Here is a 70,502-nt window from a genome sequence, read left to right as displayed (position 1 = left end):
CTCTGGAAGAGCAGTCAGTGCTCTTAACCACTGAACCATCCCTCCAGCCCTCTGATATTTAGTAGGCATATGGGCATGTTTGCTCTCAAGCTATTTCTTAGCCTGGTCACTTGGGGAGCTGTAAGTACATGTAATTTCCAACCAGGTCACATGGGGGTATGTCTACCCACATGTCATTTCTTACCCTGGTCACATTGTGGCTATGTAGGCATGCCGTCCAATGTACCTATTTTGAGCTGGTCACCTGGGCATCTGTATGGACACGATGCAGCATGTACCATGTCTGATCCTGCTCACATGACAGGAACATGGACGTGTAGGCTCACAGATGCAAGGCATACACAGTTATATGGCTATGAAGGTGATGTGCCATTTTGAGAGCCAATCATCTTGGGGGTGTACCTGCATGTTTGCCTATACATCACTCATGAGGCCAGTAATAAAGGTTGAGTGTGACCATTGTGACGGTTTGTACATGCTTGGCCCAAGGAGTGGCAGGATCAGGAGTGGTACTATTGGCTTTGTTGGAAGAAGTATGTCACTGTGGGGGTGGGCTGAGACCCTTCTCCTACCCACATAGGAGCCAGTCTTCTGGCTTCCTTCAGATGAAGATGTAGAACTCTCAGCTCCTCCTGCACCAGGCCTGCCTGGATGCTGCCATGCTCCCGTCTTGATCATAAAGGACTGAACCTCTGAAACTGTGAGCCAGCCTCAGTTAAATGTTGTCCTTTTTTAAAAAGTTGCCTTGGGGGGTTGCGGATTTAGCTCAGTGGTAGAGCGCTTGCCTAGCAAGCTCAAGGCCCTGGGTTCGGTCCCCAGCTCCGAAAAAAAGAAAAGGAAAAAAAAAAGTTGCCTTGGTCATGGTGTCTGTTCACAGCAATGCAAAGCCTAAGACACAAGTTGGTACCAGGACTGGGGTTTTGCTGTGGATAGGCCTAACCATGCTTTTGTTTGGAGGAATGTGGATTTGGGGACTTTGGATTTGGAAGGCACTGGGATGCTTTAAATGGGGCTTAATGGGCCATCCTAAAAGGAATATGGAAGACTTTGTTGCTTGTTGAGTGATTTGAATTGTGCTGACCTAGCCCAAGAGGATTCAGTGGAGAAGAATTTCAGTATGTGGCCTAGAGTCTGTCTTTGTGGTATTTTGGTGGAGAATGTGGCAGCTCTTCCTCTGAAGAATCTGCTTGAGGCTAAAGTGAAGAGATTTATATTAATGGCATTGACAAAGAAGTCTCAAACAAAACAAAACAAAACAAAACAACCCCCAGCAGAGACTTTGTTCTCTGGTCAAGTCTCATGAAGAGCATTTTGAACCAGAGTAACAAGCCTAGAAAGGAAAAATGTAAAATGTATAAAATGTATGGGTCAAATAATACTAAAGGGCACCAAGAAACGAAATGGGGCTGAATCTGGAGTTCAAGGATATTAAATTGAATTAAGGGAGTGGTGACCTTAATCTAGTACAAACTCTCTTTTTTCCAACTCCCTCTTGCCTAAACTTGCCTGCCCTGGAACTTGCCCCGTAGATTAATCTTGAACTCAGAGATCATCTTGGCTCTGTCTCCTGAGGGCTGAGATTAAAGGCGTGTAATAGCATGCCTGGATTTAAGCATTTCTTTCTTTTTTTTTTTTTTTTTTTTTTTTTTTTTTTCGGAGCTGGAGACCGAACCCAGGGCCTTGCACTTGCTAGGCAAGCGCTCTACCAGATTTAAGCATTTCGTCACCAAGGACTTGCTCTGTCCCAGGCTGGCCTAGAACTCAGAGATCTGTTTGCCTTTGCCTCCTGGGATTAAAGGCTTGAACTAACATGCCTTGGATCTTAACAGGGTGAGAGGCCAGGAAAGACCACTGGTGAAGGTGCAGCCTCAGTCGCAGTTGATGGCCCAGGACTGAAGGGGTCATGCAAAGATGTTGAGGCTTGGCACCATAAAGAGAAGCAATGAGAGGCTATTGGTGAAGCCCAGTTGCAGTAGAAGACCCCAGGGTATTGGAGATGCCAGTAACATGGGATAACCACCAAGAACAGCAGCAGTAGTAGAATAGTGTCATCTAGAGCCTAGAATACTACAGAGGGCAGATCTGGAGAAGTGCCCCAAGCCCTCTGGAGGAGCCCAGAAGATCACGTGTGGATCCCAGACATTGGAATAAGAAGCTGTAAAGTTGCAGTTGCCTTGGAGACCTCAAGATGTTCCAGATGCAAGAACTATGAGATACCTGCTGAGGAAAGCTGCTCACAGGGAGTTGAACCAGCCCAGGAGAAGGAAGTTTGTTGCAGTCAACAAAGATGAAAAAGGAGTTAGAGACCTGAAGACCATTTTGACATCAGATATGGAGATTCAGAGTCTGGAGTTTAACCAGCTGGTCTTGCTATGGGGGTTACAGTTAAATGATTGGATAAATCTCAGAAAAGACTTTGAACTTTGGACTTTTAACATTGACGAGACTGGTATAGACTACAGGGACTTTGGAAGTTGGACTAAATGTATTTCTTCTTATGCTATAGCTAGATGTAGCCCCCATAGACTCATGTATTTGAACAAGTCTATGGGGAACAGAGAGTGGAATGTTCTCTCAGCTTGTCCAAACAGTTTGTGATAGGAAACTCTTAACAGGTTCTGTAGGAACAGGTCATTATGCAATAAAACAGAAGCATATTCTTTCCTCTGAAAGTGTACACAGGACGTATCTCTAAGAGTGAATGTGTTGTAGGTAGTGACTCCTACCCCATGGGCATGTACTGTTCACTACAGAAGAAGAGATCAATTAACCAATGTAAGTTACATTGATTCTTACAAGTTATACTATATTAAGTTACATTAGGTTACATTGCTACTAAAAAAGAAATTAGGAGAGTGGCAAATCCCCTAACACTTGGATTCTGAGAAATTTAACTTTTTAAAAAAGATTTACTTGTTTTATGTGCACTCACCTTTTATCTGCCTGTATGCCTGTGTAAGGGCACCAGTCCTTTAAAATCAGAGTTATAGACAGTTGTGAGCTGCCATGTGGGTGCTGGGAATTGAACTCAGGTCCTCTGAAAGAGCAGACAGTGCTCTTTTTTTTTTTTTAATATCTATTTATTATGTATACATCATGCACCTTTCTGCCTGCATGTGCACCTACAGGCCAGAAGAGGGCATCGGACCTCATTACAGATGGTTGTGAGCCACCATGTGGTTGCTGGGAATTGAACTCAGGACCTCTGGAAGAGCAGTCAGTCAGTGCTCTTAACCGCTGAGCCATCTCTCCAGCCCCCACCCCAGTCAGTGCTCTTAACTGGCCATCTCTCCAACCTGTTTTTTTTCTTTTTCTTTTCTTCCTTTTTTTTTCTTTTTTTTCTTTTTTTTTTTTTTTTTTTTTTTTTTTTTTTTGGTGACAGGGTTCTGTGTAGTCCAGGCTATCCTGAAACTCACTCAGTAGACCAGGCTGGCCTTGAACTTGGAGAACTCTGCCTGCCTCTGCCACCAAAGTGCTGGGATTAAAGGTATGCACCACTGTGCTTGGAGAGAAATTGGAGTTGGCTTATTAGCAACTGTCTTAGAAACAGATTACTGGGAAAGCAAAGGAAAGACTATTCTTTCCTTAAAAAAAGAAAAACTTAGAAAGCAAATGATTGTCTTTACTTATGTGATTTCTTTCTTCTTCTTTTTTTTTTAAAGATCTATTTATTTATTATATACACAGTGTTCTACATATATAGCTGCCTGACAGAAGAGGGCACCAGATCTTACTATAGTGAGCCACCATGTGGTTGCTAGGAATTGAACTCAGGACCTCTGAAAGAACAGTCATTGCTCTCAACCTCTGAGCCATCTCTCCAGCCCACTTATGTGATTTCTTAAAAGTATTACGTCTTGGAGGTTTCTCTCACAAGCGATTTTGTCATAAGCAGTGACACACCACCACACAATTGTGAAAGTAAAGACTTATTTGACCAGTTTATTAACACCTCAAGAACCCAGAAAGTGACTGAATTATTGGCAGTCTTGAAGACAAATTAAGTCATGGAAACTCTTAACAACTTGCAGAAATAGTGTCTGGGAAATTACAATTCTTAACCTGTGCTGTGGGAACAGATTTCTGTGAAGAGAAAAGGAAGCATCTTTATTATTTTGACAACGTAGGGGGTCAGGATGCAAGAGATCACAACTCCTTACTTGTCTTCTTCAGCAAAGACCATCTCTTTGATGAAAGAGCTTTGTGCTCTACGGTGGACTGTTTTGTAATCAGTCAGACCTACTCTGTCAGGTTGAATTGTTCAATACAGATAAAGAGTCCTCTGTAGCCAACTGATTAAGGATACTCCAAGAAGACTGAGAGCAACTGTGTTCCTGTAACCATGAGAAGCAAAGTGAAGAAGACTGTAACCGCTAGCACAAATAGACATTATGCACAAACACACACACATGCATATGCACACATACACACATATGCACAAATGCACACATCTCTCACTGAGACAGGGTTTCTCTATGTTGCTTTGGCTATCCTAGAACATGCTCTGTAGACCAGGCTGACTTTGAACTCAGAGAGATCTGCTCTCCTCTGTCTCCTGAGTGGAGATTAAAGGCATGTGCTACCACCACTTTAAACAGGCCTTGTAGGGACTTGCAGAAGTCTTTTGAACATTAAAGAGATAAGAAGCTGGAGATCCCATTTCCTAGTAAGGCTTTTTGAGGGAGAGGACGTCAAATTTCTCATTTTGTGAATTTGTTTCTTTGAGGTTTTTCAGTAGGTCGGCTGTGCTCCCAGAATCCTGTAGGATAATAAGGTGGCTGCTGGGATTGGTGCATCAGCTCCACTCAAAAGTCCTTAGGGGCTGGAGAGATGGCTCAGCTGTTAAGAGCATTCTCTGCTCTTCCAGAGGTCCTGAGTTCAATTCCTAACAACCACATGGTGGCTCACAACCATCTGTAATGGCATCTGATGCCCTTTTCTGGTGTGTCTGAGGACAGCTACAGTATATTCACATACATAAATAAATCTTAAAAAAAAAAAGTCCTTAGGTCATTGTTGCCCCACCCAGGGCTGGACACTCCTAGATAGGAGTTCTGGTCTGACTGGAACTGTTCTTGATTGATGTAGTTCCCCAACTTAGGTTTTATGTTTTATTGACACGGAGTCTCATGTAGCCCAAATTGGCCTAGAACCCACTATGCAGCCATGAATGGTCTTGAACTTCTGATCCTCCTGCCTCCACATCCTAGGTGCTAGGTTTATGTGTGCCTCATCATGCCTGGTTTTCCAGTCTAGAAGATTCAACTTCTCATATGGTAGTTACCATGTCTAAGTCCTTATGAACATGCCAAACCATCTTTGCTATTCTGTGAGAACCTGAGTTTCTTGACTCCAGGGCGGAGCCAACATAAAGTTCTCTCTTACTTCTTTGTTTCAGAAAGTGATCTTGCACCGTAAGAAACCTTCCTGTTTCCATTGGGAGAGGTATGATTGTGCATCATGCCTGCTTCTGCTGCACAGAAATGGGTGACAACAACTGTCTTCCTCACTTTGAGACATGGTCTCCCACTGGACTTGGAACTTCCTGACCAGCAAGGTGTAGGGACAACTGGTCTACCTCCCCAGCTCTGAAATGTCTTTTTAAAAAAAAACAAAAAAACTGAGTTTTGAGTGTTGAACTGATATCTTTGTGCTTCTGTGGTCCTTGCTAGCCTAATTACTAACCTGAAACAGCCCCGGAGTCAATAAAGGGAAACCTCACTGAGAAATTTGCCTAAATCAGGGTGGAAAATAAAGTTATCTAGGCAAGTCTGAACAGCTGCCTTGTTCATGAATAAGGTAGGAAGGCACCACCACTATTCCATTGGAAGGTAATCCTGAGCTATATAAGAAAGCTAGCTAGTTGTGGTTGGAGAGATGGGTCAGTGGTTGAGAGCACTGGGTGCTCTTCCAGGGGTCCTGAGTTTGTTTCCCAGCATCTGTGTATTCTCACAACCACCTGTAACCACCAGTTCTAGGGGATTCAACATCCACTTTTGGCCTCAAAGGGCACACATAAGGCACCCTAACCCCAGCCCCATAAATGAAAAATGACGTTACCTAGGCATGAGACTGTGATGGAGCAAAAGATTGAAGGATCACAAGAGAAGCTGGCACTATGAGTCAGGGTCAGAGTCCCCAAGGGGAGCCCAGGTGATATCACTGAAGGTGTATCCCATTTGCAGTAGCGATCCCAGGATTTTGGAGATCTTAGAACCAAGTGATGGCCGCTGCCGCCGCCGCCACCACCACCGCCGCCGCCATCATCGTCGTCATCATCATCATCATCATCACCACCACCACCATCACCACCGTCACCACCACCATCACCATCGGTGGCTGCAGCAGCAGCAGCAGCAGCAGCAGCAGCAGCAGCAGCAGCAGCCGCTGTGGAATGCCACCAGCCTGAGTCTTAGGAAGGTTAGATCAATAGAGACAGGGAAGGTAAAGGGAGCTGCCTGAGAACTGCAGCTTCTTGTTCTTGGAAGGCATTGTGAGGGGTAACAGCTGGGAGCCATGGAGGAAGGAGGTGGGTCTCTAAACAGGATCAATAGGAGAAAGGGGAGGACCCAGAGACCCTGTCTGTGGAGCAGACCTCCAGCCTTGGAGGTCTTTCTCATCATGAAGGAGTAAAGCGGTAACTTTTACTTTTCTTGTTGCTTGGTCTTCCATTTTCCAGGACGTTCGATTATTTGTTCACACAGGGAACAAACCGGAAATCCCCTGGACAGCAGGTGTGCTGTGTGCTTTGGGCGGGAGAGACAGCAGCAGAGCTGCCTGTGCCCTTTCAGCACAGCGGATCTCAGACCCTGAACTAACAGGATTTGACTTACACTGTTAGATGTTGGGTTTGTTTTGCTTTGATTGCTATGCCTTGGCTTTACCTTTTAGAATAAAAAGTTATGTAACGTGTGATTTTACAGGAGTCCACGGTTGACTTAGGACTTTTAGAAATACAAACGTGACAAAAAGATTTTGAATATGTATCTACCTATCTACCTACCTACCTGCTTATCTATCTATCTATCTATCTATCTATCTATCTATCTATCTATCTATCTATCTATCTAATCTATCTTTCTTTTTGAGACAGAGTTACCTTGTGTAGCCTTGATTGTCTTGGAATTCACTATGTAGAACAGACAGGCTTCCAACTAACAGAGAATTGCCTGCTTCTGCCTCTGGCATGCCGGGATTAAAAGTGTGCACCACCATGCATGATGACTCTGGGACTTTTAAAGTTATACTATATTTTATATTGTGGTTTTAACATGAGTTCTTGGGGGTTCAATAGTGATCTGTCTGTGTGTCATGATGACAGGGGGTCAACTGTGTCGGTCAGTTTTTCTGTCAACAACACAAACTTGAAGGGGGAATTTCATTCGAGAAATTGCTTCTATTAGATTGGTCAGCAGACAGAGCTGTGTCTGTAGGGACATTCTCTTTATGAATGATTGGGAAAGCCTAACCCACTGTGGACAGTGACACCCATAGGCAGGTGGGTCTGGGTTGTGTAAGAAAGCAGGCTAAGAGAGCCATGAAAATGAAACCAGTAGTCAATTGCTCACCACGCCCTTCAGCTCATGTCAGGGTTCCTGCTCTGACTTTCCTCAGTGACAGTGCCATGTGGAAGGGTAAGCTGAAACGAACCCTTTCATTCACAAATTGCTTTTTTTGTTATGGTGTCCATCATGGCGATAGAAAGCAAACTAGAACACTCCTTGATCTCAGAAGCTACGTCTCAGAAACAATATCTTTTTAATTTGTGCCCCAAACAGGGAATGAGCAAGCAGTCTCTCCAGCTAACGGAGCAGGTAAAGCAAGGATTCCTTTCATGCCCCTCCAGAGTTGTCAGTGTCTATCTGATCTCTTTTTGTGGTTAGACCGGTTTGGTGCTGATCATTGTTCCAAAGAAGGAACGCAAATTGTCTTCCCGAGCATTTTAAACCCCTTTCATCTCTGTGGCTGCAGGAGCACTCCACATAATCAGCACATTTGTGTGCATTGTAATTATTTGCTCAAAGGGCTCCTGGTGTGTTCAGACAAGTGCTGATTCTTTATTGTAAACTGTAGGGCAGGTAGAGACAGTACCGATACGCCCAGATATCTTCAGGCCAAGCAGCTTGCTGTGACAATCAATAATTCCTGTTAACTGAGTAAACCCACATCCAGGACCTCAAAAATCCACATTTCTAGACAGGGTCAAGCTGTTGCATTTGAGTTGGTTTGATTTGGGAGAATTGGTTCAAGCATGATTCATGTGTGTCTGTTCATGTGTATATGTGTGTGTGGCCCAGTTGTAAATATACTACTGTATGACTGACTGTACATACACACGTGGAGACCAGAGTGATATCATGTGTAGCCTTCTAGAGTTTCCCACCTTATTGCCTTGGAACACAAAGGCCCTGTTGTGAGTGATCTTGCAAGCCAAGCAACCACTATCTTGGGGCACTAAACTATGACCCCCCTTACAAATGATCATGCTACATGGGCTGACTGATCTCTCTCTCTCTCTCTCTCTCTCTCTCTCTCTCTCTCTCTCTCTCTCTCACACACACACACACACACACACACTCACACACACACACACACTAAGCATATGCACACCCTAACAATGCTCAGGTAGCCTGGGAAGGGGCTGGAGTGTATGTATGTATGTATGTATTGTATGTATATATGTATTGTATATGTATGTATTGTATATGTATGCATGTATATGTATGTATATATGTATTGTATATATGTATGTATTGTGTATGTATGCATGTATTGTATATGTATGTATTGTATATGTATGTATGTATTGTATATGTATGTATGTATTGTGTATGTATGCATGTATTGTATATGTATGTATTGTATATATGTATGTATGTATGTGTGTATTGTATATGTATGTATGTATGTATTGTGTGTGTATATATGTATGTATATATTGTATATGTATGTATGTATGTATGTAGTTTATATCCATGACAGGGAAGACCAGAACAGAGCTCCATCTATGCAGCTGCAGGCAGATGTCTTCATCCCTTGTTTGGTATAGGTGTGAGTGCCCACAACCCACAAGAACCCCAACAAAGGGCTAGGTTCCCAGAGTGAACTTGGGCAGAATCAATACCATTTTTTGTTGAGGCCGAGGTGGACATTGCTTTACATCTTTTCTTGGGAAGAAATTCTAGCAACACTTGGCTCAGTCAGCAGGATACAACAAAACAGAAGATGAGTTTGGGAAGAGCAGTGGTGGTGTCCCTGACATGAGGAATGAGACAAACAGCACAAGGTTCAGCAGTTACATGAAGGCCAAGGACTGAGATCATAATAGGGTGAGGCCTCCTGGGTGGAGGATGTATGCGGGGCAATTCCCAGGATAGCAGTCTTCTACCAGGCAGTACGGAATGACAGGCCTGCTTGATGGGTAGGATCTACCCTAGGAAGCAGAGATGCTGTGCGAACTGTTACAGGTCTGGAACAGACATTACAGGCCCTCGAGAGTAGCATGTGAGGGGACGGAGGTGTCAGCGAGCTCCAGTCCTAGCATGTCCTTCCCCAGGAGAGAAAGGTAGCCTGCTTAGTCTGAAAAGATAGCTGTCCATCCCTGGGGCAGGCTTGCTCTTCTGCACATGTATTGCTTTATCGAGGATACCGTCTGTGAACTGATCCTCAGGCTTAATCTTCCAGAGCTCATTAGCACAGAATTTAGCTCTTGGTCATTTTTTTATTAATATTTATTTTATGTATGTGAGTACACTGTCGCTGTCTTCAGACACACCAGAAGAGGGCATCGGATCCCATTACAGATTGGATTACAAGGCATCGGATCCCATTACAGATGGTTGTGAGCCACTGTGTGGTTGCTGGGATTTGAACTCAGGACCTCTGGAAGAGTGGTCAGTGCTCTTAACCACTGAGCCATCTCTCCAGTCCCTTGATCATGTTTTTTCCTTCAGAAATTCAGGCTGGATATGAATCTTGTCACATTTGCCTTCAAGTAACGCACACGGACCTCTTCTGTTTTGCCTTTCCCCTATCTCTTGGCCACTCTCTCACTTTACAGACACTCCATGCTGTCCTAATTCACTCAGATCCTCCAAAGTCCTTCCTACTTCATACTGAGTCCCACCAAAGGGCTCAGTACAGCTGCTAAAACTCCATGCCAGTCTTGAGGTTTCTATGGGCCTGGTTGTTCCTGGTGTCTGGTAAACACCGACCTATCAGGCGCTGTGAATGGAGTATCGGACACTGTTTTCCTCAGACCTCGTTCTCTCAGTGTGCCTGTCCCTCTTCTCTTGTCCTCCAACCCAACATCCATGAGACCTCCGTTGGTGATGACCCAGTGTGTCTAATGGGTCATAAGAGCCTGATTCTCCATGCACTGCCTCAGGCTATGCAGCCTGAGTCTCAGATATATGGTGGTACGGCTTAGATTTTTCTCTGCTTCTTTAACACTCAGACCTGCTTTTACCACCTGCCCCAGTTTCCCACAGCCTCCCAAGCTAGGATGCTTAGTTAAAGCCTTCCCTAATTCCAGAAACTGCAGTGTTGGACATTCTCTAGTTACCTCGGTCTCTCAAACCAGACCAGTGCTAAGGCTGCCACCTAACCAGGTGCGGTGGTGCAGGTCCTTAACCCCAGAACTGAGGAGGCTCACGAAGGCCAATCACTGAGTTAGAGGTCACACTGGTCTACATAGAGAGTTCAAGGTCAGCCAGGGCTATAGAGAGAGACCCTGTCCCAAAACAAAAACAAAATAAAAACAAAATAAATCCTGTGTCCATGCAGGCTTGGGGATTTTGGATCCCCTCCCCCCTCTTTTTTTTTTCTGTCTTTTGTTATTTCCAGGTCACTCTTCCTCGCTGTTAACCCAACTTTCTTTTCTGAATTTAATAAAAACTGTGAGGCTTCTTAAATGTTTATTGAAGGCCTGGGGAAGAGGGGAGGGGACATAACAACTCAGAAGTTCCTGGAATCAGGCACGGGAGGACTTAGGAAAAGAATTCCTTAAGACGGTGTTCTATTGCATTCCTTATTGCCCTGGGGCCTGGACCGGACCTTTAAAATTAAGAAGCGATTCTCCGCGTAAAAGTTCTGACGCTACTTCTTGAAATTGTCTAATTAGAATGTCCTGTTTGGAGTTGTAGTTTTTCCTGCACCAGAGACAGAAAACCCACCCTCTTCCCCTCCATGCCTGGAAGTGAATCAAGGCCTTAAACTAAGTTCCCAAAGATCCAGGAAGTGTCGGAGGCTGCTCTGAGCATGGAGACTGGTGTGAACGTAAATTGCAAGTTCCCAGCAAGAAGCTAACAAGACTTCCTCAAGGAGTTAACTGGTTAGAACGTCCATGGTTTTGGAAGGTTCCATGTCCAGAACCTGGGCTTTCTTTAGTTCCCTGACAGTCATTCCTCGCCCACCAGTGTGAGACTTACTGTTCTGTGACTAGCACAGAAAAACCTTTTGGAATGTATTAACAAAACTGTAGTTTCAACCAACCAAAGGACTAAGAGGGCTATCAGACGGCACCTGAGGCCTTTCTCTGCTGCAACGCCTTATTAATGTTTCTGAGACCAATGTGGAAAGAGCTTTGATTTATGACTTTGTTCCTTTTCTATAAAAACTTCATGAAGCCGCTACCGCATTGGAACATGGAATCTGGGGTAATTTGGATCTGTGTTCCTAGGCCGTGCTCATTCATATTTGAATAAACTCTAACCCACTTTGATGTGAGTTATGCTTCTGAGGTAAGGACTAGGCAGCATAAAACACGGCTGCTGTTACAAGATTCATTCTTGTTTGTCTTTTGCTTTTTTATATCCCTGACCTTTTTTTAAATTTGAGATGGGGATAACATTATCTGGAAGGAGAATCCTAGGTGGCCTGGCTTGTTCCCAAACAGAATTCCCAAGGTTGCAGAATGAAGTAGGTTATACATCTTCCTGAAGGCCAGGCCACCAGAAAGTGGCTGTGGTTGTTGGGTAGAGGGAAACTCACTGCTCGCCCTGCCCTGTTGTCTGTTTCATACTCTCCTCTCGGGCCACCCGCCTGTGCTACGATGGAAGAGTTCTGCAGTTACGCTAGAGCTCCTGTACCCAAACCAAAGTTCGTCCGAGGGAACCATGCAGATCACGGGTGACCCTAAAACAGTTAGTTCATAGGAAAGTCAGCACCCAGCACGGACAATGACACCCTCAGGGCTGTTATAAACATTACTTTCGGGGGTTTTACCCTATTTAGACCATACAGTTCCCAAATAAAAGAAACACATCTTTGAAAGCATTAGAGCTGGACAGATACCAAGTCTCTGTGTTTGTCTATTCCCGATATCATTTGCCGTGCTACACCTGGAGGGTTCTCACGGCCATGTTCTCACAATCCACCCACCCCATGGCAACTTCTTTCCCCTCCTCTTCCCCCTTGTGGTCCATGCCCCAGACCCCAAGCCTTGGACCTGAGGCCCCAGCTAAATCCCTTCTGCCTAGCTACAGGCTGTCGGCATCTTCATTAACCAATTTTGGATAACCTGGAGGGGGGCAAGGTTTACACAACAAAAGCTGGTATACATGAGGATCTGCTCATCTTTGATCCACCAGATCTTGGGGTACAGAATTGAGCATCTGAATACAGGCAGTGCCAGACTCCTGCTGCTGTGTAGATGGACTCTTCTTCCTTTCCCTCAGCTCTCCCCACCTCTACACTCTTAGGCCCTCGAGAGCCTGAAAGTCACATGCAGTTGGGGCAGAATTGCATGCCACTGGCTGGGGCGGGGGGACAGCTGGATACTACGGAATGTCAACAGTTAATAAGCTGAGCTATGGTGACCTTCTGCAAGCAGGCACAGCTGAACTCATGAAGATGGTGTCTATTAGGCTCAGAGGACAGAGGTACAGCAGATCAGGTGGGCCTCCACTCCACCCTCCCATCCCCTAGCCTAGGCTAGGTGCCTGCTATATCACTTATCCGATAAATAACTGAGCACGCAGGTTCTGACAGGCGCCACACACTTTGCCAGCCCTTAGTATCTGAGCCATCAACTGAAGAGAAATCACATAAATGGTCAAAGTCTGTGTATTCTCTTTGCCTCTTTCTCTGTGCTTTCTGTGGGAAAGGGGTTCGAAGCCACGGGCTTCCATATGCGAGGCAGCTGCTGTGTCTCTGAGCTATGCTGCAGTCCCCAACATCGATTTCCAATTAGAAGGAGCCGGAAAAGAAATACAAAGTTTATTTTTAAAACTTTAAGATAGCAACTAGAGAGGGGTCTTGCTTAACTTGATCTTTTCTTCTATGTTTGAAAAGTATCTCATCTTTGTAAGAAGTTCCTTGGCTTTTTCAAAATCACCTGAAATACACAAGAGATAATGAGATCAGGAAATAATAGAACCCAACTCTGGCTTCCGAGGCAGCCGGATCAAAGGGCCCGGAGGCTGGTGGCTTCACTTGAAGGTGAGTGTGCCCTACAGCAACATTTGCCAAAGTCTAGGTATATTTTTGGCTGCCGTAACCGGGGAAGTAGAAGTGAGACCTACTGGGTGAAAGCCAGGGACGCTGGGAAAGATCTTAGCCTCCCCCAGAAAGAACATTATTTCACGACTGTCAGTCAGGTTGAGGAACTCCAACCTAGGCAAACATAATGCAGCCTTAAAGCTAAAGTCAAGGTCATTTGTAGCCAACCCCGAGAGTATTAAATATTAAAAATGATCAATAAATGTAATGCGTTCACCACTCCAGCAGGAGGGTGCGTATGGCACACTAAAGCACCGTTGGGAAGCAGAGGCAGGCGGAGCTCTGAGATCAAGGCCCGTCCTCCGGTCTACAGAGTGAGTTCCAGGACAGCCAGAGCTACACAGTACAACCCTGTCTTTTAAAAACCAACCAAGCGAAAAAGATAATCTAGTGTATAGGAGATTTAGAGAACCTACCAATAAGTTTGCTTAGAGGATATCAGTTATACAGAAGCAAACTCTAGCTGGTCTCCCATACCAGACCACTGTTCAGGACCCATCTAGGCAAGTGTGGCAGCTCACGTTTTCAAGCCTAGCCCTTAGGAGACCTTAGGAGACAGAGGCAGGCAGATCTCTGTGAGTTGAGACCAGCCTAGTATACATACAAACTTAGCCAGGGCTATAGACAGAAAGCCTGTCTCAAAAACAAAAAACAAAAAAACCCCAAAAAAACCAAAAACCAAACAAAAAACCCCAAAGAAACGAACAATAACTATCACTACCACCACCACCACCACCAAAAACAACCCCCAAACCCAAGCCAAGGCCCCATGTGCCCTGGGTTTCTCCCTTTTCTGTGTGCTTTGTTGCGTCCTGCTCACTATTCCCCAGTGCTGTCTGCATTTTCTTTTTGTAAAAGACACTTTATTAGACATGTGAAGTTACTTAACATTTACTGAGCGGAAGGCATTTCTGTGAACTCTCTAACCCCAAGAGAAAGCCTCGGTGATGGTTGAAAACTTGTAACTTCAGGTCCAGGCGGTCCAGGGCACCAGGCACACATGCGGTACACATACACACATGCAGGCAAAACACTAATATAAATTAATAAAAATAATTAAACGAAGAAAAAAATAAAATAAGGCTAAAAGGCCCAGTGGGTAAGGCGCGTACTTGCTCTGAGTCTGACAACCCGGGGGACTTCATTGTGGAAGAAGAGAGCTGACTGTTGAAAACTGTCCTCTGACCTCCTCATGATGCCCACACATACACACTAAATAAATGTAATTATGGGCTGGAGAGGTGGCTCAGTGGTTAAGAGCACTGACTGCTCTTCCAGAGGTCCTGAGTTCAATTCCCAGCACCCACATGGTGGCTCACAAGCATCTGTAATGGGATCAGGTGCCCTCTTCTGGTGTCTGAAGACAGCGACAGGGTACTCATATATAAATAAATCTAAATAAATGTAATTTCAAAAAGAGATGGAATACCTTGTTCAAAAGCTCTGTTTATATTGTCCGTAAATTCTTTCTGTTTAGCTAGAAGAGAAAATAATTATTTTAATTTTTCTATCTGAATAAACCTACAATCAAAGTAAATAAATAAAAGTATGAAGATAGCATTTTGTGACTGTGCTACTGTATACAGAAGGACTTGGGTTTAAGGTTTTACAACCATTGCCCTTTTGTGGTGCTGAGGGCTGTACCAAGGCCCTAGGCATCCCATGTGGTCTCTACAATGTAGTCACACTCTCAGCCTTTGCTTCCTTTTGACACAGGGCTTCACTGTGTTGGCCAGACTGGTCTTGAACTCACTATTCTCCATCATGCCTGTCTAACAGCTATTGTTAAATGCAGCACCGACAGGCCCTGTGCACATTTTCACCTGTGGAAGGTCTGCGGGGAGGGGGATGAGGGGGATAGACATAGTAGTTTGGATAAATCTCCTTTAAATATCCTGATGTTGAAAGCTTGACTGGTGACCTGTGTTGCCAAAAGGTGAGGCGGAGCCTAGTGGGAGGAGCTTGGGACATTAGAGGCAGGTCCTGGAGAGGAATCCTGGGACCTAGGCTCTGTTGTTTCTCTCTTGCCACATCCCCAGGAGCAACTGGGACAACCATGGACTGAACCCCTAAAACTGTGAGTCAAGAGAAAGCTTTTCTCTTCATTTCCAGTACTTTCTTACCTTGAGGGAAAGAATCAACAGGCTTGGTCAAGGGTGAGCTTTGCCTCTCTCTGCAGAGCAGTCTTCATATGCTAACACTCTACCACCATCATGGCGGTTTTTTTTTTTTTTTTACCATCCATTACCAAGTAGCGACTTGCATAGGCAACCAGGAAAATGAGAACATTTCCATTCTATCATATCGTAGAAGAGGAAGTGCCAAGGGCAACACAGGTGCTGCGACCTCACTCCCCCATGGTTGCTCATTACAAAGTGAGGGTTTTACAAATACGCAAAAATGATAGTTACAGAGACGTAACTATCACTGCTCGTTTTCTCTCTTCTGATATTTATAGTCAGGGTAAAGATCACCCTTGGGCTGGTTAGTTTTATGTCAACTTGACGCAAGTTAAGAGTCATCTGAGAGGAGGAAATCTCCATTGGGCTATAGGTAAGCCTGTAGGGCATTTTCTTTTTAAGAATGATTTATTTTGGGGCTGGTGAGATGGCTCAGTGGTTAAGAGCACTGACTGCTCTTCCAGAGGTCCTGAGTTCAAATCCCAGCAACCACATGGTGGCTCACAACCATTTGGAATGAGGTCTAATGCCCTCTTCTGGTGTCTGAAGACAGTTACAATGTACTGGAGCTAGAGTTACAGACAGTTGTGAGCTGCCATGTGGGTGTTGGGAATTGAACCCAAGTGTCCAGGAAGAGCAGCCAGTGCTCTTAAGTGTTGGCCATATCTCCAGCCCCAGAATAGTTTCTTAGTGTTTGATGGGGGAGGGCATAGCCCATTGTGGGTAGTATCCCTAGGCGGGTGGGTCTAGGGAGAGATCTCCAAGCTCAGCAAGCCAGTGAGCAGCATTCCCACATGGCTCCTGCCCCGGCATCCCTCTGTGATGGACTGTTACTGGGAAATGTTAGTGTAAATATTTATTTCAATAAACCATTTCCTCTCCAAGTTGCTTTTGATCATGGTGTTTTACCACTGCAATAGAAACCATAACTATGCTAATCCTCAACACTGTGAGAGGGTCTCATTCAATTAAGTAAGGGTATCGTGTGTGTGTGTGTGTGTGTGTATCTAAGGAGAGGACCCCTGCTTGAAGACAATACAACAGATGGCACCCCTGTAACTGCAGCACCGAGGGAGGCAGGCAAATCAGTTTAAAGTTGCCCTTAGTTCCAACAGTGAGCTTAAGGCCAATCTAGCATACACAGGACTATCCAAGACATACACAAAAAGACAACAAACCCAGTGAAATAGAGGGTGGGTAAGCTCAGTGGTTGAGCACCTACCCAACCAAGTCCTTGGTTTACATCCCTAACACAAGAAAAATATTTAGGACTGTGACATAAAAATCCAACCTGGCTGGGCGGTGATGCCTTTAATCCCAACACCCGGGAGGCAGAGGTAGGTCTCTGAGTTTGAAGCCAGCCAAGGCTACAGAGTAAGTTCTAGGACAGGTAGGGCTACATGGAGAAACCTTAACTCAGAAAAAACAAAACAAAACAATCCAACCTTAGTTTTTGGCCTGCTGTTCTGTTCTATTAGAGTGTGTGTGTGTGTGTGTGTGTGTGTGTGTGTGTGTGTGTGTGTGTGTGTGTGTGTGCGCTGTCCATGTCACAGCCCCTATGTGGAAGTCAGAGACGATGTGTGGGAATTGTGGGGTCTGAACTCGAGTCCTCATGGTTGTGCACCAACCACATATGTACATAAGCAGCTTATGACCCCAGGTCTTGCTCTGTAGCTTCTCTGTGTGTCAGCCTCCACACACGTTTGGGCCAGTTCTGTGCAGTAACTAGACCCATCCCCTGTGGATTTTCTAGAGACCCGACTGATGACTGTGGAATGAAACAGAAATGTCGAGGTTAGGTCAGAAGGTCAGGGTTTCAGTGCTTGCTCTGCTGCAAATCTGGGGGCATTGCATTTCTACCAACTTCTACCAACTAGCCAGCTCGTTTTCCTCCTTAGAGATAATGACAGCCTCTACATAATACCCCGAATAGAAGCAATTGTTGCAATACTTGGAGAATGATTATACTCTTGGTTAAGTCTATCTTCCAAAGTCAGTTCTCACATGACAATGAGGGCCAACAAGTGTTTGTCTGTCTATCTGATTTTCTTTCTTATTTCTCTTTTTCTTTCCAAGATTTATTTATTTTATTTATGTGAGTACACTGTCACTGTCTTCAGACACACCAGAAGACACTGGATCCCATTATAGAGTCACCATGTGGTTGCTGGGATTTGAACTCTGGACCTCTGGAAGAGTAGCCAGTGCTCTTAACCCCTCAGCCATCTTTCCAGCTCCCCAACAAGTATTTTTCTTCTTATTTCCCCTCTACTGTGGTCATGTCTCCTTGGGGGAAATAAAACATATCTGTTAGCATTTTATCCTTTACCTCTGACAGTGGCTTCTACCTCTTCCATGGCCGCCTCACTTTGGGCGTCTGCGAGTTTTTCATTGATTTCCATGATTTCCACAAGGAACTGACTGTCTGTTCTATAATCTGTCCCTTCAGGAATTTCTATTCCTTGGAGCTTTAGCTATTGGGGAGGGGAACAAGGAAAAGGAGTTTGGTTAGGAAACACCCAGGGTTATATAAATCCCGTTTACTCCTTCAGAGTACATTGGTACTCATGGTGGGGGGCAGGGCTTGAGTATCAGGTGAGATGGAGCCCAGAGCCTAGTACATGCTAAATATGCACTGTATCACAGAGTCGCAGGTCCAGCCTGGGAAACTTGAGCTGTCCTAGTAATAGTGAGCGCTGGTACAGGACCTCACTCTGCTGCCTGCAGTGGGGCGCTGGGTGGTCACGCCTCTCCTCAGACGTTAAATGTTTATAAACATTCTCTTCAGTTCTAAAATCGTCTAGGTGTTCCTGCAAAAGAGGCTCTACACGTACTCTTTATCATCAGATTTATAGAAAAGAGTTAAAGCACTGCAAATGGTGGGGTGAGGGGTGGAGTTAGGACATGTAAAAGGAACCAGGCCTGGTGGTACACGGCTGCATCACACGTTACTCAGCAGGCCAAGGCAGGAAGATCACATGTCAAGTCCAGCCGGGGCAGCTGAGCGAGACCGGTTCAAAAGGTAACACGACAGCTGGGGATATAGTATAGTGGATTCAAAACCTGGTACCATCAAGGCAAACAAACAAACAAGCAAGCAACAAAAGAAAACCCAGTATTGGTCATGCAGGGCCAAGGCTCAGTTCATAGTGCTTCCTTAGCCGGAGGCACTAGGTTCAATACCCAGCACTGAAGGAGAAAAAAAATCTAGAAAGGAGCTGGATGTGGGTGCGGTGAAGCAAGAGAATTAGCAAGTTGGAGCCAGCCTGGGCTACAACGGTAAGATTTCTTCCAAAGGAAACACAAAAAAGATGGATGCACAAAGAATGCTAAGAAAATGATACTTGTATAAAACCTTTTCCTTTCTTTCCTCTCCTGTAGTATTTTTGAGGTAAGTATCATTAGCTTCCTGGACTAGGCCAGGTCTCATACAGAGGAGTCCCAGACAGATGGGTTGAGAAATCACCTTACAAGATATAGTCCTCTGCTCAGGGGAGCCTGAAGAGTCTTGTAGGCATCATTCACCAGGGTCGAATGCTTCTCCGAGAACCGTTTCTCAGTCTGCTCAAAGAGGTAAAAACAGTTTTATTATCACCAGAGCCAGTCAGGCTGGTGTGTTTTTGTTATCTGGGAAGCCAGATAAAAGCCGGGAGGAAATGACATCTCTGGGGCCTGGCTGTCGGCAGGCTGCCACAGGGTGGAGCTAGCAGTCCAACTCTTTTCCAGAGTAACGGAGCGACCCACCCAGTTGTGCACATACATGGGGGATAGTATGCAGGCGCGCGCGTGTGCGTGTGTAAATACCTGAGACTTTTGGCTGAAGAAATCTGGGTGGATAAGGCGCTGTAGTTGCTGGTACCTTTGTTGAAGTTTTCTGATGTCAACCCTGAAGGATTGGTTGCTGGAAGGAAACCAGATGTTATTCATGTAACAAAAGAGTAGTTTCACCAGCTATTTACTAGGGGCTGGTCTTGCTCTTGGGGAGGGTATAACAAGCACATAAACGAAGGCTGCTTTTAAGACGCGGTAGCTGTAATGAAGGGAAACGGAACAGGCTCGGGAGAGGTGGTATAGGTATGGCATCAGAGAGGAACCGGATGAGCAAGGATCAGAAAGGACATTAAGGGACATGAGGGCTGGAGAGATGGCTCAGTGGTTACACTGAACAGTGGTAGAGCGCTTGCCTAGCAAGCTCAAAGGAAGGTTCGGTCCCCAGCCGAAAAAAAAAAAAAAAGGAGACTGATTGCTCTTCCAGAGGTTAAGGAGTTCAATTTCAGCAACCACCGAATGGTGGCTCACAACCATCTGTAATGAGATCTGGTGCCCTCTTCTGGCCTGTAGTCACATATGCAGGCAGAATGCTGTACATAAAATAAATAAATAAATCTTTTTTTTTTTTTTTTTTGGTTTTTTTTTTGGAGCTGGGGACCGAACCCAGGGCCTTGCGCTTCCTAGGTAAGCACTCTACCGCTGAGCTAAATCCCCAGCCCCATAAATAAATCTTAAAAAAAAAAAAGGGAGACACTGAACTGACTGGAAGGTCTGACAGCTTGACACGTTAAGGGATAAGGTCGGTGTAATGCATGGTAAGCTCTCAGGCAAAGACTTTAGCACCAAGCCACTCCCTTCACTCTTCCTGACTACCAGACCTCTTTTTTACTTAAAAAAAAAAAAAAAGACTTATTTATTTATTATATATTAGTACACTGTAGCTGTCTTTGGATACACCAGAAGAGGGCATCAGATCCCATTACAGATGGTTGTGAGCCACGATGTGGTTGCTGGGAATTGAACTCAGGACCTTTGGAAGAGCAATCAGTGCCCTTAACTGCTGAGTCATCTCTCTAGCTCTAAGACGGATTTTTTTTTTAACTAAGGTACCCAAGTTGACTTGGAAATCACTCTCTGTATATCCCAGGCATGACCAGATTTGCAATAAATCTACTTTAGCCTTCCTTTTAGGTGGGATTACAGGTCTGTCACCGGGTCTGGTCTATGTGTGTGTGTGTGTGTGTGTGTGTGTGTGTGTGAGAGAGAGAGAGAGAGATAGAGAGAGAGAGAGAGAGAGAGAATCAAGATCTTGTGGATTTCAAGCTGCTATGTAGCCAAGTTTACCAACTTTAAAAAGAAACAAACAAAAAAACTAGGTGTTGCTCAATTGCCCAGGGTTGAAATTTCTGATACTCTTTTTTCAGCTTCCTGAGTAGTTGGACTTATAGGTAGAGACTACTACACAGGCCATTAATACCTAGAAGCACGTCTTTTATTTTTTGGTCTTTTTTTTTAAAGATTAATTTTTTTTTTTTTATTATATAAGTACGATGTTGCTGTCTTCAGACACACCAGAAGAGGGCATCAGATCTTATTACAGATGGTTGTGAGCCACCATATGGTTGCTGGGAATTGAACTCATGATCTCTGGAAGAGCTGTCAGTGCTCTTAACCACTGAGCCATCTCTCCAGCCCTTTTTTTGGTCTTTTTAAAGCATAGTATTGGGATTTGAACCCAGGCCTTGGCTAATGCAAGGAAGGTTTTTATCACCAAGATAAAGTGAGGATTCTGCACTCCTTTCTTCTCAGGGAGTGATTCAGACTGACTCTGTGTAGTCTGCTATTGGGTAGCCCAGACTGCAGGATGAAACCTGAACTCCATATTTTCTTGTTTTTGTCTGGAGGTTGGAATTGCAGGTGTGTACAACCACAGCTGGGCCTCCCATTTTATTTAAATCTGCTCATACTTCTCATACTTCTGTACCTCTCCAATCTTTCCCAGGTGGGAATGTGGCATGGGGCAGGGGAACGGGCTGGAGCAATGGCTCAGCAGTTAAGAGAACTGACTACCTTTCCAGAGGTCCTGAGATCAATTCCCAGCAACCACATGGTAGCTCACAAACATCTGTAATGGGATCTGATGCCCTCTTCTGGTGTGTCTGAAGACAGCAACAGTGCACTCATATACATAAATCAAAAAAAAAAAAAAAAAAAGAGGGGGTGGGGTGGGGCGGGTAAAGTACACTAAATACTTCTTGGTCTCCCTCAAATCTTCAGCCTGAATTAAATTTTCGTTTCTTGAGACAGGGTCTCACTGCTTAGCCTATGTTTGGCTCCCATGTGTGACCCTTCTCCTTTAGCCCCTGAATACTAGGATTCCGGATATAGGCTATTACACTTGGTTTGCTTTGTTCTTAACTGCACTTGATTTTTGAGACCAAGTCTCATGCAGCCCAGAGTCTCATCAAACTTGTCTTATATAGCTCAGGTTGCCCTCAAATCCTTTTGAGTGTTGGACCCACAGGCATAATACCAACACATCTGGCTTGTTTTGTTTTTATATTTTCCGTTAAATAAATAATTTATTTGAGATGTTCCCTAGTTTTGTGGTTGGCCTCCAACTGGGGTATCCTGCCATAATCTAGCATGCTTTTAAACCCTGCATTGGTGAGTCGGAGGGGGGCGGGTGACTTGAGTTCAGGATGACGCTTTTAAAAAACCCTCCCCCTTTCTGCTCCCTTGAGTTTAGCCAATGTATTTCCCTTTTCCAGAAGTCCCACCCCTCAAAACTCCCTAAAATGTAAACTCGTCCCTATTTCCATTTGTTTAAGTTTAAAAACAAGGCCCTAGGGTTGGGGATTTAGCTCAGTGGTAGAGCGCTTGCCTAGGAAGCGCAAGGCTCTGGGTTCGATCCCCAGCTCCGAAAAAAAAGAACCAAAAAAAAAAAAAAAAAAAACCACAAACAAGGCCCTTGTAGCAGAGGCTAGTCTTGGATTCCTGAACCTGTGTCTTCCACTTCTCAAGTGCTTAGATCACAGGCATACCTATGACCTATATACTTATCTGGCCTTTTAGTTGAATCAGTCTCCGAAAATTGCCTAAGCTGGACTTGGAACTGTGGTCCTTCTGCCTCAGTTCCCCCGAGCAGGCTGGAAATTACAGGCCCGCAGACGCCGCCCCAAGCCTTGATCTCTAGGGTTAGGAAGCCTGAGCCGCCCTCCAGTCAGATCGCGCCGCCTGTACCAGTTCATGAGGCTGAAGTAGTCCCGAGTGGGGTCAGGAGGCTGCAGCGCGCGGCAGTGTGCGCAGAAAAACTCATCCCCACGCCCGGCTCCCATCGCGCGGCCGCAGTTCCAGCACTGCGGCTCGATGCTCTTTCCCGAGGCGGCATTGCTGCTCAGCAGGCTCCTACCAAGGAACCTAGCCAGCCGCACCTCCCACACGCACAGCAGGGACCGAGCCCTGCAGCTCCACATCCGTACGGCCGCCTGCTGGCCCGGGTTACCAGACCGGAAAAAAAGGGAAGAAAGAGCGGCTCGCTGCTGATTGGCTAGGGAGCCGAGGAGGCGGGACCAGCCGCGGGAAACCAAGACGCCGAGTCCCGTTTTGGACGCTAAACTACAACTCCCAGAAAACGTAGAGGCTGTGCGGGGAAGCCACCTTTGGGCTTTCTTATTGGTCCTGCCGAGGAGGAAGGCCTTTTGATTGGCTGAGGGTGGAGTTTGTATCGGTAGGTTTAGCGCCACACCACTGGCTGCGGCTCTGGAGTGTTTGTAGCTCCTGGTGGTCTTGGGCGGTGAGTCATAACTGGGAAACTTTCTGTTTGAGTGTTTGAGGATTCGAATACCGTTCTCCGGTTATTTGTGCAAATGGGCCCTCCGCAGCTTCCGCTTTGTCTGCTTACTCGTGCGAGCGAGGGGGCGCTGTGCATAGGCAACCCTTTTTTTTTCTCTGCCCTTCTGGGGGGAAGTTCACTTTCCTTGTTACTTGCGAGCTGAAACAGGTCTGGACACATAGGAAGGCACAACGCTGGGCTGTTTGGTGCCAGAGCGAAGTAGTTTTCATAACGAACATTATAAATGTTCATGCCAACCCCTAGATTGCTTTTTCCCAAATACCTACTGAGAACCCAATCTTTGCTGCTAGGCTCTGCAGGAACTGAAGAGGGTACGTCAGCGTATTCAGCATACGTGTGGGGTAGGATGGCAAGGAATGGATAGGAGACAACCAAACAGCATCTGTACATGAAGGAAGATGGTCTAACGCTTTGTAAGTGGCCTCTGTAATTCTATTCATAATCCTGGGATTTTGCTGTGGTCACTTTTTTTTTTTTCACCCATCAATGGGCCTGCCTTTCTTTTTAAGGTGGTCATAATGTGCCTATTCCTTTAAACTTTTATTTAAAAAAAAAAAAAAATCACGTGTCTAAGTCTGTGCAGTGCACACAGGGGCCAATAGAGGGCACTGTATCCCCCAAGAGCTGGAATTAAGGTGTTTGTGATCCTCTGGTTGTGGGTGCTGGGAATTGTACACTTTTAACTGTCTTCATTTTGGATGTTTGACGATACGGGAATGGGATCCAGTGCTTTGCATCTGTTGGAGAAAGGCTCCACCATCTACCATTGAGTTATAGCCACATACCTACTTTTTGGGTAAAGATTCACTTTACTTTTAATTATGTGTGTGGGAATGTATACATGCTCTGGTGCTTGCAGAGGCCGAGATCTACTTCAGATCCACCGGAGTTGGAGTTACAGGCAACCTTGAGCTGCCGGACTAGGTGTAGAGAACTTACTGAACTTGGGTTTTGCAAGAATAGTATATGCTTCTTCCTGCCCAACCAATCTCTCCAGCTTCCGTTCTTTACTCTTAGCAATAATCGCGCCTCGGATAAACCTCATTGGCTACGATACTGCCACTGCGCAAAGCTCGTTCTTTACTCTTGAGTCCTGAGCCTTGTTCCTTATTGTTGGATTCGTGCTCTCAAGGTCGGATATGAAGAGTCATCAGTCCCACGGCAGCACCTCCTCGAAGGCCCATGACAGTGCTTCCTGTTCACAGTCTCAAGGCGGCTTCAGCCAGTCCCAAGGCACCCCCTCTCAGTTGCACGACCTCTCACAGTATCAGGGTGCATCCAGTTCCTCCACCAGCACAGTGCCATCCTCCAGCCAGTCTTCCCACTCCAGCTCTGGGACCCTGAGCTCTTTAGAGACCGTGTCTACTCAGGAACTCTGTTCTATTCCTGAGGACCAAGAACCGGAAGAGCCTGGACCTACTCCTTGGGCTCGGCTATGGGCTCTTCAGGATGGATTCTCGAATCTAGGTAAGGCACTTGGTTATATAATATGGCGCGTTGTAGAGAGAAACAGTCAGGGAAGGTGATTAGGTTGTTGTAGCAGCAACCTCAGGACCCCTGTAACTGGCTGTGGTGGAGAGTGTCTCCTCCTTCATACTGAGGATCAGATTTGGGCCTCTTGCATGGTAGAGAGGTTTTACACTAAGCTATCCCTGGTCCTATCCCTGGCCCCCTTATCTTTATTCAAATAGAATCTTGTTAGGTTTCATAGGCTGGCCTCAAATTTTTCTTTCTTTAAAATTTTCTTCAGAGAAAAAGGTCCCATGTTGCCCTGGGTTAGCCTTGAACTCACTACGTTGCTCAGCCTGGGTAATGAACTCTTGGTCTTCCTGCCTCTACTTCCCAAGTGCTGGGTTTATAGGCACACATTACCAGGCTCTACTCATTGGTGAGACAAGGAATTCTGCAGCCCAGGTAGGCTTGGGACTCACGATGTAGTTCCTTGTGACCTTGAACTTGCATCGATCTTGTCTCAGTTGGGATTACACGTGCCAACCACACTTGGTTCAAATTTATTCATTTGAATGTGGATTTCCAGCTCATCCTGAGCTAGTTTGGAAAGATACTTGTATTAGGGTTCGCTAGAGGAACAGAACTGATAGAATGTATGTATGTGTATGTATGTATGTATGTATGTGCATATATGGGGGCTAATTAGAGTGGCTTACATTGCTGTGGTCCAGCTAATTCAACAATGGCTACCCATGGGAGGTCTAAGAATCCGGTAGTTGTTCAGTCCACAAAGCAGGATGTCTTAGCTGGTCTTCAGTATACATTAGAATGCTGTAGGAGTAGGTTCTAATGCCAGCGGAGGGATGAACTTGCCCGTAAGAGTGAGTTCAAGCTGGCAAAGAGAGAGCAAGCCTCCTTCTTTCCTGTCCTTTATATAGGCTGCCAGCATGGGTGGTCCAGGTTAAAGGTGGATCTTCCCACCTCAAAAGATCTGGATTAGCGCAGATGCGGTGGTACCAGGAAGCAGGGGCAAAATGAGCTCTGAGTTTGAAGGTAGCCTGGGAGTTCCAGGATTGCCAGGCCAACATAGAGAAACAAAAGAAACAAACAAACAAAAAACAAACAAACCCCCAACAAAACAGAACAAAGCAACCCCAAACTGGGGAAAGGGGAGTGCCTATTAGATTGGTTTATACAATATGGTCCAGGTCTTCCATTAATAGTTCTCTTCATGATGGAGAGACTTAAAACCTAGTAGCTGCCCAGTGCACAAGTCTCAGCGGTGCCAGTTCGGCACTGGCAGCCTGGAGGGTTCCTAGAGAGCTGCTGATGTTCACTCTGTAGTGGAGAGAAGCGGCAAAGGAAAGTTGCAGAAATAATGAAACAGACGCACTTACCAGCGAGAAGCGCAGGCAACCAAGCAGGCAACCCTTTCCCCCCTCGGACCTTTCTGTCTTGGCTCGTAGAACGTGACGCCCCACTCCGTTGTCAAGTCTCTTCCCTCCAGTTGACACTGCGGAGACCCACGCAGAGGTCTGTCCCTTAGTTTTCAGATTCAGTCAGGTGGACAGTCGCGGTTAAAAACCACACTTACTTTCTCATGTCCCCAGGCTGGCCGTTCTCACCTCACCTCCTGGATGAAAGGTTGTAGATGAGGTAGTGCACTCTGTTGCGTGTAGTTTCTACTACCCCGCTTTAATCTCCGATCAGAATGAGCTACCAGCTTTTGCCCTGGTTCCCTTGGAGCCACAGATGAAAGGCACTCGTGGGCGCATGCAGACACACACACACACACACGCACACACACACACACACACACACACACACACACGCACACTAGCTTATTTTTAATATGCTTTTTAGCACAATGGCTGGACACTTCTAAGCCTCCCCCAGCTAGTGTGCCCTTCCCACCAGTACTCCTGGCTAAACACTAAACACTCAGCTTAGCTGCCTGGTAACCTTCTCAGGTACCCCAAATGTGTCCTCAGCTTCGTTGCAATTCTAACCTCCTGCCTGCTGCCCCAGACACAGTTGGGGAACGGGCCAATGGCTACTCCACCTGAGATCTCACATGGCTGGTGGCTCTCTCTCCCTCCAAAGCATGGTTAATCTCTTTCCTCCTCCTGCATCTCTTAAGACTACCTGGGGGAACCAGGGAAGTCCTGCCCTTTCAGCCCAGCCATTGGCTGCTAGCATCTTGGTTGATCAATCAAGAACCAACTGGGGAAAAGGACCTTCAGCGTTCACGCACAGATTCCCAATCAAAGCATCAGAACCACTCTATAGTACCTGGCAAGAATGATCAGTTAATAACCTTGTTGTCTTCAATCTATGAATGTGGGGTATCTTTCCAGAAGTCAACTTTCAGTTTCTTTGTACAGAGCCTTGTACGTTTCGATGTTCAAGTCTTAGCTCGCTCTCTTGGTTTTGTTTTATGATACTCATCTACTTGCTGTGTAGATGAAGCTGCCTGTGAACCCCGGAACCTCCAGCCTCAACCTCTTTAACACTAACTACAGCTGACTTTGCTTATTTAGGAGACAAAGCCTTAGTTTTTACCCTGGCCTAGCTTGGAACTCACTAAGTAGACAACTCTACCCTTGAACTCACAGCGGTTCTGCCTCAGGCTCCTGAATGCTGGGTTACAGGTGTGAGCTGTAGACACCAGCACTGCTACACCTTGCTGTTACTTTTTGATCATTTTTGACTCTGCATTTATAGAAGAGATACTGGCTTGTAGTTTTCTCGTGTTGTCTTTGTTACTAAGGTTTAACTGGCCTCAGGATGAGTTGAAAAGGTTCCCTTTTCCTTTCCTTCCTTGCCTTCTCTCCCCTTCTTTCTTTTGTTTCTGTTCTCGAAACAATTCTTTTGTCTTTATTTCTTTTTGTTTTCTTGAGTGTTTCACATGGAGCCCACGCTGACCTCAAACTGTTTATGTAGCTAAGGATGACCTTGAGCTTCTGGTCTTCCTGACAGTAAGTACCTTCTGCATGCTGAGGTTACTGGTGTGCACCACCATGCCTGACTGTGGATCTGTCCTTCCTCCCTTTTTTCCCCTGGAGGTAGTCTCTGTATACAACCCTGGTTGTCCTGGAAGTCACTATGCACACCAGGCTGGCCTTGAATTCTCAGAAATCTATATGCCTCTGCCTCCCAGTGCTGGGATTAAAGGTTTATGGAACCACCAACCTGCCTGGAGCTACACTGTTGACTAAGATGTTAACAGCTGTCCTGGTGGATGTCATGTTCTAACGGGGAAAGTCAGGAAGGTTTACAGAGAAATATAACAAGGGATCGTCTTTGTAGAGTAACAGAGCAGGACTTTCTTGTGATGATTATTGAGGTGGTGAGATGTAAGAGGACGATGTAAGTCCAAACTCATCTTTGGCTTTAAACACAGAGGGAGAGAGGAAATGAGCTGTTTGAAGTGTTGTCTGACAGTATTCCTTGGGAGAAGTAAACATGTCTGCTCACCCCAGGTAGGGAGATGTGATGGTTTGTATATGCTCGGCCCAGGGAGTGGCAGTATTAGTAGGTGTGGCCCTGTTGGAGTAGGCATGGCCTTGTTGGAATAGGTGTGTCACTGTGGGTGTGGGCTTTAAGACCCTTATCATAGCTACCTGGCAGCTAGTCTTCTAGTATCCTTCAGATGAAGATGTAGAACTCTCAGCTCTTCCTGCACCATGCCTTCCTGGATGCTGCTATGTTCCAGTCTTGATGATAATGGATTGAACCTCTGCACCTGTAGGCCAGCTCCAATTAAATGTCATCCTTATAAGAGTTGCCTTGGTCATGTCTGCTCGCAGCAGTAAAACCCTAACTGAGAAGCTGATGACAGAACAGAGTGTTCATAGCACTAAAGTGTACTTGATGTACAGATGAGCTCTCTTGGGGTTGCTTACAGGAGTATGGGTGAGGGATTACTTAGAGGAACGGACTCAGAGACCAGTGCCTCACCAAAGCCCACCCCAGCATGGGTGACAGCTTTCAAAGCTGGGGACCTGGAGCACACTGCACAGCCTACAGGCAGCTCACTGGGCTGGAGGTTGTGCAGCCCTGTGCCCTGATGGATCAGTTGGTCTGAACCTCTTCCAGGCAGCTCCTCTGGTGTGTTTCTCCTAGGCAGGTAGGTGGTCTAGGCTGGTCTCTGCTTCTTGCAAGCGGTGTGGCTAGTCTGAGTGTCTTCTCTGCCGCTTGTCTGGTTGTCTATGTGACTCGAGGCAGTCTTCACTGCTTATGTACTCCCGGGGAGGGTGGGCTTAGTGAATCTGGTCCAAAGCAATTTTTAGTTGTTTGTTTTTTTTTGTTTTTTGTTTTTTTGGTTTTTTTTTTTTTTTGTCTTGTGGAGCCTGCCTGCAGGATGGAGTCATTGCATCTCCCCTTTAGAACAACCTACTGTTTCACCCATAGATCGTTTCTTAAAATATCCTCTTGTTACACCCTCCTTTACTCATCCTATCTTAAGGTGTCTTCTTCCAAAATGGAAGCTTTTAGGCTCTGAGGAAGCTGTTACACAATAGGAATATGGTATGCCTGGCTTGTTCGGGCAGTGAAATTGAGACCAGTGGAGCTGGGGGTAGTTAGCAAAGTAGAGAAGCATCGTGGAGGCAAGTGCCTAGACCTGAGCACCTGGTAGGACAGGAAGATTGTAGATTTTGTACTGAACATAATAGGAACCCTCAGGAAGGTAATGTATGCAGGTAACTACCTATTTTTCAAAATCATTAAAAACAAAAAACTATTCGAGAAGTTTTTGAGAAGTCCTGTTTTGGTTTTTCAAGACAGGTTGTTTTTTTTTTCTGTATAGCCCTGACTGTCTTGGAACTCACTTCACTCTGTAGACCAGGCTGGCTGCAAACTCAGGCATCCTCCTGCTTCTGCTTCCTGAGTGCGGGGATTAAAGGGGTGTGCCACCGCTGCCTGGCTTATGCAAGGAGTCTTAATGGCGGCTCCACATTTCATGGTCATGTGTAAGCCATCAGTTATGTAACCCGTGTTACAGCCTGGTGTCGTGGCGCATGCCTGTAATCTTGGCACTTGGGAGTATCAGGAATTCGTGGCCAGCTCAGATACAGAGCAAGTCCAGCTGGGTTACGTGAGACTCTCTCAGAGTATGAGTGAATAGAGCTGGAATGCAGCTCAGTTGGTAGGTCATTTGCCCAGTGTGCACAAAGCTCTGGGTTTTATCCCTAGCCACCACATGAGTTGGTACTTGATGGCCAACTTAACATTGGGGAAACTGAGGCAGAAGGATTAGAAGTTTACCGTCATTCTTGGCTACCTAGAGAAGTAGAAGCCAGTCTGGAGGGTACGAGATCCTGCCTCAAAATACCAGGGTCAAATAATCACATAGCAAAAAGCCTAAAACAAGACAAAGACATTGTTGTATAATTATATCCCCACCCCCATCTCCTTTTTCTTTCTTTCTTTTTTTTTTTTTCTTCCTTTTTTTTTTTTTTTCGGAGCTGGGGACCCAACCCAGGGCCTCGCTTGCTAGGCAAGCGCTCTACCACTGAGCTAAATCCCCAACCCCTTTTTTTTTTAAAAAGATTTATTTATTATATCTGAGTACACTGTAGCTGTCTTCAGACACTTCAGAAAGGAGCATCAGATCCCGTCACAGAATGGTTGTGAGCCACCATGTGGTTGCTGGGACTTGAACTCCGGACCTCTGGAAGAGCAGTCAGTGCTCTTAACCACTAAGCCATCTCTCCAGCCCCCAACTCCTTTTTCTCACTGGGGATTGAACCCAAGACTTTGAATTCCCTAAGCTTGCACTGTGCAATGACTTATACCCGGCCAGTGTCCCCTAATTTTAATACAAAATTTTGATATCAAATCTATACTTTTGATCATTTTTCTACACACTGCTATTTTGACAGCGTCTTTCTGTGCAGGCAAGTTTCTTGAGCTTGTCCTGTGGGGGCTCACATGTACACCACTGCACGGAATCTGACCCTTCCTCCAATTAGTACTATCAAAGCATGTTTGATAACGTTCTCTGCTGTGTGTTTGTGTATTAACAGACTGTGTTAATGACAACTACTGGTTCGGGAGGGATAAAAGCTGTGAATATTGCTTCGATGGACCACTGTTGAAAAGGACGGATAAGTACCGGACTTACAGCAAGAAGCACTTTCGCATCTTCAGGGTAAGTGACCGTTCTCTACTCAGAGTTGTTGCTTCTGGGGTGTCTAGCACTATTAAATCCTGCTGTCAAATGAAATTTTCTGTTTTAGGAAATGGGCCCTAAGAATTGTTACATTGTATACCTAGAAGACCACAGTGGAAATGGAACCTTTGTAAATACAGAGCTTATCGGGAAAGGAAAACGCTGTCCTTTGAGTAACAACTCTGAAATCGCACTTTCACTGTGTAGAAATAAAGGTAAATGTTATTATCTTGTGGTTACCTCTGTAAAGGGGAATTTTTTGTGTCTCTACAGATTATGCTTTAAACCAGTCAAATTAAGTAAGTTAACATTCGATACCATTCAAGAGTTAACTCCATTGCCTGAGTTGTGGTGTTTTTGTTTGTTTGATTTTATGTTTTGAGACAAGGTCTTACTGTATGGCTGGCCTAGAATTCTCTATGTGGACCAGGGCGGCTTTGAACCCTGCCTGCCTCTGCCTGCTGAGCGCTGAGTACTTATTTTGTGTTGTTTAGGTGTTTGTGCATTTGTGTAGGTGTGGAGGCCAGCAGGTCATGTAAGGTGTCTTACTCTCATCTCCACCTTTTTAATTTACATTTATTAATTGTGTGTGCGTGCGTGCGTATGTGTGTCTGTGTGTGTGCAAGAGAGAGACAAAGAGACAGACGCAGAGACAGAGAGACAGATAGACAAGAACAGAGAGACAGAAGAAAGATTTGTGTGTGCATGTGTGTGTAGGCTTACATGTTACAATATGCCTGTGGGGGTCGGAGAACAACTGTTGTGAGTTGATTTCCTCCCTCCACTGTGAATTCTGAGGACCAAAGTGAAGTCATTAGACGTACATAACAAGTGATATTTTACCTATGGAACTATCTTTTTGCCCCCGGAGTAAAAAGGATTCATTTCGTATTACACGATGAACATAATTCTCTGTCTTATACCCTGTATGTAGTTAAACTTGAGAACCAGGTTTCTAATCGTGAATTAACGAGCCCATTTCTGTCCTTTCTTCTCAGTTTTTGTATTTTTTGATCTGACTGTAGATGACCAGTCAGTTTATCCTAAGGAATTAAGAGACGAATACATCATGTCAAAAACTCTTGGAAGGTAAATTATTTTCCTTTATGTAACAGACTAAAACTCCTTTTTCCCCTATGGGTTCTCATGGGTTAGTGTTTTAATACCTGACTTTATAGCCTTATTATTTATCCTGTAGCTGTCGAGCTTTGTGATACACGTACTACTGATTTATTTGATAATGATCAGTTTAAATAAACTTTTTTTTTTCCTCATTAATTTTAGTGCTGGGATTAGCCTGTGCCACAAGGCTTGGCTTCTCTGATAACTTCTCGTGTGTGTAGTCTATGTGTTTGCCTGTGTAAGGATTGTGTGCATAGTTCTGGGGTCAGTATTAGTGTCTTCTCCAATGTCGCTGGAGCGTTCTGATGGGATAGCAAGGCCTAGAATGTCCTGCTCTTCACCACCCCAGCACTGGGATTAGAGACAAGCTTTTAATGAGGGCGCTGAGTATCTAAGCTCAGGTCCTTATGCTTGCGTAGCAAACGTTTTATAGGCCAGGGTATCTTCCCATCTATTTCATTAGTTATTTTCTTTCTTTTTCTTTTTTTTTGAAGATTTATTTATTTATTACATGTAAGTACATTGTAGCTATCTTCAGACACATCAGAAGAAGGCATCAGATCTCATTACAGATGGTTGTGAGCCACCATGTGGTTGCTGGGATTTGAACTCAGGACCTCTGGAAGAGCAGTCAGTGCTCCTAACCGCTGAGCCATCTCTCCAACCCTCATTAGTTATTTTCAACATGGGGTTTTATTTTGTTGTTGTGTCTGGCCTACAACTCAACAGAGATTCTCCTGCTTCTGCCTCCCAAGTGATCTGATTAGGATGGGCACCACCGTGCCTGGCTGGCCTGTTTCTTCATGTAGCTTACTCTGGCCTCAACCTCACTGTGCAATCAAGGATGAGCTTGAATTCCGGATACTCCTTCCTCTACCTCCCAGACGGGATTCCAAGCCTGCCTCACTCTGTCTGACTAGTGATGACTTCTGAAAAGCAGCTTTTAATGACCTGTGAGTCACTGTGTGTATGCTTGTGCGCACACCCATGCCACAGTGAGTACGTGGCGGCCAGAGGACAATGCAGGGAACAGTTCTCTCCTGTGTGGGTTGAATTCAGGTCATCATGCTTGATGGTAGATGCCATTGTGTGCTGAGTAATCGAATTGATCGATCGTGATTGGCCTCCTTTTTTTTTTAAAGGTTTATTATATTTATATGAATACACTATAGCTACCAGAAGAGGGCATCAGATCCCATTACAGATGGTTGTGAGCCACCATGCAGTTGCTGGGAATTGAACTCAGGACCTCTGGAAGAGCAGTCAGTGCTCTAACCACTGGGCAATCTCTCCAGCCTGTGCTTGACTTCCTTTTTTGTTTGTTTAATATTTGGGAATGCTAGTGTTCAAATCCAGGACTCTCTGTGTGTTTGGTAAAGTGCTAGACTATTAATTAATTAAATTCCAAAAACACAGATGGTTTATCATATTTATTCCTTGTTTTTTTTTTTTTTTTTTGTTTTTTTTTGTTTTGTTTTGTTTCTTGAGACAGGGACTCATAGCGTAGGCTGGTGGCATGAATTCACTGTGTAGCCCATGAACTCACGCTGTAGTCCATATTGACCTCAAACTCATGGGCAGTTCTTCTGTCTTACCTCCTGAGGGCTACAGTCATTAGCTTCCATAGTCAGTGTATTTCTTTCTTTCTCTTTTTGTATTTTTTTTTTTTTGCCAGTGTATTTCTTGTTAATTAAAATTTATTTAGTTACCTCTCTCTCTCTCTCTCTCTCTCTCTCTCTCTCTCTCTCTCTCTCTGTGTGTGTGTGTGTGTGTGTGTGTGTGTGTAATGTGTATACTGTGGTGTGTGTGTGGAGCTCAGAGGAAAGACTTCAGGAATTTTCTCCTGCCATAGATTCCGGAGATTGAATTCAGGTGGGCATGCTTGTCCTTGTCCTAACTTGCTTCCTGTTGCTGTAATAAGCATCACAATCGGAACCAGCCTGAAGAGGAAAGGGTTTATCTGGCTTACACATCCTGATCACAGTCCCTCACTGAGTGAAGCCCAGGCAGGAACCTGGAGACAGGAACTGAAGCAGAGACTGTGGGGAGTGCTGCTTTCTAGTCTGCATCCCAACGGTTTGCCCAGCCTGTTTTTGTCTGTAATCCAGGACCACCTGCCTCAATCGCTAATCAAGAGAATGCCTCACAGACTTGTGTAAAAGCCAACGTGATGGAGACACTTTTTTTTTCCTGTTGTGTTCCCATCTTCTCAGATGGTTCTAGCTCAGCTTTGTTTTGTTGACAAAAACAAAACAAAGTAAAACCAAACCAAACCAACAAACAAAAAAAAAACAGTACGATTGATTCCTCGTCAACTTGACATGCAAACGTATCTCTCTCCTAACCTTTCTTTCCTTGTTTGTACCCAAGATTTCATATTAATGCTGACGTCATGGGCTGCGGGTGGCGATGCATGCCTTGTACTTGGGAGGCAAGTGGCTCTTTGTGAATTTGAGGCCAGCCTGGTCTTCATAGTGAGTTCCAGGACAGCCAGGACTATGTAGAGAGACCCTGTCTCAAAAGAAAAACCAAAACCAAAACAAAACCCCAAAATAACAACAGCAACAATAGCAAAACAAACAAGAATTAATATCACAATGTGAAACACAGTCCTTTTTTTTTTTCAAGTACCACTGTCTTTTTTTTTTTTTTTTTTAAAGATTTATTTATTATATATAATGTACACTGTAGCTGTCTTCAGACACACCAGAAGAGGGCATCAGATCCCATTACAGATGACTGTGAGCTACCATGTGGTTGCTGGGAATTGAACTCAGGACCTCTGGAAGAACAATCAGTGCTCCTAACCGCTGAGCCATCTCTCCAGCCCCACCACTGTCTTTTTTAAAAAGAGAATTTGGGACTGGAAAGTGAACACTTAGCAAGTAAGAACACTGGTTTCTTTTCTAGAGGTCCCAAGTTCGATTCCCGGTACCTGCATGATGACTCATAACTGCCTATAATCCTGTTCCAGGGGATCTGATACCTTCTAGTCCCTGGGTACTGTACATTGTTGCACAGACAGGAAAAGTAGCCATGCATATAAAAATGAAATTGAGAAAAATCTCAGCAGTTTAAAAGTTCAAGTTCTCAAAAACAGTCAAATTGTCTTAACTGTGGGCTCCTGTTAAAAATGTTTTTTATTACTTTAAGAAAGAACCGGGTTGGGTTGGGATTTAGCTCAGTGGTAGAGCGCTTGCCTAGTGAGCGCAAGGCCCAAGGTTGGTCCCCAGCTCTGAAAAAAAAAAAAACAAAACAAACAAACAAACAAAACCAAGAAAGAACCGGGTTACAATCAGATCAAAGGAAAACCAGATCTCAACAATGGTAAGCAGGCAGCTCAGAGTCCAAAGTCTGGGTCCCACTCTTGATCTTTTGAACTGAGAAGTCATTAGCAGCTTCAACCCCATTCCCCCCACGTATGGCACACTCAGTTTGTCTTGGATTTGAATGCTGGCACCCCTTCACACCTGCTGCTGCCTCTGGTCGCACCACAGTCTGGACATTGGCGTTATGGGGTCTCCACCTGCAGCTGAGTCTGCATCTCTGTCAGTGACCTCTTGGCTTCTCTTCAGGGATGCTTCTTGACCCTGCCACCCAGTGGTAAGCTTCAGCTGCTGCCCACGATCCCTTCGTGCCTTTAAAACGAGTACCTTGTGGGAGACTCCTCACACATTGAGAAGTTCCAGCTCCAGATGCAGCTTTGGACTCTTTCTGACCACAGCTTTTGTGTGCTGACCCAGAAGATCTCACCTTGAGGATGTTGATGACGTTGGGCTCTTATTAATTAGAGCAGATTTTTAAGCCCTAGCTAAGTAGTATTGATTATCTCAGTGCACAAATTGTTTCCATTTCACAGACTCTTTTTACTTGCTTATTTTTGTTTTTGAGACACGGTTTCTCTGTGTATCCCTGGCAGTTCTGGAACTCATTCTATATAGCAGGCTGGCTTTGAACTCACAGAGATCTATCTGCCTGCTCCAGCCTCCCAAGTCCTGTGTTTAAAGGCGTGTATCACTCCACCCAACCTCATTTTCACAGAACTTTTTTTTTTTAATAAGATTTATTCATGGGGTTGGGGATTTAGCTCAGTGGTAGAGCGCTTGCCTAGGAAGGCCCTGGGTTGGTCCCCAGTCAAAAAAAAAGAACCAAAAAAAAAAAAAAAAGAACCAAAAAAAAAAAAAAAGATTTATTCATTATGTATAAAGCATTCTGCCTGCATGTATGCCTGCAGACCAGCAGAGGGCACCAAATCTCAGTACAGATGATTATGGGCCACCATGTAGTTGCTGAGAATTGAACTCAGGACCTCTGGAAGAGCAGCCAGTGCTCTTAACCTCTGAGCCATCTCCAGCCTTTATACAAATGGCTCTGATAGAGTCCTTAAGGGACTCTGAAATTTCCCTCTGAAAAACAGGCCAGGGGTTGGGGATTTAGCTCAGTGGTAGAGCGCTTGCCTAGCAACCGCAAGGCTCTGGGTTCGGGTCCCCAGCTCAAAAAAAAAAAAAAAAGAAAAGAAAAAAAAAAAAAAAAACAGGCCAGGTCTCTGTTGCTTGCATTCCTTTCAGCATTGTCTACAGAACAACCTACCAATCTCTGAGTACCTGACAGCTTTCCAGCCCAAAGCTCCAAAGTCCTGGAATCCTTTCCCGAAACAACATGACTGCAGTTATCGTGACAGTCCTCCACTCCTGGTATGAGGACTGACTACTTTGCTTCCTGTTGCTATGATAAACACTGACAGAAGCAACTTGGAGAGGGAAGTGTGTACTGGGGCTTTATGTTGTGATCAGCACCCACGCCTGAGGAAAGCCAACGCAGGAGCTCGAGCAGAGCAAACCGTGGAGGACACCACTTACTGCCTCAGTTTTCATGACTTGATTAGTCTGCTTTTTACTACACTCTAGCGACGGACAGTACTGCGCTAACTGGGCTTGGCAGTCCCAAATTAATCAAGAAAATGCCCCACAGATTTGACTACTGGGCACTCTAATGGAAGCATTGTTTTCAAGTGAGATTCCCTTCTAGCAGATGATCCTCGATACTGAGCCATGTTGACAATAAAAAAAAAAAAAAACCCTAGCCAGTATATGGGGCAATCACTTCTACATGCTGGGCCATCTGCAGTCAGCCTCTGACCTTATTCGGTAGGCATGCAATTAGGTATAAAATGTTTAGTTCAATCCCTAACAGAAAAGGACAGCTGGGCAAGGTAGAGGCATACTTAGAATTCAACAACTTAAAAATGAGGCAGGAGGTGCAGGAGTTCAGTGTTATCCTTGGTGTCGTAATAGCTGTCTGAGGACAGCCTGTGCTTCCAAAGGCTTTTGTCTCAAGGGTGAGGGGTGAGGGGTTAAATAGCCAGGGAGAGGTTGTAATGGGATGTTCCAGCTCCTAGAGAAGTCAGGACCAAATCAACACCTCAGGATCCAGTCTCAGACAAGTAGACTGCTAGGGGCAAGCAGTGTAATAATGCTGTTTACCTACTGGGAACTGGCAGGTACTAGAACATCGGGTGGGTACTGACTATGACTCAATCCTACACTTGAAAATCACTATCACAGTACATTCAGTGTTACCTATACTCAATACAATAAGAACGATGTGCAGCCTTTTCTATTCTGTCTTAAAACCCATCATTGTCATGGCTCACTACAGACAGGTCGTGTGCAGCTTGCACTGTAGTCGCTGCTAGGATGGATCTTAAGTAAATACACTGTAGACACACCAGAAAAGGACATCAGATCCCATTACAGATGGTTGTGAGCCACCATGAGTTGGCTGGGATTTGAACTCAGGACCTCTGGAAGAGTCTGTGCTCTTGACAGTTTACTCTAGTGAGGTTACAGTGTTTCCTTTGAGCATATAGACAATGGTAAAAATGTTACATGGACAATATTTAATTTCTTTTGTGTGAGTACACGTGTGTGGGCAAGGGGCAGCTGCACCCCCTTGTGTGTGTATTCCTTGCGTGTGTGTGTGTGTGTGTGTGTGTGTGTGTGTGTGTGTGTATGTGTGTTTGTATATGTGTGAGTGCCCATGTGTGCATGCTACATGCACAGGTATGTGTGTTTGCATGTGTGTGAGTGTGTGAGAGTGCCTGTGTGTACATGCTACATGCTCTGTGCGTGTGTGTGTGTGTGTGTGTGTGTGTAAGTGCAGGACTTCATGTGCCACAGAATTTGTGTGGAGGTCAGAAGACAGCCTTGGGTGTTGGTCTCACCCTTCTACCTTAAGACTGAGTCTCTGTTTTCTGCTGTGCATGCATGGCCGGCTGGCCCACAAGCTTCTGGAGTAGTTTTCTTGTTTCTATCTCCGCTCTTGCTGTACGTTGCCTGGTTTACATGGGTTCCGGGTGTCTGACCTCAGATCCTATCCTTGTACGACGAGCCCTTTACCCACCTGAACAACCTCCTCCGCCCCCTCTTTAACTTCTTGCTGTCAGTGCAGACTCGGACAATGGTGCGTTTCATGATGAAAATCATCCTGAACAGTCACTGTCTGTGTGCTTCTCCTTAGCGGTGCTTGTGGGGAGGTAAAGATGGCCTTTGAGAGGAAAACGTGTAAGAAAGTGGCCATAAAGATCATCAGCAAGCGGAGGTTCGCCCTTGGCTCATCGAGAGAAGCCGTGAGTACTGCGTTGGTAGCTGCCTGCCTCGCACAGTCCCTTAAGGAACTCTGGAGTATGTCTCGGTCTCAGGAACCTTGGATGGCTTAGGCGTAGCAATTCTTCACTGCCAAGCAACACTGGACACTTTTAAGTGTCTTTTAATTAATCTAGAAACCTTTATTTATAATTTAATTCTAGAAATAATTGATTGTGTTTAATCCTGCGCACAGTAACAGACTTTATTTTTTTCCCCTAAAGTAGCTATAAAGGGATGGGGGATAAGCGGGTCTAACGGCCGGTGCAGCCTCATAGCTGCCTTCAGCCTCTCTCGTCTTATCTTGGTGGAGACACTGTGGTGTCTAGATGAATTCACCTCGTTTGGACAGCTCACCTTCCTGTCCGCAACAGGCATATCTAACGGAAACTGCTCCTAGTCACGGATCAGCTTTATCACAGTGGTTTATCTGGGCCCAGGCTTTCAAATGTTGAATGGAGTAACTTGGTTGGGATATTGTAGTGGAAATGAAACCTGTTGAGAGTTAAGAGGTCTAGTGAGAAGGCAAAACAGTCTCAGGAAAGCTGGGTTTAATCCTGACCTAGGTGCTATGCTCAATGAATTTCCAAGCATTTGTTGCAGTGTGAAATGCTCAGTGCCTACAGTGTAGCATTTTGACTCATTCTACAAATTGTGGAGATTGCTTTTTACTTCAAAGCATTTTTTTTTCCTGTTTTTTGAGATTATGACTCTCACATAGCCCAGACTGTCCTTGAAGGTGTACTCTGGGATGCTGGGATTGCAGGCATGCGTGGGCCTGAGGGAGGTGGCGCCGTTCATTTTCTCTCAGTTGGTGGTACAGTTCCCCTAAACTGCAACTATGGATTTAACATGATAAAGGAGCAGTCTCTTTCCTTACGCCCTGCTGATCCCATTTGCTCTGTAAGGTCTTGTGTGTTTTCCAAAGAGTCAGCCAGTTGCATTTGAGGCACTTTGCCTGATACGATCCGGTTCTGGATAATATCCGACAGATTTAAACAGATTCTCAAAGACATCACTAGGAAGGAATGCCCCGCCCTCCACTTCATCATAATTTATGCAGATAATTCTTTGCTTGATCGGTTCCATAACTTCAAATTCTTTGCTCTTTCGGGTGTTGGCTAGGAGTTAGTTAGCTATAGAAACACACTTTTATAAAAGCCAGGGACTCAGGAATACCAGACAAGTACTCTACCACCGAGGTGACATTTCTTTTCTTTTCTTTTTTTTCTTTTTCTTTTTTTTCGGAGCTGGGGACCGAACCCAGGGCCTTGCGCTTGCTAGGCAAGCGCTCTACCACTGAGCTAAATCCCCAACCCTGAAGTGACATTTCTAATGATCAGTTGCATTTTTTTTTAGAATGTAAATTATCTTTATATAGCAACTATTTATCACTTTTTATGTAATTCATATTTACCGAATGAGTGAAGTGGCCAACTGTATTGTCCGTGTTGTGTCCGTCCACCCCCCTCCATCCCCCCACCCCCCGTATAACCCCGCAAAGAAACGTCAAAGCAGGGCCCAGGCATTTCTTCCTTTCCAGCCAGCTGTTTCTGGCTTTAACATTCTTCAGATTGTTTTTCCCAAGATAATTCTATTCTTACATGGCAGGGGGAATTTCCGGTCTGTGTTCAATTGGCTATAGATCTCTGACCTCATGATTCTGGATTTGCTTCCCATTTAGGGGAGGAAAAGGCTGTCTCCTAGGTTGTTGAAAACTTAAGAACCAATCTTTACTTAACTGAATCTTCCATTCACTGGACTCTGTATGACCTCTCCATTAACAGAACCTCCTCACCCCCACCCCAGCCCCTGAAATGTGGTAATGAGTGTGAAAGTGCAAAGAAAATGTCTGGATTTAAACATTTTTAACCTGGGGGTAGGGGATGGAGAGATAGTTCAGTGGTTAAGGGCATTTGCTGGTCCTTTAGATGACCCGTGTCCAGTTCTTCGCTGCGATGGTGGCTCACAGCAGTGTGTGATCCAAGTTCCAGGGGATCAGACACCCTCACACAGACATGCATGTAGTCGAAACACCAATGTACATAAAGTAAAAGTGAAAAAAAAAAATGTAAATCTGGATTTCTTAGCTGAAGCCCATTTTACGCAAATGGAGTCTTGTGTCCTCTGTGAGAGCTAGGCCTGGCTTCTAACTGAGGCATCCTAAATGAAATTTAACTGTAAATATATATTTTTTTTTCCTTTTTTTTTTTTCGGAGCTGGGGACTGAACCCAGGGCCTTGCGCTTGCTAGGCAAGCGCTCTACCACTGAGCTAAATCCCCAACCCCTTAACTGTAAATATATTTTTAAATACTGGCCATTATGATTATTATTACTAATGAATTCAATGCTATCCTGTTTATTTAAGGACACAGCTCCCAGTGTGGAAACTGAAATAGAAATTTTGAAGAAGCTGAATCATGTAAGTATCACTTGTCAGTCGTGTTGCCGTAGGAGGCTACTTGGGGCTCCTTTGTGTGTTTGTGAGAACACATATGGCTTATTTACCTCGGACGAGTTTTACTTCAAAGTTTTAAGAATACAACCCTGCGTGAAGGGCTCCGTGACTTCATGATTCAATACTCAATATTTTTATTGAGGTCTGGACGAAAACCTTAAAAAGATTAGTAATATTTGCAAAGAAAATGAAAGTTTTAGTGAGGTTAATTATATCTGAATTTGGGTCCTTTTAAATACCTTTTATTTGGATCCTTTAAAATAATTATTATTTGGAGTAATCCAGTTAAACCCATGGTGTCTGACAGGTAGGAAGAATCCCGTTGTTATGTCTGATGCATAGGTGTTGGATATACGTGGTTCTTACCTGTTTTGTAAGGATGACTTTATATCTTTGGAAGACATAGGGCTGTAGCCCACGGGTCTGATATTTTTTTTTTTTTTGCGGGTTCTCCCGGTCTCATCACTAGTTTATGAGAACCCATAATGCAAGCTCAGTAGGTGTTAGTGTTAAACTTGACCCACATCTTGCCAGAGTAACTGAAGATTTCCTCTTCTCCTAACCTCGGGTCAGAATTTCTTTTCTGTCTTCCACCTCCTCACAACCCTCCAAGAATTTGAAGGTTTATTTATTCTAGATCACTGTGTTCGATACAATGTCTCCACAGCCTGCTTACAACTCTGGATCCTCTAACCTCCGCACTCCGGCGGCCAGCCTTCCTGCTTGCCTGTCTTGTACTTTGAGAGCAGCAGCTTCTCTTTCCTCTCCTTTCCTTCCCTGCTCTCTCTTTGCTTCCGTTTTCCTTGTGCCTTTTCTCCCCCTCCCTAATCCCCCTTCTTCCTTTTCTTTTTGTTGTTAGGAGACAGTCCTGCCTTGTTACCCTGGCAAGTCTGGGAATACTGGACTCACATGACCCTCTGACTCCGCCTCTTTGAGTGGAGTTTGTTTTTGTTCTTTTCCACAGGAACTGGCTGAATTGGCCAGGCTAGGCCGGGATTCCTGGCTCAAGCAATCTTCCTGCCGCAGCCTGCTTTGCCTAGTTTTGTCTTATTTTTGAAAACATATTCACTGTTGGCAGAGTGACTCAGAGGGTAAAGAAGGAACGTGCTGTGAAGCCTGGCCATCTGAGTTTGATCCCTAGGACTCTCATGGAGGAAGGAGAGAACCAGTTCCCACAAGTTCTTCTCTGACCTCCACACATGCTTGGTGGCATGCACAGAGACAGACAGACGGCAGACAGACACACCACACCACACACACACACACACACTCTCACTCTCACACTTAAACAAAGGACATCTTCCTAAATGTTTTACTGGTTAACTTTGATATTAATTAAGACAGACGTCTCAGCAGCACTGAGCCCTGTTTCCACGTCTACGTTGGGAAGCTGTGGGTGTTCACTGTGGGACTTCTCACGGCAGGAGGAAGGGTGTATGCAGCAACAGTTGCAGTGAACCATGAAGAGTGCTGGGATGAGTCTCACCTCTTACAGTGTCACACCTGAAAGGATTCCTGGCTCTCGTCTGAGTCTCTCGTGATCACTTCTTTGTGCTGGCTTCTGTCTTCCTGATACTCAGCCTGTTTCTTACCGGCCCTGAGCTTTGCTGTCAGTTTTAAACACAGGTAGCTTTCTGAGTGGAAAGCCGTAATGCTGAGTCTGCCTTCTAGAGAATCTAAACCTGCTTCTCCCTGCCCGCAGTGCTGTGTCCCCAGCACAGATGATAAACTGTCGTCCACGATTCAAAGGTCTTATACAATGAGAGGATTTATCGTACAGGTTCCATTCTCCGTGACTCTGGTGCTGGAGCGCAAGAATCTGTTATCTGGGAGGATAATTGGGCTTCCTCCCTAGCCTTCTCTGCTATTGAAACAGGGTCTCCTGTTGCCCAGGCTAGCCTTGAACTTGCTTTAGAGCCAAGGCTGGCCTTGAATCTTTGATTTTTCCTCCCCCCACACCCCCAAGTGCTGGGATTACAAAATAGTTTCATGGTCTCTGATCTTGTGTCCTGCTGAGAAGAAGGACTTTTGCTCCTGTGCTGGGACTGAATCTAGATCTCAGGCCTGCTCAGAAAATACCGTACCCCTCCCCGGAGTATCCAGCTCCCGCTTCTCTTCATGCCTCTTGTCAGGTTCCTGTTTTGACGAATGAGGAGACGTCTGGGAAAACCTGCTAAACAGATTTGAACTATTGCTTGCTGACACTGTACGATGTGTTTCTTGTGTGAGTTCTCAGTGAGCAGTCAGCTACATTCCATTCCGCCTTCTTCACCCCCAAACAAGGACCCAGTGCCTGCTCTTAATCCTCCTGATGCCTCAGGTTCTGTGTCTTAAGGTTTCCTTTCTGGAGTTTATCATTTCTCCTTTCTTCTCTCCTGTAGCCGTGCATCATCAAGATTAAAGATGTCTTTGATATGGAAGATTATTACATTGTTCTGGAACTGTAAGTAGTATCATTTAAATTTATGTTTCCATGTCTTATAAGCCAGTAAAGAATCAAATGCAGGTTAGACAGGAGGCTCACCCCTTTAATCCCAGCACTCAGGAGGCAGAGGCAGATGAATGTCAGTGAGTTCAAGGCCAGCCTGGTCTACAGACTGAGTCCCAGGACTGTCTCAAGAAAACAGAAACAGATATTTTAAATTTAACTTTGTTCTTGTTGTTTAGCTCAGAGGGGTTAAGTAACCAAAGACCCAAAGACCTACAGCTTTGAAGAATCGACCTGGGGTTCGAACCCCAGCTGTCTGGCCCAGCATGGTAGTCTATTTCCACTCCACCAGCATGTAGGACCGCTGTAGGAATGCAGATCTCCGGGCCTCTCTCCAGCTTCTGGAATCAGAGTTTTATTGCTTTATTTTATTTTATCTTTGGGGTTTTCAAGACAAGAGTTTTTCTGTGTAGCCCTGGCAGTCCTAGAACTCTACCTGCAGACCAGGCTGGCCTCTAACTCAGAGATCTGCTTCCAAGTGCTGGGATCAAAGGTGTGCACCAACACCGTCCTGCTGGAGTCAGATTTTTAAAAAGTTCCCAAAGTCTCCATTGCTTGTTATATATTCCATCTTCTCCTCTTTCCCTACTGGGGCATCTGATCATGGACGAGGCTTATCAGGTCATTAGTTTGTTCCACGGTTTATGTTTGATTACTTTTAGTTCTGTGCCTGTGCGCGTGTGTCCATTTGCTGTAGCGGTCAGACGTGGACTTTGGTCTCCTGAGGTGGAGTTACAGGCACTTGTGGGTTGGACGCGGAGGCTGGGAACTGAACTCCCATCTTCTGTAAGAGGAGTGAGAGAAATGAGGACGCAGCCCTCCCAGGTGTGGTTGAGGAGAAGGTTTTCATTGAGCTTTTAAGGGAGATCACAGGCAGAGGCAGCTGGAAGATTCCACAGCAGGGAGAGGAGTAGTAGATGAAGCTTGGCCAAGAAACTGAACCTGGCCATGAGAGAAGCGTGGTGAGGGGAGAGAGAGGGGTGAGGAGGGAGAGAGGAGAGAGAGAGCACACAAAGAGGAGAGGGGGCTAAGAGAGCTGAGGGCTGAAATGGCAGGGTTAGATGGGAATGGGAAGTTGGGGGAGGGAGCTCAGGAGCTGGAGAGGTGTAGGGTAGGGGTGGGGCGGTGAAAGCTGTGGGGAACCAAGGTCCCCTGAGGGTGACTAGAGTGAGCCTGAGGCCAGCAGGTGCTTTGGTAGGCTGATAGCCTCTCCTTGTGAGTTTCTTTGTCCTAGCTCTTTCTCTAGCCCTCAGGAAGATGATTCGGCTATTTGTTTATGTATGAATTTATTAATTTTTGGGTTTTGGAGACAAGGTTTCTCCTTGTAGCCTGGCTAAGCCGGACCATCTTAATGCAGAGATCAGCCTGTCTCTGCCTCCCAAGTGCCAGGATGAAAGACCTGCCTCACCATCACCCCCCCCCCCCACATTTATTTATTTTGAGAAGACCCCATATCTCTGGCTGTCCTGGGCCTTTGAGCTCTGCCCGAGTGCTGGCATAAGCCTAGAAAAACTAAGATATGTCTTAGTGCTGGAGGTGCAGGCCAGGGCCTCTGGCTTAAAGCAAGTGCTCATCCATCATCCCCGGGGTCCCACCATGCTTATTTTTTCTGGGCTAGATGAGTTTATTTCATTGGTGCTGTGTGTTCAGGGATGAAGGTCCTGCTCTGTGTGTGTTTCAGGATGGAAGGAGGAGAATTGTTTGACCGTGTGGTGGGGAACAAACGCCTGAAGGAAGCCACCTGCAAGCTCTATTTCTACCAGATGCTTTTAGCTGTACAGGTAAGGGAAGCCCTCTGGTGTCAGGGAGTGTGGGGTGTGTGTGTGTGTGTGTGTGTGTGTGTGTGTGTGTGTGTGTGTGTGCGCGCGTGGTTCTGCTTCTAGGCCAAACAAAAAAAATCCCTTCATTCCCCCTGTGACTCAGATGATCAAGCTCTTGCCACGAGTTTAAGAGACCCCAAGGAAGGGAACTAAGGAAGGAGACATATCACGGTCCGGTGGTACAGCCTGGAATCTCAGCTGTTTAGGGAGATTAAGGCAGGGATCTTAAATTCAAAGCCGGCTCCCTCTGGCAATTCAGAGAGAGCTTGTCTCAAAGAAAATGGAGAATACTTCAGAGGTAGAGTGGTTGCCTAGCATGCAGGAAGCCTTGGTTCTCTCTTGTACCTCAGGAAAAACAAAATCCACACAACCCGTCTATGCCAGCCGTCCAGGGTCTTTCTGGAGGGGCATTGAGTCTGCACCTACCTGACCACTGTGGCAGTGACTTGGTTTGAAGTATTTACCCATAGCCTTTGTATGCTTCTATTTATTTATTTGTTTGTTTGTTTGTTTATTTTTGAGGTAAGGTCTCAGATAGCATAGGCTGACCTTACCTTTACTCTGTAGTCAACTTGGCTTTGAACATTTGGTCTACCTACTTTTATCTTCACAGGCATGCACCGCCATACTTGGTTTCACAGTTCACCTTTTTTAAAAAAATATTTATTTATTTTATTTATATGAGTACACTGTCACTGTCCTCAGACACACCAAAGAGGGCATCGGATCCCATTACAGATGGTTGTGAGGCACCATGTGGTTGCTGGGATTTGAACTCAGAGCAGTCAGTGCTCTTACCTTCCGAGCCATCTCTCCAGCCCCCACGGTTCACTTTTAATGACGGCTGTCATGTGCACAGGATTTTCTTTTTTTTAAATATTTATTTATTATGTATACATCAGACAGCTTTCTGCCTGCATGTATGTCTTCAGGCCAGAAGAGGGCATCAGACCCCATTACAGATGGTTGTGAGCCACCATGTGGTTGCTGGGAATTGAACTCAGGACCTCTGGAAGAGCAGACAGTGCTCTTAACCGCTGAGCCATCTCTCCAGCCCCTAGGATTTGATTCTTTGTCAGGAATCCCTGTGTACTGACCAACAACAATGAACTATGCACAGATCTGTCGGTGTAGGGCGTTTTTTTATTCCTGAAGAATTGATATTTTGTCCGGTTTGATTTTTGCATTCTATTTCCAACAAGAGAATTTTCTTTTTCTTTTTTTTCCAGAGCTGGGGACCAAACCTGGGGCCTTGAAGCTTGCTAGGCAAGCGCTCTACCACTGAGCTAAATCCCCAACCCCCCAACAAGAGAATTTTAAAGTACTAAAGCTAGTCTTTGTTCCTAGGAATAGATTAGTAGTTTAGTTATTGGTTATTTTTGATGTTTGGGTTGAGCATAATTCTTGCTAGGCTAGTTCTGTATCTCCAGCTTTCTGCCTTGTGTGTGTATTGTGTGTGTGTGTGTGTATGTGTGTGTGTGTGTGTGTGTGTGTGTGAAAGAGAGAGAGAGAGAGACAGAGAGACAGAGAGACAGAATGAGTGATTATGTGTGTGTGAGTGTGAGTGTGTGAGAAAATGTGTGTGAGTGTGTGTGTGAGAGTATGTATATGAGAGTGTGTATGTATGTGTGAAAGTGTATGTGTGAGCGTGTGTATGTGTCAGAGACTATGTGTGTGTAAGAGATTTTGTGTGTGTGTGTGAAAGTGTGTGTGTGTGTGTGTGTGTTAGAGAAAAACCAGGAGAAGTCTGTTCTCTTTCCGTTGTGTGTTTTCTGGGGCTTGAGGTTGTCAGGTTTGGTGGAAAGGATTGAATACCAAAAGGTCTAATTTTGATGGAGTTCCTATGATATGTTATCATTTATTTAAATGCTTATTGAAATAGACACGTGTCTGTCTGTGAGGGATTTTTGTTCTCTGGAATTATGAAACACAGGCGATCATAAGTGCCCACTCCTGTTCCAGCTCTGATTTTCAGGATGCTGGTGCATCATACAGTTTAATATCGCCCAGGCTAGGAGTTAGTTCTTGGCAACTGTGTCTTCTTACATGTGTGTGTATAAACCAACAGTCCTGCCTGTTTTTGTACAGTACCTTCACGAAAATGGGATCATACATCGGGACCTAAAGCCAGAGAACGTTCTTCTGTCATCTCAGGAAGAGGACTGTCTTATCAAGGTGACAACGCTTGACCCTCTCTGTGGCCACTGCTGTATATTTCTGTTCAAACTGCCTTTTAGTTTCTCACATTAAAAAAAAAAAGGGGGGGTTGGGGATTTAGCTCAGGGGGAGAGCGCTTGCCTAGGAAGCGCAAGGCCCTGGGTTCGGCCCCCAGCTCCGGAAAAAAAAAAACCAAAAAAAAAAAAAAAAAAAAAAAAAGGAATATCATGGTTGAGAATCTCACTTCCCAATCTTACCATTTTTTGTTGAGATGGCCCAGTGTTCCACCCATCTGAGCAGTCACTGAACTCCAGGCGAGAAGCCACTTTTGTGTTCAGAGGGAGGAGAGAGTCTAAATGGACCATTGAGGCATGGACCCCCCTTTCTTCCTTCACTTTAGAATCTTCTGTAATAGTCACAAGACCAAAAACCAAAACAAACAAACAAACAAACAAACAAACAAACAAAAAACCCGGTGCATTTCTTTCCCCCTAAGCTCTCCAGAGGTTCCATAGTGTTGTGAAATTTAAGAGTCTTGTGTGCATAAATATTAGCGTCTTAATTAGTGTTTGTGGTAGGGGTGATGCAGTTTTTGTAAGGTTATAATGACCATAGGTAAATTGGTTCTCAGGTTCCTAGTCCCAGGAATTTTTTTTTTTCTTTTTCTTTTTTTTCGGAGCTGGGGACCGAACCCAGGGCCTTGTGCTTGCTAGGCAAGTACTCTACCACTGAGCTAAATCCCCAACCCTGAATTTTTTTTTTCTTTTAAACAAAACTACTTTTGCAAAGACATGAAATTTTGCATTTTGGGTTAACAATGGCGGGCGTCTGTGTGACAGATAATACAGTTTCTGTGTGTGTCTCTTGGGATGATGGGTATGGTGTTTGGATTTCATTTGTTTTGTTCATAATTTTAGATCACTGATTTTGGACAGTCCAAGATCTTGGGGGAGAGCTCCCTGATGAGAACTCTATGTGGTACACCCACTTATCTGGCTCCTGAGGTCCTTATCTCCAATGGGACTGCTGGGTACAGCCGGGCCGTCGACTGCTGGAGCCTAGGAGTCATTCTTTTCATCTGGTAGGAGGCATTCTCATGGTTTCACAGTCTGGTTGGATGAGGTTGGACGAAACTGTACCTTCGTCCTGGTAGAGAGCTTCTGTTTGACTCAGGTCATTTTTTTTTTTTTTGGATCGTTGACTTAAGAAAAGCTGATTTTTCTCAACGCTGAGAAGAAGCCTGTGTATCCAATGCCACTAAGAATGCCACTTGACTTTTTTCCCTTTCTTTCTCTACCAACATTAAGCCTAAGTGGGTATCCACCTTTCTCTGAGCATAAGACCCAAGTGTCACTGAAGGATCAGATCACCAGTGGAAAGTACAACCTTATTCCGGAAGTCTGGACAGATGTCTCAGAGAAGGGTATGGATACGAAAGGGTTACAGGCGTCTGGTCTAACTGACGCGTGGGTGTCCTGTTGGTGGGAGCGTCTCCTCAGACTGCTGGTTTTCTCCCATCTGGTCATTCTGTTGCTTTGCACCACTTGACAGGAAGAGGACATGATTAAGAATTTGGGCTTCAGAGCCTGAGCGTATGTCCTAGGTCTGCTACTTGTCAGTTGTGTGCCCTTGGGCAAGTTATTTCATGTTTTTGAGTCTCTGTTTTCTCAATTTGTAAACAAATGATCAATAGCCCTGACGCAAAGGTTTCGTGTGAGGTTCAGTGTAACGTAGTCAAGGGCCTGCTACCCATTCAAGAGTGCAAAACGGCTTCTAATAACAAACATAAATAGAATGGGATAAGCTCAAGGCCATTGGTTATCTGTATTTTACTGTTCAAACGTACAACCTTGCAACTCCCCAGGAGAAAAGGTGCGTTAAGACCAAGTGTCTAATGATGTAAGCTAGGTGATTGTATTTAATATCAGGGATTTAAGGGAGAATATTGCTGCAGCATGCAGCATATAAGGCAGCCTCTGGTTGTTGCTCGCCTGTGAGGTAGGGATTTAATTGCTTATAGGGAACCCCTCTCTGGTCTCTTACCATCAAGCAACCGGACTGAGAGTTTCTGGTACATTGTGAGCATCTCAGAACTGGGTAGAAGTTTAGTTTACATTTGGCTGAACTTGAGCAAGAAAAGGAACAGGGAAGGTTCTGGTGTCCGAGCAGGGAGAGATGGGGTACGTCTTCATTCTTAAGGTCCCAGTCTTCTGTATTCAGGGAGGGAGGGCTTGGAGGGCTCTCTCCGCCCACACCAGCTGGTTTCATGCTGCTCTTCTCTGACTGGTGGTCTGCAGTTCTGCGTGAGTTTAATAACCCAGGTGGAATGTATTTATTCTTTTATTATGATTTCCCCAATTCTCTTGCTACTTTACTTCACTCTGGACCTTGTCAAGAAACTACTGGTTGTGGATCCAAAGGCCAGGCTTACTACAGAGGAAGCCTTAAGTCATCCTTGGCTTCAGGTGGGTATGAGGCAGTTTCTTTCTGGCTAAACTTCAGGGGAGCCCGCACCGCAAAGTGAGGTTAGGCTGAGGGTCCCCACAGTCTCTGCGTTGTTGGGTTTACTATGTAAGTGTGTTCAATCAGGTGGTAGGTAAAGTGAGCGTACAGTTGTCTCTAGCCAGTGCACACACACGTGGAAGAGGGAGCAGGAGGAAGAGAGGGAGATGGGGGAACAGGAGGAGAGAGGGTGAATGAACATGGGTGGCTGTGTGTGTTTTGGGTGTCTCTTTCCATAGGACTCTTGGCTCTACCACTGAGCTAAACCCCCAACCCCAGGTGGCTATGTTTTAAAGGGTCTCATTCTTGGTTTCCAGTGAGCAAGCATGTCCTTAGCACAGGCTGTCGCCTGCACCTTTTAGTGTACAAGACGTCTGTGTGCACACATCCCTGTTGCTTTGAGATTTTTGTGCCAAGCTCATTCAAAGCCTGCTGCAGTGTTGCGTCTATAACGTTGGGAGATTAAGCATTGACTTGGAATTAATTAACAAGAGCAGCTTCTCTGGTAGATGCTGGGATTCATCTTGGCCACACTTTTTCTGAACTTCCTATTGCCTCTGTTTCCTGTGATGTCACTAGGTAGCTGGAGCGCTCCTGTCTGTGCTTCCTGTTCTGGGAATACCTTGAAAAATCAAGCTTCCCTGGTTTTTCAGCTTCCCTTATGGGACCCTGGAAGATTGTCCCCTTAAGTCTTGCAACCTTCCATACCTATGCTTTTGGTCAGATTCGCCAGGTCAAGAACAGCAAATCATTAAAAAGAAGGAGTGCAGCTGGACCTGAGGGGGATGTCTCCAGGTCCAGCACAAAATCACAACCGTGGTTTGATCCCCAGAAGTCACGTAATAGAGTTATCCTCTGACTCCACACACACACCTAAGATAAATGAAAGACTGCAATAAAATATTTTTTAAAAAGGAGGAGGGTGGGGGAGGGGAGGGGGAGGAGATAAATCTATGTGTTTTGGTTATTGGAAACATGATTCTCCCAGAAGAAATCTGTCAGATGATTTAATGTTTACTAGACCACACAGATCTGAAAGCAGCAAGGGCCTTGGAGACAAGTTTGGAAACAAAGGTGTCTTTGCGTGTGGGGATTTAACGTTGATGAAAAGAGAAGCCCACCCTAAGGCTCTTTCTCACATCCCTTAATAGGGCAGCTTCTGGGATCAAGGGAGGCAGACACACTGTGTTGGCTTTCTGTGTTAGCTTTGGGGAAGAAAAGAATGGGCTGGTCAGTCAGGCTAGCAACGGGTGTGTGTTTGCCCAAGATGTATGAGTCAGTGTAGCCCATTTGCTTAGACTTCTTGTCTTAAAAAAAAAATCCGTTATTCACAAGTAATTAAATCTGAAGCTCTGCTCTGCTCCAACCCCCAGGGAAGACACTCCTTGTTCATGTTTTTGCTTGGAAAAGCGTTAGGGCACTGGGCAGAAGGGTGAGGGTGCAGGAGGCTCTCTGAGCAGCTGCTAAGAATGATAAGCTTGGGTTCAGGAACTGTCTCCTGGTTTGTGGGACTGTGACTCCTTCTCTCCTTCTCTCTGCCTTGTCCTGGAGCTGTATCTAGCTGGTGGACATCCTTCACGGAAGCCCTCCTCGACTTTGATAAAATAGAAGAATCCTGCTTGCTTGTTTTGAGGGCGTTGTAACTCAGTAGTTTTGGATGTAGACTTCTCATGGATTTACAGAAATCTTGCTACTTGGACTTGTGTTGAGATCGTTTCATATTCCTGTTGACCTGTTGATGCAGATGGCCACAGGTCATTCTGGCCAGTGGTTTGTGAATGGATGCAGATAGCCGAGGCCATGAATGGCCCCACCAGTGTCAGAAGAAGGACGCTTTTTGTGCTCATTAGATTTCTGTTAGCTATGACACACTCGATAAATCAACTTGGAAAAAGGTTTATTTTGTTTACGTTTGTGGGAGAGGCTAGTCCATGCTCGATATGGGGAAAACAAAGGAAGAGGGTCTCCAGGGATTTGGCTCAGTGGATAAATTCACTTTTCCTGCAAATGAGGAGCTGAGAGAGATTGTGGGTGCCGACTCCCTGCAGCTCATAGCCAGTTAGCTTGACTGTGCGTGGTGGTGAGTAACAAACTCTTTTCTTAAACAAGATGGAAGTCAGGGGACCCGACACCCAAGGTTGACCTCTGATCTCCACATGCATGCTACAAACGTGCTGGGAAGTCCTGGGAAGATTTGTTTTAATTTTACTTTGTGTGTGTGTGTGTGTGTGTGTGTGTGTGTGTGTGTGTGTGTGTGTGTGTGTGTGTGTGTGCATGCATGCATGTGTGCCAAGCTGAGTACACACAAGATTTTTAAAGAAGGAAGAGGAGGAGGTCCAAAATTTCCTTCTTCCCAGTGTCCTTTTGCTCTCAAGGTTCCACATCCTCCAGCAACACATCATTAGAGGGCCACACACTGAGCTCACAGGACTTGCAGTGTTTACCTAATTCATAGATGTTCCATGTTGGTTTTTTACGCATTCATCCCTTTAGAGCACAGCTAATAAGTTTATGTTCAAACACTGTTAGGCACCATGATATACAGAGCAAAGCAATACACATGAATGTGTCTATGAGCTTGGTGCTATCCAGACAGGCGCTCTGTGGGCCACCAGAGTAACCAGTAAGACAAGGAGGTAGGTGTTGGAAATCTTTCTTCCTGGATGCCCTGGTAGAAGCAGAAAGATGTGGAGAGAAAGCACACAGGTTTTGAGATATCTGTACACTATGGACGCAATTCTTGTCCTAGTTTGGTTTCTCTGTGACTGTGGTAAACATGGAGTAAACCCTTTAAAGAGGAGAGTTTATTTCATTTTATACTTCCACATCAGAGTCCCTCACTGAGGCAAGATCAGGATAGGAGGAAACCAAAGGCCAGATCCTGAAGCAGAAACTGTAGAATGGTACTTACTGGCATGTTTTCCATAGCTTGCTTCCTTACAACCTAGGACCACCAGCCTAGGGAATGGTACCACCCACAGTGGGTGTTTTTGTCCTCCTGCCTCAATCATTAATCAAGAAAATGCCCCTCAACATATATGCCCATTGGCTAATCTGATGGAGGCTGTTCCTTTTTCAAGACGAAAGCCTTCCTAGCTTGTGTCAAGAGTTGACAAAGCGTAGATGAGGAATGGCTTCAGACAGAAAAATTCACCTCCTGGAGCCTCCTGGGTGCTGTGATTAAAGGTGTGTGCAGTCTTTTTTTTTTTTTTTTTTTTTTAAGATTTATTTTTCTGGTCATAGTGGGTGCTTTCTTTAATCCCAGCACTTAGGAAGATGGAGATGCAGGCAAACTCTCTGATTCAGGACAGCCAGGGTTGTATAGTGAGGCCATGTGTGGGTATGTGTATTTGTGAGTGCAGTTCCTGAGCAGTCCAGGAGAGGGCCGAGATCCCCTGTTACTGGGATTACAGGTGCTTGATTTGGGTGCTGTAAACCAGATTCAGGTCTTCTGCAAGAGTGGTCCTTACTCTTCCCTCTCAGCACCTCTCTCTGGGCTCTTCCTAGATGTTTTATGTTTCTGAAAACTCGGAACAATGCCAGGCTGCCTCTCAGAGCTTTCTGCTTGCTGGTGCTTGAACCCCTGGGATTTGCCTCGAGGGAAGTGGGAGCTGTTTTTCGTGCATTCGAGAAGATTTCTCCTTGTTTATGCCTCCCCTGCTCCACCTCTCCCTCCGATAGCCCAGAATACCTACAGTGTTTGGTCCTGTTTTATTGCCATCTCACCCCGAGATGTGGGCCTGAGGTTTTGTAGCTATGGCTCTTCTGTCAACTTGCTTCTTACTTGCTGGGGGCTGTTGGGATGGCCTGCATAATTGACTCTGTTTGTGTCAGGGAGGGAGGAATCTGCTTCTGTGAGGACTCAGGGTGGCACAGTGTCAACCTTGTGTTCTGGCTCCTGATCCCCACAGCACACTGCTGGTTCTGAAGCATAGCTGGGGTCTGTTTCTGGTTAATGAAGAGCTCATGACCCTTGAGTTTGGCGTAGGGAGGTGGGGAGAAAGCAGAAAGAAAACCCATGTCCCTTCGATAGGAAACTAAAAAGTATGAGTTTCTGTCAGGAAGACAGCCTTGGGCATTTACTCAATACTTGAGAGCTTCTCATGTACCATCTACCTGATTTCTTAAAAAAAAAAAAGTTTTGGTGCAGGAAAAGAAATGTGTATTCTAGTTGATGCTATTGAATTGTGGAATTTACCCGTGGAGAGGCATACCAACCTTTAAAAAAAGTTTAATGTAGTGATATAATGGCTCTTAGAAGGCTGAGACAGGGCACTGAGACACAGGCAGGAGGATTGGGAGTCGTTAACAGCTTGTTTGCATAATATAGGCAGTAGGTCATCTTTACGGGTGGCTGTACTTGGGATTGAACCTGGGGCCTCAGGGCTGCTCAGGCAAGCCTCCAGGCCGAAGCCAGTGTTTCTGTTTTGTTTTGATATGTTCTTGCAACCTGGAAGATTTAAGCAGGATGTGTTGAAATGAGTGGAGAACATTGGTGAAAACTTTGCCCTGATCTCAAGGACCTCGGCATGGCGCAGATGTATCCAGTTAGAGGCATTTAATTTAAATCTTGGAAAATGTAAAACTTGAGCAGAAAATATTCTGTGATGGTTTTTCTGTTTTTAAGCTTCCATTGTGGCGCAAAAGTTTATTTTACCGTGATGGTCCAATTGGCGATTTTGATTACAGAAGTATAAACAGTCTGTTTACTCTGTCCTGTTTTGGCGGTCCAAGTGATCTTTGTCTTTTTCCTCGAATCGTTCTTTCTTGATTTTATGAATAGGAAAACTATAAGTAGCAGGTTATTCTTTTGCCTACAGTGGCATTTTAAACCCTGAGTGAACTCATCCCAGGTTGGAGGCATTAAATAAAAGGCCATTTAATGATTCCAGCCGGTGTAGCACAATAGAGTGAGCTCCTGGCAGCCCTTCCCTGTGGGGCGCTGGGAGCCGCGTGGCTGCCCTACATCATGCCCTCACCCAGAATTTTGCTAGACAGGGGAAAGATCCAATTGAACTTGCTTTTGTGTCACTGTAAGTGCTTTTTTTTTAAAGTGGCTGCACATCCATTAGTGGTTGGAACGCCAGGAGAGTAGATGCTATCTTATTCCAGAGGTGTGTTAAAGGAGGGACTCAGTTGTCATGACAACGCATTCCCATAGAAATGCCCTCAGTTCGGAACTACCAGGAGCTTCGGTAGAAGCTGTACTTTTCTTGAACACCTCTCCTTTTTGCTTTATTTCCAGACTTCTCGTCAAAAGCGGCCCTGAACTGGAGGCGGAGGGCGGAGAGCTGGAAACGCCTGGCGATGGCAGCAGGACTGTGTTGTGAGCGTTGGACATGAAAGAAATGCTTCCTTCCACACTGCCATAAATCTTCTCCACACTGCCATCGTCTTTCACCTTGGAAGTCTTTTTTTTTTTTTTTATAAAGGCTATATGTTTTTTTTTTAAAATACAGTCTATATTTTAATGATGGGGACAACTGCTTTTCCATCACTGATGCACATTAAAAAATGGCTCTGGGCTTATGTTTCATGCCCTGCACTTTAGATGTTAATTCTCTTTCTTTCTTTTTTTAAGAAGTTGAAATGTTGGGTTGTGTTGAGAGCTGGTTCCAGTGATTAAGAACAATGATCTTATGGAGAGGATTGGAGTTCAGTTCCATACTACCCTGTAACTACATTTCTGGATCCATATGTTCCCTGGCCTCTCTGGTCACCTACACACGTGTATGTATGCAGACACACATAGATATTAAAGAGATATCCCTAAAACAGTGTCAGTAGTGGTAGTGGCCTTTCTTCTGGATCCTCACAGTGCCTTCTCAGGATGTCACTCTGGTTTTAGGGTCATCTGTCTGAATCCAAATTCTAAGGTCCTTTTAGAAGGTCTAAGTCCCACTGGCCGTGGTGATCCATACCTTTAATTCTGACTCTCAGGAGGGCAAAGCAGGAGGAGAATGTTTGAGTTGACTTTGAGGCCTGCCTGGTCTTTACAGAGCAAATTTCAGGGGGTACACACACACACACCACAGTCTCTCTCCTCTCTCTCTCTCTCTCTCTCTCTCTCTCTCTCTGTCTCTCTCTTCTCTCTTTTTCTTTCCTTTTTCTGTCAAAACTCTCCTCCCTTTCCCCCCCTCCCCAAACAGACACACACACACACCCCCCCCCACATTTTTTCTTCAAAACTCTCACTTCCTCCCTAAACACCAGAACACACACACACACACCTCCACCACTGACCTCAGTCCCTCAGAAAGAAAAGGACATGGTGATTTGGAATTGCTATAGCAAGGTTGATTGCCAAATCCCATGTGAAATTCTACACTTTTAGGTCCGAATGAGTTCTCCGCACACTCCTATAATCCATCCCAGACCTTAGGAAGCCGGAAATAGTAAGACATGGAGTTTGAGGTACAGCCTGAGCTCTATAGTGAGACTTTTAAGCCAAAAGTAAGACGGAGACAAAGAGATTATATCAATCCTGTACAGTTCACGTCTCTGAACTCTTGGGCTACATTAAATCCAGATATTAATTCCCCCAGTTTTTAGGGGCAGGTGATAGAGGGCTTCCTTAAATTGGGTCCTCCAACCATCCTTGTGTTAGGCATGGAGAAGTAAGGTAGGAGTTAGAGACATCTCTCTATTGCTTTTTGTTTGCTGTGCGCTGAGGGCTATGTCTGGGTCTGTGATCAATGTAGTGAAAGAGGGGCCTGTTGATTTCTTGGCTCCTATTACCACTATATAGACCATGCAAACTTCCCTGGTCTGGGCTGCCTCATGAGACCTCATAGATGTCAGTGGCTGTGCAGAGCTGGTCCTACCTCACTGGCTGCAAGCAATCAGTAGGCCCTTCCATGGGGCAGCACAGAGCCAGCCCTTGTGGTGGTGGGACATAGATGGTTGACCCCTACTGCCAGGAGGGGGCGTGGGTGCAGTGGGGAGATGCCCTCTCCATCCTTCAACACCTGAGACCAGACAGAGCGCTGGCCCTAGGTCATGAGGAGGAGGCAGCACTTTGGGAGAGTGAGTGACCTAATGCCTGTGCAGCCATCCCTGAGGGAATGAGAGTAGGAGGCTGGCCCTACCCCTCGCAGCCAGTGGCAGTGTTTAGGTGGGGCAAGGAGCAGTGCTGGAGAGCTTGCCTGGCGGTGCAGATATGAGAGAATTGTGGGCTATATCCATCAGCAGCTACCACCCAGACCCAGGGCTTTGAGTTGGTTCCTCCAAAATCTAACTACCTATGAACAATTGAGCATGTGAAAGGCTTTTGGTCCTGCAGATCCAAAGCTTCAGAGTTTTTTTTTCATGATCTGGGCCAACAACAGGATAACTGAGAGGAGTGCGGAGGAATCCAGAATTGATAGTGTGAAGCCAAGAGACCTCAAACCAGACCAATGACTCAGTGCAATGATTGTTTGCAAGTAAAGATGTATGGGTTATACCATGACACACCACAGTGTCTATAACAAGATGCTTTCCATGATGTGTGTGTGTGTAAAAGCGTGTGCGTGCGCGTATGGTGTTTTTCTTTTGTAGGGGAAGTTGCAAGGAAGAGGTGGATAGAAGGGATGGGGAGATGAGGAATCCGGGTACAGGTGCATGATGAACCAAAAAAAAAAAAATCAATAAGTTAAAAAAAAAAAAAAAAAAAAAGACACAAAAAAGGCACTGGCTGCTCTTCCAAGAGGACCTGAGTTCAGTTCCCAACAAACATATGGTGGCTCAAAACTAACTTAGCCGCACTGTGGGGGCACAGGCCTTTAATCCTAGCCCTTGGGAGGCAGCTGCAGGTGGATCTGAGTTTGAGACCAGCCTTTGTACAGAGCGAGATCAGTACAGACGGGACTGAGAACCCTGTCTCTATAAACCAAAAAACTAAAACCAAACGAACAAACTGTAACTCCATCTTTAAGTTGAACTCATCTTAAGTTTGAGGTATTTTCAATAAAAAATGTATTTAATAATTCCAGTAATACACAACAGAGTGTATGGTGTATGAGCTCCCTAGTTTATCCATGGTTGGCTAGGAGTTCTAGGCCTCAACACCTCTGGCTTCTGTGGGCCTCTGCATACCAAGTGGTACATAGATAAAAAACCCATTCACAAAATTAGGAGGAGGAGGAGAAAGAAGGGGAAGAAGAAAGGAGTCAGTAGAGGTCTTTCTGACTGTACATGAATGTATTTTTGTCTCTAGTTAGTTTATTAAGTCAAGGAGTTGACTCACACCAACAGAATCATAAGTATATAATCATATCTAAAAAATTTTTTTTTCAAGATAGCATTCTCTGTGTAGCCTTGCCTCTCCTTGAACTCCACTCTGGATCAGGGGCTTCTGAACTGGAGCATGATAATTGTGAGTTATCTGCATCTGAACTCATTCTCAGCAAAAGTAGCAGGCTCTCAAGCCAGGTGTTCTAGACCATACATCGCTAAGAACCCTGAACTGTAAAAGTAACAAAGGCTTCTTACCTACCTAAGGCTGGCTGCTTCCATTGTCCTTTGATATGCAGAAATTGAAACATTGTTATGGCCTGCACCTTAGCTCCTAAAAGGTGGAATTTGTTTTGAAGCCAGTGAAACACTCCAGGGCAATTTAATATAAATCTCTTGTTTGTTTGTTTGTTTCTGACCACTGTAACTTTGGTTAATTGAAGACAGCCCACATCGTGGCTTTGTTGGGCAAGCTATGTGTTGAGCACTATGTTTTAGAAACTCTTTACCAGGAGAGGACGTCATGTGGCCAAATAGCTGTTCCTGTGAATGTCTCTTGGTGGTTTTTCCCTTGGAGGCTGAAGTTCAGCTGGCCCAGGGCAGAGGGCAAATGGGAATTCATTTGGCTTGGAACATTTAATGCAATGAAGGTAAGGAAGATAAAGGGAGAGGATGCCAAGACTGGAGTGGCAGGGTTCTGTAGGAATGTGAAGCTAGGGAAGGGAAGTCCCTTGAGCTGGAGTTTAGGGTAGGGGCGTGAGTGAGAAGAGCCAAGAGAACATGTAATGGTTAAACCAAAGAGCCTAGGGGGCCAGGATGCCGCTGATATGCTAATAGGCAACAGGAAGAGCCCTTTGACTCCCTTTATTTTGGACTGGACACTGGGGAATCCAATTTCTTCTGTACCTGGGTACCTCTGTGGAAAAAAGAACTGCATGAGAATCAGACCCGAGGCTCAAGCACATTTGATGGACGTTGATTCAGGTAGACAAGATCCAAGGCAACAGCTATGGTTGAAGGTAAGAGACGCCATCCCAGACTTGTGTGATCAGGAATGTTCAGGACCCAGTTATATGATCAGGAATTTTTTTTGTTTGTTTTTTTTGTTTACTAGGTTATGTTTGTGTCACTTGTACCCAGTAAAGATGAGAGGAACAAACAAGAATAGAAAAAGACTGCAAGAGTAACCGGCAGTGGTGCATGCTATGAGGTAGTTTGAGGCCGTTCTGGTCTACACATCAAGTTCCAGGTCATCCCACATCTACAAAGTGGGGGAAAAGGTTCCAAGAGGTTCTTTAGAAGGTAGGGGAAATGTTCTCTGTTTCTGTTTTTCTCTAGCTTTTGTATTTTTAGAGAGGTTTGTGGCAGAGATTTGGGAAGAATTTGGGTGAACTCTGCCCTGATAATTATACAGAGTTTCAAAAACTGCCTCCCCTTTTGACTTTGAAGGATAACAGCAGGAATTATACCTTCCAGCTGGGAGGGCTGTGCCAGGCATTGTGCACACCTTATTGGTTATTACTTTTTAATGTGCTCTGGTGTTTTTTCGTTTGTGTGACTGTGTGGCGGTGTCTGGTTATCTTGGAACTGGGATTACAGACGGTTGTTGAGTTGCCATGTGGATCCTGGGAATTGAACTCTGGTCCTCTGGGGAAAGCAGTTGGTGTTCTTTGGCGCTGAGCCATCTCTTAGGCCTCTGAAGCATGTGGATTAGCTGGCCCAATGTCAATCCCCCCAAGAAAGTCAGGCCGCGCCAGGCTTATTACATGCACAAGTTGAACATTGAAAAAATCAAGGCTCTTTTGACTTCCTGACAAGTTCATGTTTTTTGTTTGTTGTTTTGTTTTTTCTCTGTGTGTATTCCTGACTACCTCTGTCTCCCAAGTGCCGGGGTTAAAAGAGTGTACCACCATCTCCCGACATAAACTCATACATAGCTTTTTACAAATTTATTTTAATTTTATGTGCATTGGTGTTTTGTTTGCATACATATCTGTTTGAGGGTGTCAGACTCCCTCAAACTGGAGTTGCAAATAGTTGTGTGCTGTCATACGGGTACTGGGAATTGAACCTTGGTTCTCTGGAAGAGCAACCAGTGCTGAGCCATCTCTCCAGCTCCAAGTTCATAGTTTTTAGGGAGACGAGGCGCTGCACCTTTTCCAGGGATCCCTCGTTTCTTAACTGCTTGAAACCCAAGATCCGGCCTCCATAGAGCCACCCACCGAAGACTCTAGTCCTTGGATGCAGGAGGTGGGCTTCTGAAGATTCTATCCTAACTAGAGAAGAGAGAGCGCTGACGCGGGCCATGGAGGCCAGCGTTCGCCGAGTCACCTACACTGGCGCGCCTTTACGCGCCCTGGCTCCGCGTGGTGCCCTCCGGGTGGTCCGCAGTGCGGCGGGCGGCCGCGCAGAGCCCGGAACAGCGAGCGACCCGCTCCGGGAGGGCTCAGGCCCGGAACGCACTTGCGCGGTGCGAGCTGGCTCGGCGCGCGCGTGCGTGCGCGGTGAGGGCGGGGGCGCTCGGCGGCGCGCGGCACGGCAGGAACATGGCGCGCGGGAGCGGTGCGCGCGCCTAGCTGGCGGGACCGTTAGCTCTAGGCAGACGCCGACGGGCCCCGCGGGGATGGAACAGCCGCCGCCTCTGGCGCCCGAGCCGGCCTCGGCGCGGAGCCGCAGGCGGCGGGAGCCGGAGTCTCCGCCGGCGCCGGTGAGTGTGAGCGGGGCGCGGGCCGGGAGACTTTCTTTGTGAAACTCTGTCTGTGCGAGCCGGGCCGGGCCTCGGCGGCCGACGATGTTCTGCAGGCGGAGGCCCCCGCCTCGTCAGGGTTCGAGCCCCGCAGCGAAGCATTAGGCAGACCCTGTGTATCATCAGCCTGCCTGCCTCAGTTTCCACGGCTGTGTGCCTGGAATGCAGTGGACACATAAGGTCCCGCACCTCCCCTTCCTCGACCCCGCCCCCTCGGAGCGGGACGGGGCTGGGGCGCGGGGCGGGGGTACCCGAGCCCACCGGGGCTGTAGCACGCAGCTGCAGGGAGGCTCGGGGGTCGCCATCCCAAGTGTGGTTCCTAGGGAGTGGGCTTTTCGTTCCTAGAAGGCAGCAAGGTTGTTGGTATCTCACCACCTACAGGTCCTGGAGAGCTTTAGGTCCACCTGGGCTTCCAAGTGTTTGGGTGTGTCTCTCAGAGTGAGGGATGCTGAGCAAAATGGACTTTTCTTGGCTGGAGTAGTGCAGCCTTTCTCCCTCTACTCTGTGGTGTGTTTTCAAGCCACTAACTAGCTGGAGTATAAGTAATAATCTGGAGCCACACACTGCACCAAGAGACACATGCAATAAGTGGTTTGCCAAGGCAGAGAAGGAAAATTTGAATTTTTAGCAAGCTTTCAAAGTTGTGACTGGGGGAAGTTTGGAGAGCTGTAAATCATCCCATAAGCAGACAACTTCCCCCGCCTGGTGTCTAGTGTAGTAGATGTTCGGTATATACTTGTAGGACTGAATGACCCTGGGGTTCACTTGTGGTGTCTTTTGAGATAAATATCTTCGTATGATTTTTCTCAGCACCCTGGTTAACTTTTGTCACTATTTATAATGTGACATTCCCAGTGCGTTTTAGTGAAAAAAACAAGGCATGTGTTGATTAGTATAAAGGATCAGCTCTGTATATCCTGGCGCGATTAAAATTAATTCTGAGGGTCAGGGAGGGAGATGTCTCAGTGCGTAAAGGTGTCTGCCGCCATGCTTGGGGACCTGAGTTGGATTCCTGGGACTCACACAGTAGGGTAGAATGGACTCTGGCAAGTTGTCCTTTGATCTTCCCCCAGGTGCACAACACACAGACACACAGACACACAGACACACAGACACACACACACACACACACACACACAGGGAGAGAGAGAGAGAGAATAACATAAAAAAATTATATCTACATATGGGGGTCTCGAGCTCCTTCAAGCTCTTCCAGTTCTTTTCTCTGATTCCTTCAACGGGGGTCCGTTCTCGTTCAGTGGTTTCCTGTTGGCATACTGTATTTGCTGTATTCTGTTGTGTCTTCAGGAGTGATCTGCATTCACATTTTGATCATCCGTCTTGAGTTTCATTTGTTCTAGGCATCTAGGGTAATTCAAGCATTTGGGCTAATAGCCACTTATCAATGAGTACATACCATGTATGTCTTTCTGAGATTGGGTTAGCTCACTCAGGATGATGTTTTCCAGTTCCAACCATTTGCCCATTGAATTTCATAAAGTCATTGTTTTTTGATAGCTGAGTAATATTCCATTGTGTAGATGTACCACATTTTCTGTATCCATTCCTCTGTTGAAGGGCATCTGGGTTCTTTCCAGCTTCTGGCTATTATAAATAAGGCTGCTATGAACATAGTGGAGCACGGTCTTTTTTTATATGTTGGGGCATCTTTTGGGTATATGCCCAGGAGAGGTATAGCTGATCCTCAGGCAGTTCAATGTCCAATTTTCTGAGGAACCTCCAGACTGATTTCCAGAATGGTTGTACCAGTCTGCAACCCCACCAACAATGGAGGAGTGTTCCTCTTTCTCCACATCCTCGCCAGCATTTGCTGTCACCTGAGTTTTTGATCTTAGCCATTCTCACTGGGGTGAGGTGAAATCTCAGGGTTGTTTTGATTTGCATTTCCCTGATGACTAAAGATGTTGAACATTTCTTTAGGGTGTTTCTCAGCCATTCGGCATTCCTCAGCTGTGAATTCTTTTGTTTAGCTCTGAACCCCATTTTTAATAGGGTTATTTGTCTCTCTGAGGTCTAACTTCTTGAGTTCTTTGTATATTTTGGATATAAGGCCTCTATCTGTTGTAGGATTGGTAAAGATCTTTTCCCAATCTGTTGGTTGCCGTTTTGTCCTAACCACAGTGTCCTTTGCCTTACAGAAGCTTTGCAGTTTTATGAGATCCTATTTGTCGATTCTTGATCGTAGAGCATAAGCCATTGGTGTTTTGTTCAGGAAATTTTTTCCAGTGCCCATGTGTTCCAAATGCTTCCCTAGTTTTTCTTCTATTAGTTTGAGTGTATCTGGTTTGATGTGGAGGTCCTTGATCCATTTGGACTTAAGCTTTGTACAGGGTGATAAGCATGTATCGATCTGCATTCTTCTACATGTTGACCTCCAGTTGAACCAGCACCATTTGCTGAAAATGCTATCTTTTTTCCATTGGATGGTTTTGGCTCCTTTGTCAAAAATCAAGTGCCCATAGGTGTGTGGGTTCATTTCTGGGTCTTCAATTCGGTTCCATTGGTCTATCTGTCTGTCTCTGTACCAATACCATGCAGTTTTTATCACTATTGCTCTGTAATACTGCTTGAGTTCTGGGATAGTGATTCCCCCTGAAGTCCTTTTATTGTTGAGGATAGTTTTAGCTATCCTGGGTTTTTTGTTATTCCAGATGAATTTGCAAATTGTTCTGTCTAACTCTTTGAAGAATTGGATTGGTATTTTGATGGGGATTGCATCGAATCTGTAGATCGCTTTTGGTCATTTTTACTATATTAATCCTGCCAATCCATGAGCATGTGAGATCTTTCCATCTTCTGAGGTCTTCTTCAATTTCTTTCTTCAGTGTCTTGAAGTTCTTATTGTACAGATCTTTTACTTGCTTGGTTAAAGTCACACCGAGGTACTTTATATTATTTGGGTCTATTATGAAGGGTGTCGTTTCCCTAATTTCTTTCTCGGCTTGTTTCTCTTTTGTATAGAGGAAGGCAACTGATTTATTTGAGTTAATTTTATACCCAGCCACTTTGCTGAAGTTGTTTATCAGCTTTAGTAGTTCTCTGGTGGTACTTTTGGGATCACTTAAATATACTGTCATATCATCTGCAAATAGTGATATTTTGACTTCTTCTTTTCCGGTCTGTATCCCCTTGACCTCCTTTTGTTGTCTGATTGCTCTGGCTAGAACTTCAAGAACTATATTGAATAAGTAGGGAGAGAGTGGGCAGCCTTGTCAGTCCCTGATTTTAGTGGGATTGCTTCAAGTTTCTCTCCATTTAGTTTAATGTTAGCAACTGGTTTTGCTGTATATGGCTTTTACTATGTTTAGGTATGGGCCTTTGAATTCCTATTCTTTCCAGGACTTTTATCATGAAGGGTGTTGAATTTTGTCAAATGCTTTCTCAGCATCTAATGAAATGATCATGTGGTTTTGTTCTTTCAGTTTGTTTATATAATGGATCACGTTGATGGTTTTCCGTATATTAAACCATCCCTGCATGCCTGGGATGAAGCCTACTTGATCATGGTGGATGATTGTTTTGATGTGCTCTTGGATTCGGTTTTCAGAATTTTATTGACTATTTTTGCGTCGATATTCATATGGGAAATTGGTCTGAAATTCTCTTTGTTTGTTGGGTTTTTGTGTGGTTTAGATATAAGAATAATTGTGGGTTCATAGAAGGAATTAGGTAGTGCTCCATCTGTTTCAATTTTGTGGAATAGTTTGGATAATATTGGTACGAAGTCTTCTATGAAGGTCTGATAGAATTCTGCACTAAACCCGTCTGGACCTGGGCTCTTTTTGGTTGGGAGACCTTTAATGACTTCTTCTATTTCCTTAGGAGTTGGGGTTGTTTAACTGGTTTATCTGTTCTGATTTAACTTTGGTACCTGGTATCTGTCTAGAAATTGTCCATTTCCTGCAGATTTTCAAGTTTTGTTGAGTATAGGCTTTTATAGTAAGATCTGATGATTTTTTGAATTTCCTCTGAATCTGTAGTTATGTCTCCCTTTTCATTTCTGATTTTGTTAATTTGGACACACTCTCTGTGTCCTCTCGTTAGTCTGGCTAAGGGTTTATCTATCTTGTTGATTTTCTCAAAGAACCAACTTTTGGTTCTGTTGATTCTTTCTATGGTCCTTTTTGTTTCAACTTGGTTGATTTCGGCTCTGAGTTTGATTATTTCCTGCCTTCTACTCCTCCTGGGTGTATTTGCTTCTTTTTGTTCTAGAGCTTTTAGGTGTGCTGTCAAGCTGCTGACATATGCTCTTTCCTGTTTCTTTCTGCAGGCACTCAGCGCTATGAGTTTTCCTCTTAGCACAGCTTTCATTGTATCCCATAAGTTTGGGTATGTTGTACCTTCATTTTCATTAAATTCTAAAAAGTTTTTAATTTCTTTCTTTATTTCTTTCTTGACCAGGTTATCATTGAGTAGAGCATTGTTCAATTTCCACGTATATGTGAGCATTCTTCCCTTATTGTTATTGAAGACCAGCTTTAGGCCATGGTGGTCCGATAGCATGCATGGGATTATTTCTATCTTTCTGTACCTGTTGAGGCCGTTTTTTGACCAATTATATGGTCAATTTTGGAAAAGTACCATGAGGAGCTGAGAAGAAGGTATATCCTTTTTGCTTTAGGATAGAATGTTCTATAAATATCTGTTAAGTCCATTTGGCTCATGACTTCTCTTAGTCTGTCTACGTCTCTGTTTAATTTCTGTTTTCCATGATCTGTCCATTGATGAGAGTGGGGTGTTAAATCTCTACTATTATTGTGTGAGGTGTAATGTGTGTTTTGAGCTTTAGTAAGGTTTCTTTTACGTATGTAGGTGCCCTTGTATTTGGGGCATAGATATTTAGGATTGAGAGTTCATCTTGGTGGATTTTTCCTTGGATGAATATGAAGTGTCCTTCCTTATCTTTTTTGATGACTTTTAGTTGAAAATTGATTTTATCTGATATTAGAATGGCTACTCCAGCTTGCTTCTTCTGACCATTTGCTTGGAAAGTTGTTTTCCAGCCTTTCACTCTGAGGTAGTGTCTGTCTTTGTCTCTGAGGTGTGTTTCCTGTAGGCAGCAGAATGCAGGGTCCTCGTTGCGTATCCAGTTTGTTAATCTATGTCTTTTTATTGGGGAGTTGAGGCTCTTGATGTTGATAGATATTAAGGAATAGTGATTATTTCTTCCGGTTGTATTCATATTTGGATGTGAGGTTATGTTTGTGTGCTTTTCTTCTCTTTGTTTTGTTGCCAAGACGATTAGTTTCTTGCTTCTTCTAGGGTATAGCTTGCTTCCTTATGTTGGGCTTTACCATTTATTATCCTTTGTAGTGCTGGATTTGTAGAAAGATATTGTGTAAATTTGGTTTTGTCATGGAATATCTTGGTTTCTCCATCTATGTTGATTGAGAGTTTTGCAGGATACAGTAACCTGGGCTGGCATTTGTGTTCTCTTAGGGTCTGTATGACATCAGTCCAGGATCTTCTGGCCTTCATAGTTTCTGGCCAGAAGTCTGGTGTGATTCTGATAGGTCTGCCTTTATATGTTACTTGACCTTTTCCCTTACTGCTTTTAATATTCTTTCTTTAGTTTGTGCGTTTGGTGTTTTTGACTATTATGTGAAGGAGGTGTTTCTTTTCTGGTCCAATCTATTTGGAGTTCTGTAGGCTTTTGTATGCCTATGGGTATCTCTTTTTTAGGTTAGGAAGTTTTCTTCTATGATTTTGTTGAAGATATTTACTGGTCCTTTGAGCTGGGAGTCTTCACTCTCTTCTATACCTATTATCCTTAGGTTTGATCTTCTCATTGAGTCCTGGATTTCCTGTATGTTTTTTTGGACCAGTAGCTTTTTCCTTTACATTATCTTTGACAGTTGAGTCAATGATTTCTATGGAATCTTCTGCTCCTGAGATTCTCTCTTCCAGCTCTTGTATTCTATTGGTGAAGCTTGTATCTACAGCTCCTTGTCTCTTCTTTTGGTTTTCTATATCCAGGGTTGTTTCCATGTGTTCTTTCTTGATTGCTTCTATTTCCATTTTTAATTCCTTCAACTGTTTGATTGTGTTTTCCTGGAATTCTTTCAGGGATTTTTTGTGACTCCTCTCTATGGGCTTCTACTTGTTTATTTATGTTTTCCTGAAATTCTTTTAGGAATTTTTGCGATTCCTCTCTGTAGGCTTCTACTTGTTTATTTATGTTTTCCTGTGTTTCTCTAAGGGAGTTCTTCATGTCTTTCTTGAAGTCCTCCAACATCATGATCAAATATGATTTTGAAACTAGATCTTGCTTTTCTGGTGTGTTTGGATATTCCGTGTTTGCTTTGGTGGGAGAATTGGGCTCCGATGATGCCATGTAGTCTTGGTTTCTGTTGCTTGGGTTCCTGCGCTTGCCTCTCGCCATCAGATTATCTCTAGTGTTACTTTGTTCTGCCATTTCTGACAGTGGCTAGACTGTCTTATAAGCCTGTGTTTCAGGAGTGCTGTAGACCTGTTTTCCTGTTTTCTTTCAGCCAGTTATGGGGACAGAGTGTTCTGCTTTCGGGCGTGTAGTTTTTCCTCTCTACAGGTCTTCAGCTGTTCCTGTGGGCCTGTGTCTTGAGTTCACCAGGCAGGTCGTTTGTAGCAGAAAAGTTGGTCTTACCTGTGGTCCCAAGGCTCAAGTTTGCTCGAGGGGTGTTGCCTATGAGCTCTCCGAGGCCTCAGCAACCAGGAAGATCTGCGCCGCCCTTTCCGGGAGGTTCCGTGCACCAGGGTTCCAGATATCTTTTGGTGTTTTCCTCTGGGATCAGTACTGTGTGCAGCGTGCAGTCTCTTCTGGTTTCCCAGGCGTGTCTGCCTCTCTGAAGGTTTAGCTCTCCCTCCCACGGGATTTGGGTGCAGAGAACTGTTTATCCGGTCGGTCCCTTCAGGTGCGGTGTCTCAGACGCAGTGGACCTGCTGCTCCTGGGCCCTCCTCTACGGGTACCCAGAGGCCGTATACAGTTTCCTCCTGGGCCAGGGATGTGGGCAGGGGTGGGCAGCGTTGGTGGTCTCCTCTGCTCTGCTGCCTCAGGGGTGCCCGCCCGACCAGGCGGCGAGAGCTCCCCTCCTCTTTTGAATTTTAACTCATGACCCAGCTTAAGAATTTATAAAGTGGGCTGGACAGATGCAGTTAAGAGCACTGACTGCTCTTCCAGAGGTCCTGAGTTCAATTCCCAGCAGCCACATGGTGGTTCATAGCCACCTGTAATGGGACTCGATGCCCTCTTCTGGTGTGTCTGAGGACAGTGACAGTATATCCCTATATCTATCTATGTATTCATCCATCTATCTGTCTACCTGTCTGTCTATCTATCTATCTATCTATCTATCTATCTATCTATCTATCTATCTAGTCTCAAGAATGTGTCCTGGCTTTAAGACAGCAATAATTGTGTTTATCTGTATACTCACTGCATCCTCTGCTACCCTGCTTAGGCAAATTCTGCTTAAACTTGTATTTGTCGTTATGTTGCCTTAAAACTAATTTTTCTAAATATATATGTATTCCATGATAAGTGTATCTGATATAGTTATATAGCAAATAGATGTGGTATCTATGTCCTTACATACAGTAAGTATATATGGTAAATATGGGTGCTGTGTACCCATAAACATGCATATTTGTGCACATATATGTCAGGAGAATACAGTATTACCTGCTCTTAAACTTCAGAGTATATATAAGCTTCCAGGACTTGTTTTTATTACTTAAGTTTTCACAGATTCAGCCACGCCAGAGTAACCTCTTTACTAGTTATCTTCACTGCTACAAACTGTTCTGCCACTTGAACACATCCTTCTATGCCAAGTGTTCAGGTTATTTTTGTTCTTCCAAACAGTGCTACCATGAATGTGTGTGCATGTCAAGACAGTAGTCACGGCAAGGGTTTCTGTCATCCGTGTTGTGTGCACGCTCTGTCAGACGCATAGATGGACATGTTTGTGTCCTTCCCCAGTGTAAGAATCTATTGGGTAACGTCATAAATTCACAAAGTACGTCAGTCTAGTTGGTCTGTACTTATTAAGTACTCCCATTCCTGCTTGGTATACTTGATCACTGGGGTGTTGTCCAAACTGTAATTACTAACTACTAACTCTCTGATCACACGTTATCTACATGTATGTGTGCTATGGAATCGTGGCACCAGGAAAAGTCTGGAGGACAGATAGGAAGTCCTACCCAGGGACACAGCACTGCCCAAGCACAGAGTTGCAATTGCAGTGGCAGGCGTTTCAGGCGTCAGTCTGGAGCTGGCTGAGTGTCAGGGCAGCAGGGTCTGTGGTTGGTTTGAGGCTTGGGGACAGAGGCAAAGGCCCCTCACTGGCAAGGCTTGTGATGAGTGACTGGGTGACAGGTCAGTGTGTTTGCCACGTCTCCCAGGCGACGAGGTTGCATCAGTGTGATTGATAAGATCTATGTCTGGCTTTTTCTTATGTTTGGTATATTCACAGGTGTTATTAATTATGGTTATAAATAAACCATGAATTTGTGCCTCCTGGTGTGCTGACAGGTAGTAGTTAATGAGTCATATTTTCTTGTCATTTATACGCAAAATGGAGTAACTCAAGTCAAAACTGTTGCCTTATAAAATGAAATCGCTTAAGGCTACGCGCAGCTTGAAATCTGTTCCGTACAAAGTTGGGTAACTGAGAGCAGAAACAGCCTGTGGTCAATGTGTAAACTTAGGAGTAGAAATACTGAGGCATATTCTTTGTAAAAGTTCAAATTTATTATCATCTATTTATCTGTATCTATTATATCCGTCCATCTGTTTTAGGGTTTCCATTGCTGTGAGAGACACCGTGACCAAGGCAACTCTTGTAAAGGACATTTAGTTGGGGCTGGCTTACGGGTTCAGAGGCTCAGTCCATTATCATCAAGGCAGGAAGTGTAGTTGCATCCAGTTAGGCAAGGTGCTGGAGAAGCTGAGAGTTCCATATCTTATTCTGAAGGCAAATAGGAGAACACTGCTGTCTTCTAGGCAGTTAGGAGAAGAGTCACAAAGCCCACGCCTACAGTGACACACTTTCTCTAACAAGGTCACACACTGCCACTTAAACCACAACACTGTCTGTCTGTCTGTCTGTCTATCTATCTATCTATCTATCTATCTATCTATCTATCTATCTATCTATCTATCTACCTACCTACCTACCTACCTACCTATCTATCTATCTATCTATCTATCTATCTATCTATCTATCTATCTATCTATCTATCTGCCATCTATTTTATCTACTTGTCTTTGCTGCTTACGTAAAGTCCTATATAAATGTGAGGTGAGGACGTGCTGTTATCAATTAGTAACCAATGCTGATGATGTAATCGGGCGTAGTTAAGTAACGACGTTTCCGTGAAAGCCTCCAAGCGACAGGCTCGGAGGGCATGCTGT

General features: G+C 45.0%; 2 protein-coding genes and 1 pseudogene across 6 annotated transcripts; 1 reads left to right on the top strand and 2 right to left on the bottom strand.

The window, feature by feature from the left end:
- Positions 1-13,198: 13,198 nt before the first annotated feature.
- Hscb (HscB mitochondrial iron-sulfur cluster cochaperone) lies at positions 13,199-22,975 on the bottom strand. 5 transcript variants are annotated; one of them, XM_032887013.1, is made up of 6 exons: positions 22,695-22,975; positions 19,485-19,581; positions 19,152-19,241; positions 18,010-18,154; positions 14,930-14,977; positions 13,199-13,336 (listed from the first exon to the last, which is right to left on the bottom strand). In XM_032887013.1, exons 1-6 carry the CDS (start codon positions 22,925-22,927, stop codon positions 13,245-13,247), a joined length of 705 nt encoding a protein of 234 aa, XP_032742904.1. In that variant the 5' UTR covers positions 22,928-22,975; the 3' UTR covers positions 13,199-13,244. The 5 variants fall into 5 exon arrangements, 4 of the variants coding, with proteins under 4 accessions (XP_032742904.1, XP_032742905.1, XP_032742906.1 ...); XR_004386037.1 differs by having other exon boundaries at positions 13,204-13,336; positions 19,147-19,241; XM_032887014.1 differs by lacking the exon at positions 14,930-14,977.
- A 191-nt stretch (positions 22,976-23,166) lies between these two features.
- On the top strand, positions 23,167-49,329 carry LOC116885251 (serine/threonine-protein kinase Chk2). The gene is made up of 13 exons (XM_032886491.1): positions 23,167-23,247; positions 23,598-23,720; positions 24,440-24,774; positions 30,789-30,913; positions 31,002-31,149; positions 31,933-32,023; positions 38,576-38,684; positions 41,070-41,123; positions 43,541-43,602; positions 45,329-45,428; positions 47,556-47,642; positions 48,542-48,705; positions 48,932-49,329. Exons 3-13 carry the CDS (start codon positions 24,447-24,449, stop codon positions 49,170-49,172), a joined length of 1,509 nt encoding a protein of 502 aa, XP_032742382.1. The 5' UTR covers positions 23,167-23,247; positions 23,598-23,720; positions 24,440-24,446; the 3' UTR covers positions 49,173-49,329.
- On the bottom strand, positions 24,212-24,381 carry LOC116885980 (annotated as a pseudogene).
- Positions 49,330-70,502: the final 21,173 nt, after the last annotated feature.

The sequence above is a fragment of the Rattus rattus genome, chromosome 16 (genome assembly GCF_011064425.1).
Source record: "Rattus rattus isolate New Zealand chromosome 16, Rrattus_CSIRO_v1, whole genome shotgun sequence".
Taxonomy (NCBI): Eukaryota; Metazoa; Chordata; class Mammalia; order Rodentia; family Muridae; genus Rattus; species Rattus rattus.
This window is presented reverse-complemented; position numbering and strand designations above follow the sequence as displayed.

Excerpts from the sequence above, each read along its gene's own strand:
- Hscb (XM_032887013.1), bottom strand. The coding sequence starts at position 22,927 with ATGTGGAGCTGCAGGGCTCGGTCCCTGCTGTGCGTGTGGGAGGTGCGG. Across the intron at positions 18,155-19,151 it reads TGAGCAGAGGACTATATCTT|CTAAAGCTCCAAGGAATAGA; the intron begins GTAAGGTGATTT and ends CCTCCCCAATAG. Across the intron at positions 13,337-14,929 it reads AAACAGAGCTTTTGAACAAG|GTGATTTTGAAAAAGCCAAG; the intron begins GTATTCCATCTC and ends TGTGTATTTCAG.
- LOC116885251 (XM_032886491.1), top strand. The coding sequence starts at position 24,447 with ATGAAGAGTCATCAGTCCCACGGCAGCACCTCCTCGAAGGCCCATGAC. Across the intron at positions 24,775-30,788 it reads GGATGGATTCTCGAATCTAG|ACTGTGTTAATGACAACTAC; the intron begins GTAAGGCACTTG and ends GTGTATTAACAG. Across the intron at positions 38,685-41,069 it reads TTGGCTCATCGAGAGAAGCC|GACACAGCTCCCAGTGTGGA; the intron begins GTGAGTACTGCG and ends TGTTTATTTAAG.